Source organism: Scyliorhinus torazame, chromosome 3, assembly GCF_047496885.1.
Source record: "Scyliorhinus torazame isolate Kashiwa2021f chromosome 3, sScyTor2.1, whole genome shotgun sequence".
NCBI lineage: Eukaryota > Metazoa > Chordata > Chondrichthyes > Carcharhiniformes > Scyliorhinidae > Scyliorhinus > Scyliorhinus torazame.
The window spans coordinates 6,647,133-6,718,894 of record NC_092709.1 but is presented as its reverse complement, the minus strand read 5'-3'; the positions used below and the strand labels follow the sequence as shown (position 1 = coordinate 6,718,894).

Below are 71,762 nucleotides of genomic sequence, written 5' to 3'. Positions count from 1 at the left end.
TGCCCCGGAAAAGCAGCTCGCCGCGGTGCAGCGTGGCCAGTGGAAGCCGGGAGACCCCGGGATCCCGCTCCCGGGATCTACCCGGCTCGCAACGCCCATGAGATTCAACATAATCTCGTCAGACATGGCGAGGAGAATCCCGCCCACAATGGGTAAATCTGCAAATGAGAGCGAGGCAGTAAGCCTTTCTCTAATGTGCAGATTCCCGAGGTACCTGAGGCTTTGGGATTCAACCCCTTCACCATGGGGACCTCTGATGAGTGCCATTTGGTAGGAATGTGCCTTTGCAAAGAAGGTCTGGAGAGAGATGTGGATTACAAAATTCTAGCCAAGGTCATCGCCAATTGGGTTAGGTCTGCTCTGGAGTCGGTGATCCACCCTGACCAGACCTGTGCTGTACCCGGCAGGAAGATCTCTGATAGCCTCGCGCTACTCAGGGATACGATCGCCTACGTGCAGGACAGGAGGGTGGACACTTGCCTCATCAGCCTTGACCAGGAGAAGGCTTTTGACAGAATATCGCACACCTACATGATGGATGTGCTCTCCAAAATGAGGTTTGGGGAGGGAATTCGCAATTGGATCAAACTGCTCTACACAAACATCTATAGCGCAGTCTCAATCAATGGGTGGGAATCAGAAAAGTTCCAGATCAAATCCGGAGTCAGGCAGGGCCGCCCTCTCTCCTCTGCCCTTTTTGTGTGCTGCCTAGAACCTTTTGCCAAGTCCATCAGGAAGGATCCAGGTATAAGGGAAATGACGATCCCAGGCAGTGGAGGCATGCAAGTCAAGGCCTCCCTGTACATGGACGACGTTGCCGTCTTCTGCTCGGATCCTGCGTCTGTACGCAGGCTCTTGACCACCTGCGACCAGTTTGAACTGGCCTCGGGAGCCAAGGTAAACCGTGGCAAGAGCGAGGCCATGTTCTTTGGGAACTGGGCCGACCGGTCCTTTGTCCCCTTCACTGTCAGGTCAGATTACCTGAAGGTGCTGGGGATATGGTTCGGAGCTGCTGGGGCGTGCACCAAAACCTGGGAGGAGCGCTTAGCAAAGGCAAGGCAGAAACTGGGCTGGTGGGAGCAACGCTCCCTCTCCATTGCGGGCAAAACCCTGGTCATCAGGTGTGAGGTACTCTCAGTGCTACTGCACGTGGCGAAGGTCTGGCCCATAACCTGACCCTCCGCCGCAGCAGTCACCCGGGCCATCTTCAAATTCATCTGGAGATCCAAGATGGACCGTGTCCGAAGGGACACCATGTACAAACCTCTGGAAAAGGGAGGGCGGAACGTACCCAACGCCTCCCTCATCCTGTTGGCCACCTTTGTGTCCAGCTGCATCAAGCTGTGCGTGGACCCCCAGTATGCAAACACCAAGTGTCACTACATACTGAGGTTCTACTTGTCCCCGGTGTTACGAAGGACGGGCCTGGCCTCATTGCCGCGGAACGCTCCAAGTAGTTGGACCGTGCCGTACCACCTGTCCTTCGTGGAAAAGTTTTTGAAAAAAAACACCTTTGACCACAAGGCAATGAAGCAGTGGTCAGCACGTAATGTCCTCGAGGCCCTCAGGGAAAAGGAGACCGTGGAGGACGTGGGATGGTTCCCTGAGCAGACTGCCAGAGTCATCTGGCAGAACGCCTCATCACCAGAACTTTCAAACAAGCACCAAGACCTAGCTTGCTGGTGGTGAGAAGGGCCCTCCCTGTCAGATTCTTCATGCAGACCCGAAGGCTCTGCGCCAATGCACGCTGCCCTCGGAGTGGCTGTGGGGGAAATGAGACGGTCACACACCTCCTTGTGGAATGTGCCTTTGCAAAGAAGGTCTGGAGAGAGATGCAGTGGTATTTGTCAAGGTTCATCCCGAACAGATCTGTGTCACAGGACTCTGTGCTCTACGGACTGTTTCCAGGGACACACACCGAGACAAATATCAACTGCTGCTGGAAGGTCATCAACTCGGTGAAAGACGCTCTTTGGTCTGCCCGAAACTTACTGATCTTCCAGTGCAAAGAATTGTCCTCGACCGAGTGTTGCAGACTGGCACATTCCAAGGTCCAGGACTACGTGCTGAGGGACGCACTCAAGCTTGGGGCAGCTGCCGCCAAGGCGCAATGGGGAAAGACCACTGTGTAAGGTCTTTCCAGCAAATGTACACCGAGGGGTGGGTAACAGTGTAAACCCCCCTCGGTCTGGGCCACCAACACTCCAATGTATAAAACAAACATGGCAATGTAAATGTTTAAGAAGGAATTGTAATGTAAAGAGTGCTATGTGTATAATATTATCAAAATTGAATGGAAGAAAGTCAAGGCAATGTGTAACTCTGACGGAAATGTGCAGTCAAGACAATTCAAAATGCTCTGTAATGCTTATGATAAATTTTATGAATAAAGTATATTTTTTGAATTTAAAAAAAAATTAAAAAACACCTTTGGCCACAAGGCAATGAAGCAGTGGTCAGCACGTAATGTCCTCGAGGCCCTCAGGGAAAAGCAGACTGTGGAGGACGTTGGACGGTTCCCTGAGCAGACTGTCAGAGTCATCTGGCAGGACGTCTCATCACCAGTACTTACAAAAAAGCACCAAGATCTAGCTTGGCTGGTGGTGAGAAGGGCCCTCCCTGTCAGATTCTTCATGCAGACCCGAAGGCTCAGCGCCGTTGCACGATGCCCTCGGAGTGGCTGTGGGGGAAATGAGACTGTGAAAGAGATTTGGTCTGCCCGAAACTTGCTGATTTTCCAGTGCAAAGAGCTGTCCTCGACCGAGTGTTGCAGACTGGCACATTCCAAGGTCCAGGACTACGTGCTGAGGGACGCACTCAAGCTTGGGGCAGCTGCCCCCAAGGCGCAATGGGGAAAGACCACTGTGTAAGGTCTTACCAGCAAATGTACACCGAGGGGCGGGTAACAGTGTAAACCCCCCTCGTTCTGGGCCACCAACACTCCAATGTATAAAACAAACATGGCAATGTAAATGTTTAAGAAGGAATTGTAATGTAAAGAGCGATATGTGTGTAATGTTATCAAAATTGAATGGAAGAAAGTCAAGGGAATGTGTAACTCTGATGGAAATGTACAGTCAAGACAATTCGAAATGTTCTGTAATGTTTATGATAGACTTTATGATTAAAGTATATTTTTTGAAATTAAAAAAACAGTCCCCACAAACGGGGACGAGACGGAACAGCACTCGTGGGGGTCTCCAAGGGGATTGGAGCCCCCAGCTGCATCCCTTTGGGCAGGGTGGTGCCCTGGCACTGCTGGTGCCACCTGAGTACCCTGGTAGTGCCAGCCTGGCACTCTGGCACTGCCACCTGGGTTCCAACCTGGCACTGCCAGGGGCCATGTTGGCACAGCCAAGCTGGCATCTTTTGCGCACATGTGATCGGGGCCGGTTTGCCCGCCATGAGTGTTGGGGGGCGGGGAACGGGGAACCTTCTCATGTTGCGTTCGTGCTGCGGGGGGCAGAGGTCAGGGATTCTTTCTGGGGCTTCTCTGGGGGGCCTCTCTTGCTACAACAGGCAGTTCCGGTGAGCGGAGCTCCCCATTGTAAAAAACGGGGCTATATCCAGCCCCGGCCACAGGGTTCCCATTCAGGCCCCTGATTCAAAGCGAGTCATGTTGAATAGCCATGTGTCTCTCAGCACTGCGAGTGTCAGGATACACGCGGCTAAACGCGCTCACTCGGGAATTTTGGTCATTTTTGAGAAGATCGCGCCCTTGAACCCACACAGCAGTGTGTGGCAATCGGAAAGAAACAGAGAGTGGGAACAAGGAGGAGAAAAGGGTTGACACTTGGCAGATAAGTTTGCTTCTGGAAGGCATTTATAGAAACCATGGTAACCATTTGTTAGAAAAGGCCTTCTCACAACACCAAAACAAAATTCACAAATTACATCCTCTGTTGTTGTGACCGTGACCTCTCTTCATCCATTCCAACTCTCTGCAGGCTTCGACGCAGTGTCCCAGGCCGTACCGTACTCCACTGTGTAACTCCACGTGATCATCACCTCACAGCATCACTCCCACAATTCAAAATGGAGCCAGAGTGTCACCAGAAAGGGTTTCTCTTCCTGCCCTACACACTGTTCCCTCTGAGAACCCAAGGGTTGGGTCCCTGGCCCCTCCTCTCTTCATTATCTACATCCTGTTCCTTAGTAACATCATCAGGAGGCAGTAGGCCTGCCTTCACATCAACACCAATGGTCTCCTCTATCCCACCTCTCCATCATTTGTCTTGACATCTTGATGAACTCTGGCCAGTCCTGGAGGAGTCTCAGCTGAACACTGGGAAGACAGAAGTTGTTATTCCCAGACTCTGCCAGAAATTCCATTTCGTCGGTGCTCCTTCTCCTGAGCTACAACGGAGAAACTAGACTGCTTACAGTCTGCTCTGATCGGAGCGGAGTTTCCGACTCCACGCTTTCTCTCGATCACTGCTTATTTTGACCCCTATAACATTCCATGATTCTCACATACTTCGGTCCCTCGGCCACTTACGCCCTTGTACTTGGCTGTTCCAGCTGTAGCTCATTGGGTATCTTCCTCACCTTTGCATCAGAAAGCAGTCGGATCAGGCCCCACTCCAGGACACAAATCTTACCTCCGCTAGACGTGGGTTGGCAGGAGGTGGGGAGCATGGTGCTGTTGCCTATCCTTCCTGGTGGGGTTTTACCTGCAGCGGATGAGTAGGATATGGGGGCAGTTGGGGTGACGAAACCGGGTAGTCTGCCTCCCTGTGGGCCAACTGTGGCCCTTCCATGACAGGTTAACGGTCACTTAAGGACCACCTCACACCACGACTGGACTATTACACATGGCGGCAGCTATCGGGCCAACAATCCAAGCTGACAGGTTTCACTTGGCAGTTTTGTTGGGGACTGTGGGGCTGTCTCCGAATTGGGTGCCCTGCCACAATGTTATCATAGAATCATAGAATTTACACTGCAGAAGGAGGCCATTTGGCCCATCGAGTCTGCACCAGTTCTTGGAAAAAGCACCCCACTTGAAAATGAAATGAAATGAAAATCGCTTATTGTTGCGAGTAGACTTCAATGAAGTTACTGTGAAAAGCCCCTAGTCGCCACATTCCGGCGCCTGTTCGGGGAGGCTGGTACGGGAATTGAACCGTGCTGCTGGCCTGCCTTGGTCTGCTTTCAAAGCCAGCGATTTAGCCCAGTGAGGTAAACCAGCCCCTAAACTGTGCTCCACATGCAAACGCTCTACTGATGAAAAAAAACATTATGTGACAGCACCTTCCAAACACATGACCACTACCATCTAGAAGGACAAGAGCAGCAGATACCTGGGAATCCCACCACCTGGAGGTTCCCCTCCAAGTCACTCACCACCCTGACTTGGAAATATATCGGCCGTTCCTTCACTGTCTCTGGGGCAAAATCCTGGAACTCCCTTCCTAACAGCACGGTGGGTGTACCTACACCACACGGTCTGCAGCGGTTCAAGAGACAGTTATTCACCAACTCTCACATCCCATGAATGAATTTGTAAAAGCTTCTGCTGTAAAACATCAAGAACTTGGGAACTGTAATCAATGTTATGCTTCAAAAGCCCACTGTGCTTGGAACTAATTCCGATTTAGCAGTTTGGATCAGAAATTGGCTAGCTAGAAATGAAATGAAAATCGCTTATTGTCACAAGTAGGCTTCAGGTGAAGTTGCTGTGAGGGGCCCCTAGTCGCCACATTCCGGCGCCTGTCCGAGGAGGCTGGTTCGGGAATTGAGCCGTGCTGCTGGCCTGCCTTGGTCTGCTTTCAAAGCCAGTGATTTAGCCCTGTGCTAAACAGCCTCGAAGAGGACAAAGGGTGGTGGTTGATGGGAAATGTTCAGCCTGGAGTCTAGTTACTAGTGGTGTACCACAAGGATCTGTTTTAGGGCCACTGAGTAAATGTGCAGATGACACTAAAGTCGGTGGAGTTGTGGACAGTGCGGAAGGATGTTACAAGTTACAGAGGGACATAGATAAGCTGCAGAGCTGGGCTGAGTGGTGGCAAATGGAGTTTAATGCAGAAAAGTGTGAGGTGATTCATTTTGGAAGGAATAACAGGAAGACAGAGTACTGGGCTAATGGTAAGATTATTGGTAGTGTGGATGAGCAGAGAGATCTCAGTGTCCATGTACATAGATCCCTGAAAGTTGCCACCCAGTTTGAGAGGGTCGTTAAGAAGGCATACGGTGTGTTAGCTTTTATTGGTAGAGGGATTGAGTTTCGGATCCATGAAGTCATGTTGCAGCTGTACAAAACTCTGGTGCGGCCGCATTTGGAGTATTGCGTGCAATTCTGGTCGCCGCATTATAGGAAGGATGTGGAAGCATTGGAAAGGGTGCAGAGGAGATTTACCAGGATGTTGCCTGGTATGGAGGGAAGATCTTATGAGGGAAGGCTGAGGGACTTGAGGCTGTTTTCTTTAGAGAGAAGAAGGTTAAGAGGTGACTTAATTGAGGCATACAAGATGATCCGAGGATTAGATAGGGTGGACAGTGAGAGCCTTTTTCCTCTGATGGTGATGTCTGGCACGAGGGGACATAGCTTTAAACTGAGGGGAGATAGATATAGGACAAATGTCAGAGGTAGGTTCTATACTCAGAGAGTAGTAAGGGCGTGGAATGCCCTGCCTGCAACAGTAGTGGACTCGCCAACATTAAGGGCATTCAAATGGTCATTGGATAGACATATGGACGATAAGGGAATAGTGCAGATGGGCTTTAGAGTGGTTTCACAGGTCGGCGCAACATCGAGGGCCGAAGGGCCTGTACTGCGCTGGAATGTTCTATGTTCTCTAGTATCTTAACTGTTACTTTAATTGAACTAGCATCTCAGTTAAAACAGTAGAGATGGGAATTTAGTCCAAATGTACCAAATATCATGGGCTTTACAGTTTGATCATTAATGAATAATACACAACTTGGAATGAGCTCTCACCTAAACTTACCTTTTATTTCCTGTTTCTCAACTTTTGTATTTCACCAACTCCAGCAGTAATCTAGTGTAGAAGGGACTTTAGTTGGCGGATTAGCTGCCTTAATGCTCTGTATTCATTTTAACCGGCTGCTTGACTATATTTCATGGAAATAGGCACTTGGCAAAGCATGATGGATATTTAGTCTTATTTTTAGTCAAGAAGTTCTGTATGAAACAGTCAGAAGGTCATACAATGTAAACCAGCGTACAGCTGCACACTGTTTTGCTGACAGCAGGCAATTATTATTTTTCTTACGCGAGGAACTCAAGGCCTGTTATTAAACTCTAACTACGGCCTGCTCGTTTTTCTGTCTTTTTGCTAATCTAAAGAATGCATTTTGTCCTAGATATTGCTTACTGTATCATATAAATTGCTTGCCTTACCTCTGTAAAGGGGGGAAATTTGGAATGACGGTGGTCTATCTATCCCCCCACGAACTTTGTGTTAAATAAAGGACCTTTGGCGAAAACCCAAAGTGCTGACTATTAATTTCTTCAGCATCTAGATATTTAAATATTTCTTCGAATCTCACAACCCAAAAGGAGGCTATTCAGCCCATCGTTCTCCTTTTGGTGCTTTGAAATATCTATCTCTTTTGTTTCCCCACAGCCTTCAAGAATATATTCAATTTATTAAAGCTTACATTGTAAAGTAAAAAGGGAAAATGTTGGGCAGTATCTGTGGGAAGGAAAACAGAGTGAGCATCAAGATGGGATTTCTGGGGATAGGCTATCAACTAATATTCATTACACGCCCACTGACCCCCACAGCAACCTGGATTACACTTCCTCACACCCTGCTTCCTGCAATGACTCCATCCATTCTCCCAATATCTCCATCTCCATCACATCTGTACGGACCAATGTAACTTTCCACACCACTGCTCCCATTTTGACTTCCTTTTTTTCTCAGTGATGGAATTGGCACCTTCGCCCCTCCATAGTTGACAGGACCCTCGACCGTGTCAGTCCCATTTCCCACACTTCTGCTTCCCCTCCTTCCCAGGACCACAATAGCGTTCCCATTTCCCTCCCCGTCCACCCCACCAACCTCCATATTCAATGGATCATCGTCCATCATATCTGCCACCTCCAGTCTGATTCCACCAGCGTGATGCCGACACCACGCATACTCCTTCCTCTTTGCTCTCCTTTCAGAATTCCGAAGGGATTTTCACTCCTTGGCACCCTAGCCCACGTCTCAATCACCCCTCGCCCTTCTCATGGCACCTTTCATCACAAGTGCAAGAAATGTAACACCTGGCTTTTCACCTCTTCTCTCTTCACTGTCCCAGTGAAGCAGAGATTTACAAGTACTTTTTCAATTTGACACATGTGTATTCGCTGTTCACGGTGTGGTTGGGTTATAAAGGTTTGACATTGTGTCCGTGCTGCCTGATGCCTCTATTTATAAGATCAAGGATATTGTATATTTCTTTATACAACTTTATCAACATGCATTGCCACCTTCAAAGACTTGCGTACACTCGCCCCCAGCTCTCTCTCTTCCTTCATCTCCTCATTTTTACTTCCAAAACGTATACAGGTTCACACTTTGCTGCATTGAGATTTATCTGCCAGGTATCTGTCCTTTTCATAGCATCACAGAATCCCTACTGTGCAGAAGCAGGCCATTCAGCCCATCGAGCCTGCTCAGACACTTTCAACGGCCCTACATAGGCCGATCCACCGTCCTATTCCTGAAACCCCACCTTGAGGGGCAATTTATCGCGGCCAATCCACTTAACCTGCGCATCTTTGGACTCTGGGAGGAAACCGGAGCACCCGGAGGAAACCCGCGCAGACACGGGGAGAACGTGCAGACTCCACACAGTCACTCAAGGCCAGTATCGAACCCGGGTCCCTCGCGCTGTGAGGCAGCAGTGCTAACCACTGTGCCATCGAGCCGCCACTTCACGAGTTTGGCTAGGTTTCGCAGTCCTGTCACGGTGTGTCTCCCCCGGAGCAAAATCCCGGCCTCTGTCGCCGCCCTCCTGAAACCTGTTACCATCCTCCTCATTGATTACTCCATTTTCCAATTAACTTTTAAATTGTTCCATTTATACCCAATTGCAGGTTGTCAATACACATTAAAAAGATCAGTGGTCCTAATACCCATCCCTGGGGATCACTGGGGTCAGAGAAGTAACTGTCAGTACTGAGGGAGTGCGGCACTGTCAGAGGGTCAGTGCTGAGGGAGTGCTGCACTGTCAGAGGGTCAGTACTGAGGGAGTGCCGCACTGTCAGAGGGTCAGTACTGAGGGAGCGCTGCACTTTCAGAGGGTCAGTACTGAGGGAGTGCTGCACTGTCAGAGGGTCAGGACTAGGGAGTGCTGCACTGTCAGAGGGTCAGTACTGAGGGAGTGCTGCACTGACAGAGGGTCAGGACTAGGGAGTGCTGCACTGTCAGAGGGTCAGTACTGAGGGAGTGCTGCACTGACAGAGGGTCAGTACTGAGGGAGCGCTGCACTGTCAGAGCTCAGTACTGAGGGGGTGCTGCACTGACAGAGGATCAGTACTGAAGCATTGCTGCACTGTCAGAGGGTCAGTACTGAGGGAGTGCTGCACTGTCAGAGGGTCAGTGCTGATGGAGCGCCGCACTGTCAGAGGGTCAGTATTGAGGGAGCGCCGCACTGTCAGAGGGTCAGTACTGAGGGAGTGCTGCACTGTCAGAGGATCAGTACTGAGGGAGGGCTGCACTGTCAGAGGGTCAGTACTGAGGGAGAGCTGCACTGTCAGAGGGTCAGTACTGAGGGAATGCTGCACTGTCAGAGGGTCAGTACTGAGGGAGTGCCGCACTGTCAGAGGGTCAGTACTGAGGGAGTGCCGTACTGTCGGGGGGGGGGTCTGTACTGAGTGAGTGCCGTACTTTAAAGGGGTCAGACTTTGGGAGTGCTGCACTGTGGAGGGGGGAGTCAGTATTGAGGGAGTGCCGCACTGTCAGAGGGTCAGTACTGAGGGAGTGCTGCACTGTCAGAGGGTCAGTACTGAGGGAGTGCCGCACTGTCAGAGGGTCAGTACTGAGGGAGTGCCGCACTGTCAGAGGGTCAGTACTGAGGGAGTGCCGCACTGTCAGAGGGTCACTACTGAGGGAGTGCCGCACTGTCAGAGAGTCAGTACTGAGGGAGCACTGCACTGTCAGAGGGTCAGTACTGAGAGAGTGCTGCACTGTCAGAGGGTTAGTACTGAGGGAATGCCGCACTGTCAGAGGGTCAGTACTGAGGGAGTGCCGCACTGTCAGAGGGTCAGTACTGAGGGCGTGCCGCACTGTCAGAGCGTCAGTACTGAGGGAGTGCCGCACTGTCAGAGGGTCAGTACTGAGGGAGCGCTGCACTGTCAGAGGGTCAGTACTGAGGGAGTGCCGCACTGTCAGAGCGTCAGTACTGAGGGAGTGCCGCACTGTCAGAGGGTTAGTACTGAGGGAGTGCCGCACTGTCAGAGGGTCAGTACTGAGGGAGTGTCACACTATCAGAGGGTAAGTATTGAGGGAGTGCCGCACTGTCAGAGGGTCAGTACTGAGGGAGTGCCGCACTGTCAGAGGGTCTGTACTGAGGGAGTGCTGCACTGTCAGAGGGTCAGTTCTGAGGGAGTGCTGCACTGTCAGAGGGTCAGTACTGAGGGAGTGCTGCACTGTCCGAGGGTCAGTACTGAAGGAGAGCCGCACTGTCAGAGGGTCAGTACTGAGGGAGTGCCGCACTGTCAGAGGGTCAGTACTGAGGGAGTGCTGTACTTTCTGGGGGTCAGTACTGAGGGAGTGCTGCACTGTCAGCGGGTCAGTACTGAAGGAGTGCTGCACTGTCAGAGGGTCAGTACTGAGGGAGTGCTGCACTGTCCGAGGGTCAGTACTGAAGGAGAGCCGCACTGTCAGAGGGTCAGTACTGAGGGAGTGCCGCACTGTCAGAGGGTCAGTACTGAGGGAGTGCTCTACTTTCTGGGGGTCAGTACTGAGGGAGTGCTGCACTGTCAGAGGGTTAGTACTGAGGGAGTGCCGCACTGTCAGAGGGTCAGTACTGAGGGAGTGTCACACTGTCAGAGGGTAAGTATTGAGGGAGTGCCGCACTGTCAGAGGGTCAGTACTGAGGGAGTGCCGCACTGTCAGAGGGTCTGTACTGAGGGAGTGCTGCACTGTCAGATGGTCAGTTCTGAGGGAGTGCCGCACTGTCAGAGGGTCAGTACTGAGTGAGTGCTGTACTTTCTGGGGGTCAGTACTGAGGGAGTGCTGCACTGTCAGAGGGTCAGTACTGAGGGAGTGCTGCACTGTCCGAGGGTCAGTACTGAGGGAGTGCCGCACTGTCAGAGGGTCAGTACTGAGGGAGTTCTCTACTTTCTGGGGGTCAGTACTGAGGGAGTGCTGCACTGTCAGAGGGTCAGTACTGAGGGAGTGCTGCACTGTCAGAGGGTCAGTACTGAAGGAGTGCTGCACTGTCAGAGGGTCAGTACTGAGGGAGTGCTGCACTGTCAGCGGGTCAGTACTGATGGAGCGCTGCACTGTCAGAGGGTCAGTACTGAGGGAGTGCTGCACTGTCAGAGGGTCAGTACTGAAGGAGAGCCGCACTGTCAGAGGGTCAGTACTGAGGGAGTGCTGCACTGTCAGAGGGTCAGTCCTGAGGGAGTGCTGCACTGTCAGCGGGTCAGTACTGAAGGAGCGCTGCACTGTCAGAGGGTCAGTACTGATGGAGTGCTGCACTGTCAGAGGGTCAGTACTGAGGGAGTGCCGCACTGTCAGAGGGTCAGTACTGATGGAGTGCTGTACTTTCTGGGGGTCAGTCCTGAGGGAGTGCTGCGCTGTCCGAGGGTCAGTACTGAAGGAGAGCCGCACTGTCAGAGGGTCAGTACTGAGGGAGTGCCGCACTGTCAGAGTGTCAGTACTGATGGAGTGCTGTACTTTCTGGGGGTCAGTACTGAGGGAGTGCTGCACTGTCAGAGGGTCAGTACTGTGGGAGTGCTGCACTGTCCGAGGGTCAGTACTGAAGGAGAGCCGCACTGTCAGCGGGTCAGTACTGAGGGAGTGCCGCACTGTCAGAGGGTCAGTACTGAGGGAGTGCTCTACTTTCTGGGGGTTAGTACTGAGGGAGTGCTGCACTGTCAGAGGGTCAGTACTGAGGGAGTCCTGCACTGTCCGAGGGTCAGTACGGAAGGAGTGCTGTACTGTCAGAGGGTCAGTACTGAGGGAGTGCTGCACTGTCAGCGGGTCAGTACTGAAGGAGTGCTGCACTGTCAGCGGGTCAGTACTGAGGGAGCGCTGCACTGTCAGAGGGTCAGTACTGATGGAGTGCTGCACTGTCAGAGGGTCAGTACTGAGGGAGTGCCGCACTGTCAGAGGGTCAGTACTGATGGAGTGCTGTACTTTCTGGGGGTCAGTCCTGAGGGAGTGCTGCGCTGTCCGAGGGTCAGTACTGAAGGAGAGCCGCACTGTCAGAGGGTCAGTACTGAGGGAGTGCCGCACTGTCAGAGTGTCAGTACTGATGGAGTGCTGTACTTTCTGGGGGTCAGTACTGAGGGAGTGCTGCACTGTCAGAGGGTCAGTACTGTGGGAGTGCTGCACTGTCCGAGGGTCAGTACTGAAGGAGAGCCGCACTGTCAGAGGGTCAGTACTGAGGGAGTGCCGCACTGTCAGAGGGTCAGTACTGAGGGAGTGCTCTACTTTCTGGGGGTCAGTACTGAGGGAGTGCTGCACTGTCAGAGGGTCAGTACTGATGGAGTGCTGCACTGTCAGAGGGTCAGTACTGAGGGAGTCCTGCACTGTCCGAGGGTCAGTACGGAAGGAGTGCTGTACTGTCAGAGGGTCAGTACTGAGGGAGTGCTGCACTGTCAGCGGGTCAGTACTGAGGGAGTGCCGCACTGTCAGAGGGTCAGTACTGAGGGAGTGCTCTACTTTCTGGGGGTCAGTACTGAGGGAGCGCTGCACTGTCAGAGGGTCAGTACTGATGGAGTGCTGCACTGTCAGAGGGTCAGTACTGAGGGAGACCTGCACTGTCCGAGGGTCAGTACGGAAGGAGTGCTGTACTGTCAGAGGGTCAGTACTGAGGGAGTGCTGCACTGTCAGCGGGTCAGTACTGAAGGAGTGCTGCACTGTCAGAGGGTCAGTACTGAGGGAGTGCTGCACTGTCCGAGGGTCAGTACTGAAGGAGAGCCGCACTGTCAGAGGGTCAGTACTGAGGGAGTGCCGCACTGTCAGAGGGTCAGTACTGATGGAGTGCTGTACTTTCTGGGGGTCAGTCCTGAGGGAGTGCTGCGCTGTCCGAGGGTCAGTACTGAAGGAGAGCCGCACTGTCAGAGGGTCAGTACTGAGGGAGTGCCGCACTGTCAGAGGGTCAGTACTGATGGAGTGCTGTACTTTCTGGGGGTCAGTACTGAGGGAGTGCTGCACTGTCAGAGGGTCAGTACTGTGGGAGTGCTGCACTGTCCGAGGGTCAGTACTGAAGGAGAGCCGCACTGTCAGAGGGTCAGTACTGAGGGAGTGCCGCACTGTCAGAGGGTCAGTACTGAGGGAGTGCTCTACTTTCTGGGGGTCAGTACTGAGGGAGTGCTGCACTGTCAGAGGGTCAGTACTGAGGGAGTCCTGCACTGTCCGAGGGTCAGTACGGAAGGAGTGCTGTACTGTCAGAGGGTCAGTACTGAGGGAGTGCTGCACTGTCAGCGGGTCAGTACTGAAGGAGTGCTGCACTGTCAGAGGGTCAGTACTGAGGGAGTGCTGCACTGTCCGAGGGTCAGTACTGAAGGAGAGCCGCACTGTCAGAGGGTCAGTACTGAGGGAGTGCCGCACTGTCAGAGGGTCAGTACTGAGGGAGTGCTCTACTTTCTGGGGGTTAGTACTGAGGGAGTGCTGCACTGTCAGAGGGTCAGTGCTGAGGGAGTGCTGCACTGTCCGAGGGTCAGTACTGAAGGAGTGCTGCACTGTCAGAGGGTCAGTACTGAGGGAGTGCTGCACTGTCAGAGGGTCAGTACTGAGGGAGTGCTGCACTGTCAGAGGGTCAGTACTGAGGGAGTGCTGCACTGTCAGAGGGTCAGTACTGAGGGAGTGCTGCACTGTCAGAGGGTCAGTACTGAGGGAGTGCTGCACTGTCAGAGGGTCAGTACTGAGGGAGTGCCGCGCAGAGGGCTGACCGGTTTCCTTTCTGAGTACAGTAACTACATTTCAAGAAGTTGTTGACACCTGTAGAGTGTTTAAATGTTGTTTAAATGCAAGATCTGCAAAAAATGTAGAATTTTAATTATCTTACGGGTGCATATAATTCCCTGTCTTTGTGATAAATTGTAAACTGGGACAATATGACTTTGCGTGTATTCCCGTTGTTAGGAATTGTCTCGCAGTGAGTGTTTGCTGAGGGTGTGATTTGCTGCTCACTTCACTGTGATCAGTGAGGACACACCGGCAAGGCGGAGACAGCGCAGAGAGAGAGCAACTGGATCCAGACACACACCGCATCCCAGAGACACAGGCCGGATCCCAGCTCCGATCCAGGGACAGTCACACTCCGGGATCCCAGCACCCTGGATCCCAGCTCACCGGGAACTAACTGACCATCGATCCCAGTGGAAGGGCACAGCCACTCCGAGGATCCTAGCAGGAGTCTGACCCACACCGGCGGCGCCCACTCCGGATTGAATTAAGAATTGTGGAGGATTCACTGTCCCAGCTCCCGCTGCTGACTCCGGGATTGGGAAGCCCCTGTTTCTCCGCTCTCACTCCGGGAGTGACTCCAATCATCCGCTCCCCCTCCAGCGCCACTGGCTCCCACAGCAATGCTCTGGAATATTGCACTGGCAGCTCTGCTCCTGAGTACAGGTGAGTTATCGCAGGGACAGGTAAATCCAGCTGTTAGAGCTGGACAAGTAAATCCAGCTGTTAGAGCTGGACAGGGAATTCCAGCTGTTAGAGCTGGACAGGGAATTCCAGCTGTTAGAGCTGGACAGGTAAATCCAGCTGTTAGAGCTGTTCGTAAATCCAGCTGTTAGAGCTGTTCAGGTAAATCCAGCTGTTAAACCTGGACAGGTAAATCCAGCTGTTAGAGCTGGACAGGGAATTCCAACTGTTGGAGCTGGACAGGTAAATCCAGCTGTTAGAGCTGTTCAGGTAAATCCAGCTGTTAGAGCTGTTCAGGTAAATCCAGCTGTTAGAGCTGTTCGGGTAAATCCAGCTGTTAGAGCTGTTCAGGTAAATCCAGCTGTTAGACCTGGACAGGTAAACCCAGCTGTTAGAGCTGGACAGGGAATTCCAGCTGTTAGAGCTGTTCGGGTAAATCCAGCTGTTAGAGCTGTTCGGGTAAATCCAGCTGTTAGAGCTGTTCAGGTAAATCCAGCTGTTAGACCTGGACAGGTAAGTCCAGCTGTTAGAGCTGGACAGGGAATTCCAGCTGTTAGAGCTGTTCGGGTAAATCCAGCTGTTAGAGCTGTTCGGGTAAATCCATCTGTTAGAGCGGGAAAGGTAAATCCAGCTGTTAGAGCTGGATGAGTAAATCCAGCTGGTAGAGTTGGACAGGTAAATCCAGCTGTTAGAGCTCAACAGGTAAATCCAGCTGTTCGAGCTGGACAGACAAAACCAGCTACAAAACAAAGAAACATCTTTCAACTGCAAGGTAAATGAATAGGTGGTATTGTGGGGGACTGGGGGAATATCTAGGATGGACACTGGGCAGATCGGGTAGGGGTATCCTGATGGATATGTCCGATGTTTAGAGAGATGTGGGGTATCCACTGCAGTTAAAGGCAAGAAAGCTCATTACACCTCCAGCCAAACTCTCCTGAGGTCTCTGCCCTCCTCCAATTCTTCAACATCCTCAATTTGATCCACTCCACCATTGGCAGTCTGATAATCCAGCCGCCCCTTAATGCTCTGGAGACCCCAGTCCAAACCTCCCCGCCTCTCTCTCTCTTGCTTTGAGACTCTATTTAAATCCTACCGCTTTGATCCGGCTTTTGGACATCTGGACTAATATCTCGCTGTGTGCCTCAGTGTTAAATCCACTTGCCTGGGTGAGTGCAGCTCCAACAACATTCAAGAAGCTCCACACCATCCAGGACAAAGCGGCCCGCTTGATTATCACCCCATCCACCACCTTCACCATTCACCACCTCCACCACCGACGAACAGTGGCAGCTTATGTGTACCATCTACAAGATGCACAGCAGGTACTAGCCAAGGTTCCTTAGAAAACACCCTCCAAACCATCTAGAAGGACAAGAACAGTAGATACCTGGGAACCCCCATCATCTGGAGGTTCCCCTCCAAGTCACTCACCACCCTGACTTGGAAATATATCGCTGTTCCTTCACTGTCGCTGGGTCGACATCTTGGAACTTCCTCCCTAACAGCACAGTAGGTGGACCTACACCGCATCGACTGCAGCGGTTCAAGAAGGCAGCTCACCACCACCTTGTGAAGGGTGATCGGGATGGGTAATAAATTTTGGCCTAATCAGCGATGTCCATATCCCTTGAATGAATTTTTTTAAACTCATAATCGCTCCTGTGAAGCACCTTAGATGTTACAGGCGCTGTGAATATGTAAGTTGTTTTCAAGGGGTCCAACTGAACAGAAATGAACCTTTGCCTTCCTGTCGGGCTGGAGTTGTTAGTTTGTCTTAAACTGAATGGTTTGAGTCAGGAAATTAAGTATAATTATAGATACAAACTCACTGTCCTGAAATAAGAGCGGGGATTGTTAAGGTTACTATGGTTGCAGTTAATATTTATGACACTTTGTCAGAAATGGTAAAAATTAAATAAAAACGCAGAAATACCACAGATGAAGGAAATCTGAAATAGAAACAGAAAATGCTGGGAATACCCAGCAGGTCCGGCAGCATCGGTGGAGAGAGAAACCGCGATAACAATTGCGGCTAGTGACCTTCCATCAAAGTGAGTTATGTGTGTTGAGAATTCAGGGCAGCACAGTGGCACAGTGGGTTAGCCCTGCTGCCTCACGGCGCCGAGGTCCCGGCTCTGGGTCACTGTCCGTGTGCACATTCTCCCCGTGTTTGCGTGGGTTTCGCCCCCACAACCCAAAAATGTGCAGGGTAGGTGGATTGGCCGCGCTAAATTGCCCCTTCATTGGAAAAATGAATTGGGTACTCGAAATTTATTTTTTAAAAAGAGTGTTGAGAATTCATATTTCCATCACTATTAAGTTTGTCATTGTCGATGGTTTTAGATTTGACAGTTGGGAATCTGATATTGATCACACACATGTTCATTGAAGGATGGTTGTAGCCGCTGTCTGGATATCTCAGTGTCTCAGATGTTCTTATCCATGTTTCCAACTTTAAACCTCAAACAACTGTCACCCAGTTTTATCTGCTGCTTACCAGAGAGGCAGACATACTTCTCATTGAATCACATTTAAAGAAATAAAGATGCTACATTTATAAAGCATCTTTCATGACCTCAGGACGTCCCAAAGTGATTTAGAACCAGTGAGGCTCTGAGTTTAAAAATGGAAAATGTTATAAAATCTCAGCTGGGTCCGGCAGCGTGGGGGAGAAGGAAACGGAGTTAGGGCTAGAGTTTGGTTAACAAGGCAGCAAACTCAAGCCAGGAAATTTCCCAGATAATCTTGTTCCTTTTAAAAGGCCCCTGCCCACCATGTTTTCATTCTGGGAGGCGGGGGTGGCATGAGGTTGGGCCTAACGCCTCTGGGGGAAGTTCAGTGTTGGCCAAAGAGATGGGTGAGTGCTGAGCCAGGCTGGCTGTAGGATTCTCAGGGGTTTCGGCCCAGTGGCATTAAAGACAGTGAGGCCTGAAAGCACACACACCCCCTCACCCCCACCCCCACTCTCCATGTCACCTCCATTCTCTCTCATATTCCCATAGCTTTTTCATGCTTTCCATCTCTCCTCCATTTACACTCACCCATGATCCACCACAGATAGAGCTCAGGAACCATGTGGAAATTAAATAAATAAACTAATAGATTCTCACTCAAGCACACTTTGATACTGAAAAAGACTCTCATTCATGAAACGCATTTTTTAAATGTTAATTTCCTCAAGTGGTCAATCTGTTGTAAAACCAAATAGCTAATTTACTCACCCGCATCAAATCTTTCTAATCTTTTAATAGCTCCTTCAAACTGTCAATCAAAATGTCTATATAGTTCTTTGCTAAATAACCTCATCCTGGGCCTTTGGAAATCATGCCAAACATTCATAATAGGCTCAGCTATAATAACAAATCTTTGAAAATGTCAGCAATGGATCTGTTGAATTGACATAAATTGTTTTTTTATTAAGCTACACCAGATGAGCTGTCAATCAATGCACTCCAGCAGCCAGCATCATTTCTACTCTAGTGAAAGCTGCAGGCTGCTTTTCATTCAAATTTAAAGGGCTGGGAATTTAAATTACTTTATGTTAAGGCACTCAACCAAGACCTTAAATCCTGCCGTCAGAAGCAACCATGCCTCTTGCTGCAGTAATGTAGAAATTGCTGCTTCCAGTATGTGCACAGAAAGCTCCCACAAGAACAGTGTGATAATGAGCAGATAACTTGTTCCTTGGCAAATAGATGGTGTTTATCTCCCCAGCACCTCTTTGAAGAAGTGCTGTGTGAATTTGTACACCCACCTGAGAGTATAGAAAGTCTTGGTTTCACATCTCATTCAAAAAACAGCAACTCCGACAATGCAGCACCCCTTCAGTAGAGAGACATTGGCTGGACATTTGTGCTTAAGTCGGTGCAGTGTGACTTGCACCTACAAGCCTCTGATTCAGAAGTTAGGGTGCCGCAGATGTAGACTAGCTCCTCTGAAAGGGCACGAGTGGTTTCAGGATTACTAAGAAAAAGGGAAGATTGTGATAATTCAGGCCTATAAAACACTCAAGCAACACTTGAGGATTTTCAACAACACATTCCTTTCAGATAGCACCTACAACGGGGCGGCACAGTGGTGCAGTGGTTAGCACTGCTGCCTCATGACACTGAGGACCCGGGTTCGATCCCGAGTCCGGGTCACTGCCTGTGTGGAGTTTGCACATTCTCCCCATGTCTGCATGGGTCTCACCCCCGCAACCCTAAGATGTGCAGGGTAGGTGGATTGGCCACGCTAAATTGGCCCTTAATTGGAAACATTTAAAAAATATATATGTAGCACCTACAACATCGAAAATCTGCCCAGGTTCTGAAGAGGAGTGAGTTTCAGATACAATTTGACACCATTTCACATATGGGGCAGGATTCTCCGGGAATTGGCGGGGTGGGCTGAAACGGCGCAGTGGAGTGGTGGGAACTATTCCGGTGTCGGGCCGCCCCAAAGGTGCGGAATCCTCCGCACCTTCAGGGGCTAGGACGGCGCCGGAGTGGTTTGCGCTCCGCCGGCCGGCGTGGAAGGCCTTTGGCGCCGCGCCAGCCGGGGCCGAAGGGACTCCGCCGGCCGACGCGGTTCCGTGCATGCGCGGGAGCGTCAGCGGCTGCTGACATCATCCCCGTGCATGCGTAGGGGGGGGGGGTTCACCTTCGCGCCGCCTATCGCGGAGGCTTACATGGCCGGCGCGTAGGAATAGAGTGCCCCCACGGCACAGGCCCGCCCGGGGATTGGTGGGCCCCGACCGTGGGTCAAGCCACCATGGGGGCACCCCCCCGGGGCCAGATCACCCCGCGCCCCCCGCCCCCCCCCCCCCCCCCCCCCCCCCGAGGACCCCGGAGCCCTGCCGGTAAGGGACCAACTCCAATTTACGCCGATGGGACCAGCATAGAACAGGCGGGACTTCGGTCCATCGCGGGCCGGAGAATCGCCGGGGGGAGCCCGCTGACCGGCACGGCGTGATTCCCGCCCCTGCCAAATCCGCGGCGCCGGATAAATTGGCAGACTGCGGGGGCGGGATTCACGCCGCCCCCCCGGCGATTCTCCAACCCGGCGGGGGGTCGGAGAATCCCACCCAAGGTGATGTTCGGGCAGACGGACAAAGAGTTAGGTGTGGAGGAGGAACCAGTTTGAGGAGGAGAGGGTGGTGGAGACATTTAGGGAGGAAATTTAATTAGCATGTTACAGCATGGAAATACTTGGTACAGCTGGTGTGTGCCAGCTCCGCAGACGTCTCGGCTGGTGTGTGCCAGCCCCCCAGACGTCTCGGCTGGTGTGTGCCAGCCCCCCAGACATCTCGGCTGGTGTGTGCCAGCCCCCCAGATGTCTCGGCTGGTGTGTGCCAGCCCCGCAGACGTCTCGGCTGGTGTGTGCCAGCCCCCCAGACGTCTCGGCTGGTGTGTGCCAGCCCCGCAGACGTCTCGGCTGGTGTGTGCCTGCCCCGCAGACGTCTCGGCTGGTGTGTGCCAGCCCCGCAGACGTCTCGGCTGGTGTGTGCCAGCCCCGCAGACGTCTCGGCTGGTGTGTGCCAGCCCCGCAGACGTCTCGGCTGGTGTGTGCCAGCCCCGCAGACATCTCGGCTGGTGTGTGCCAGCCCCCCAGACGTCTCGGCTGGTGTGTGCCAGCCCCCCAGATGTCTCGGCTGGTGTGTGCCAGCCCCGCAGACGTCTCGGCTGGTGTGTGCCAGCCCCGCAGACGTCTCGGCTGGTTTGAGGACTGAGCAATAAATCTGCGGATTTCCCCCACGGTGTTTGTTGAGGCAGGCTGCTCTGACTTAGTTGAACAGAGGAAAGTACCTCGAACAAGACAGAGAAATGGAGAAAGAGTTATATTTTCATAGCGCCTATCAAGTCCTCGGTGCTTTACATCCAATGAAGTGCTTTTGAAGGACACAAAATGTAGGAAACATGGCAACTGAGTGTCAGACGATAAGCTCCCACAAACAGCAATGTGATAACTTATATTTATATAGCACTTTTAATATAACAGTGTCGCAAGGTGTCTCACAGGATCATTATAAAACACAGAGCCACAGAAGGAGATATTAAATCAGATGGCCAAAACCTTGGTCAAAGAGGTCGATTTTAAGGATCGTCTATAAGGAAGGGAGAGAATTAGAGAGGGAGCGAGGTGTAGGGAGGGAATTCCAGAGATTGGGGCCCAGGCTAATGAGAGACCAACAACCAGTGGGGGAGCCATTAAAATCAGGGTGCGCATGAGGCAAATGCGCTAAGGGAATGCAGATATCTCAGAGGGTCGTGTGGCTCGAGGAGATTACAGAGGTAGGGAGGAGGGTGTGTGTGGCTGGAGGAGATTACAGAGGTAGGGAGGAGGAGGGTGGCTGGAGGAGATTACAGAGGTAGGGAGGAGGGTGTGTGTGGCTGGAGGAGATTACAGAGGTAGGGAGGAGGGGGGGTGAGGCTGGAGGAGATTACAGAGGTAGGGAGGAGGGGGGGGTGGCTGGAGGAGATTACAGAGGTAGGGAGGAGGGGGGTGTGGCTCGAGGAGATTACAGAGGTAGGGAGGAGGGGGGGTGTGGCTGGAGGAGATTACAGAGGTAGGGAGGGGGGGGTGCCTGGAGGAGATTACAGAGGTAGGGAGGAGGGGGGGTGTGGCTCGAGGAGATTACAGAGGTAGGGAGGAGGGGGTGTGTGGCTGGAGGAGATTACAGAGGTAGGGAGGAGGGTGTGTGTGGCTGGAGGAGATTACAGAGGTAGGGAGGAGGGAGGGGGTGGCTGGAGGAGATTACAGAGGTAGGGAGGAGGGAGGGGGGGTGGCTGGAGGAGATTACAGCGGTAGGGAGGAGGGGGGTTGTGGCTGGAGGAGATTACAGAGGTATGCAGGAGGGAGGGGGGGTGGCTGGAGGAGATTACAGAGGTAGGGAGAAGGGAGGGGGGTGGCTGGAGGAGATTACAGAGGGAGGGAGGAGGGGGGTTGTGGCTGGAGGAGATTACAGAGGTAGGGAGGGGGGAGGGGGTGTGTGGCTCGAGGAGATTACAGAGATAGGGAGGAGGGGGGGTGAGGCTGGAGGAGATTACAGAGGTAGGGAGGAGGGGGGGTGAGGCTGGAGGAGATTACAGAGGTAGGGAGGAGGGGGGGTGAGGCTGGAGGAGATTACAGAGGTAGGGAGGAGGGTGTGTGTGGCTGGAGGAGATTACAGAGGTAGGGAGGAGGGGGGTGAGGCTGGAGGAGATTACAGAGGTAGGGAGGGGGGGTGAGGCTAGAGGAGATTACAGAGGTAGGGAGGAGGGGGGGTGGCTGGAGGAGATTACAGAGGTAGGGAGGAGGGGGGGTGGCTGGAGGAGATTACAGAGGTAGGGAGGAGGGAGGGGGGGTGGCTGGAGGAGATGGGGGGGGGTGGCTGGAGGAGATTACAGAGGTAGGGAGGAGGGGGGGTGAGGCTGGAGGAGATTACAGAGGTAGGGAGGAGGGGGAGTTGGTGTGGTCATGGTTTTGAAAACAAGAACGGGAATTTTAAACCAAGAAATTCCTGGACCAGGAACCAAAGTCGGTCAGTGAAGGTTGGAATGGGAATGGGACTTAATGTGAGTTTTGGATGAGCTGATGGTTATGGGGAATGTGAGAGCTCAGTAAGGCTGCACTGGAACAGTCAAAATACTGACCAGATAATCTGTTTTTTTCAGTGATTTTGGTTGAGATAAATATTGACCAGGTCACCAGGAAGAGGTTCCTTCCTCTTTTCAGACTAATGCCTTGCGATATTTTAGAGGAGACAAGGGTCTTGGATTAATGTCTCTTCTGAAAGATGGCGGCCGGGTTTCTTTGATATCCCGGCCAAGTGTTGACGGCGGCGTCAAGATCGGCGCGAGCGACGTCGGCGTCAACGGGCCTCCAAGCCCCGTAATTCTCCCCTTCCTCGGGGGCTAGAATGGCGCCGGAGTGCTGTCTGCTGCTCCGACGCTGAAAGCCGGCCCTACACGGGTGGCGCGGGTCCACGCATGCATGGCTCGTCCGTCTCCGCGCCGTCGCATGCACGTGGTAGCCGTCTCCTCGCCGGCCCCCAGGCGGCAAGGCGGAGCCTTACAGGGGCTCGGCGTGGAGGATCAAAGGCCCCCCCCCCCCCGGAATGAGCACGCTCGCCGATCGGTACCCCGCGATCGCGGGCCTGGCCACCGTGGGGGCCTTCCCCGGAGTCGGCTCCCACCGCCCCCTCACCAGGACGGCCCCTGCAGCCAGAACTCCCAAGGTCCAGCCGGGTGGGACCATACGTAAACCACGCCGGCGGGACTCGGCGGGCACTCGGCCCGTCGAGCGCGGAGAATCGGCGTGGGGACCGCTTTCAACGGCCCCCGGCCCACGCGGCGGCGACCCCGCGGGCGCGTTTGTCGCCAATTCTCCGGTCGGCGGAGAATCGACAGCCCAGCATCGGAGCAGCGTGGCTCAATTCCTGTGCCCCCCCCCCCCCCCCCCCAGCGATTCTCCGACGCGGCGCGGGATCGGAGAATCCTGGCCGGCATCGCCAACAGTGCGGTGATCAGTCAGTACTGCAATTTAAAAAATTAAATTTTGACTGCCCAATTATTGTTTTCTAATTAAGGGGCAATTTAGCGTGGCCAATCCACCTACCCTGCACATCTTTGGATTGTGGGGGCGAGATCCACGCAAACACGGGGAGAAGGTGCAAACTCCACATGGACAGTGACCCAGAGCCGGGATCGAACCTGGGACCTTGGCGCCGTGAGGCAGCAGTGCCAACCCACGGCATTCATGTGCCGCCCTATTCATTACTGTAGTTGAGTGTCAGTCTGGATTTTCCTGCTCAAGTCTCTGCAGTGAACTTAAACTCATCAGATTCCCACTCAGAGGTGAGAGCACGCCCCACTAAGCTAATAACGGCACACATGGGTTTCCGTGGCATTGGTACTGAGATAGAAACAGAGTCGTGAAATATTACAGAGGTCAAAATAAGCAGTGATCGAGAACGTGGAGTTTGAAACTGAGATCAGATCACAGCAGGTTATCTGAAGTTATAAGCAGTCTCGTTTCTCCAGGTGAATCAGGAGAAGGATAGAATCAGCTGCAAAGAAATAAAATTCCTGGCGGAGCCTGAAGATAACATCCTCGGTCTTCCCAGTGTTCGGCTAAGGTTTGACCAGGACTGGGTGTGAACTCTAACAGTGTCAAAGTAAGACAAGTGGTGGTGAGGTAAGAGTAGAGGAGATCATTAGTGTAAGTGTGACAATTGACCTCGTGTGTCCTGGTGATGTTCACAAGGAGCAGATTATGGAGCAAGAAGTCGATAGACTCAGAGCTCACATCGTGGGATGGGGATTAAATCTCACAGTCATTTTAGATGAGGATACTAATTGGTTGCCATAATCACCATAGCCTTACTGGGGCTATTGGCATTGTCTTGTTTCTTAATTGGTTTTCTTCAAGTCTCCTTTAGTCCATGTCTCATTCACCTATCCAATTTCCCTTCCTCGTCTCTTTTTACTCGCAGTTTCTCCTCCAATTATTGCCAGGACAACACTGTTGGGTCTTTGATCCCAATCTTTGTACTTGACTATCTTTCTTTCTCTCACTGCTGCCTCACGGCGCCGAGGTCCCGGGTTCGATCCCGGCTCTGGGTCACTGTCCGTGTGGAGTTTGCACATTCTCCCCGTGTCTGCGTGGGTCTCACCCTCACAACCCAAAGATGTGCAGGGTAGGTGGATTGGCCATGCTAAATTGCCCCTTAATTGGAAAAAATGAATTGGGTACTCTAAATTTATAAAAAAAGATCTTTCTCTCTCTAACTGTACTGAACAACCTTTTCGATTCAAAGAACAAAGAACAAAGAACAAAGAAAAGTACAGCAGAGGAACAGGCCCTTCGGCCCTCCAAGCCTGTGCCGACCATGCTGCCCGTCTAAACTAAAATCTTCCACACTTCCGGGGTCCGTACCCTCTATTCCCATCCTATTCGTCCCTGCTTCCACCACCTCCTCCGGCAGCGAGTTCCAGGCACCCACTACCCTCTGCGTAAAAAACTTGCCTCGTACATCTACTCTAAACCTTGCCCCTCGCACCTTAAACCTATGCCCCCTAGTAATTGACCCCTTTACCCTGGGAAAAAGCCTCTGACTATCCACTCTGTCTATGCCCCTCATAATTTTGTATACCTCTATCAGGTCTCCCCTCAACCTCCTTCGTTCCAGTGAGAACAAACCAAGTTTATTCAACCGCTCCTCATAGCTAATGCCCTCCATACCAGGCGACAACCTGGTAAATCTCTTCTGCACCCTCTCTAAAGCCTCCACATCCTTCTGGTAGTGTGGCGACCAGAATTGAACACTATACTCCAAGTGTGGCCTAACTAAGGTTCTATACAGCTGAACTTGATTCCTGAACTTCTATTCTCGATCTAATCCACTCATTTGTCTTTGTGTCCAGCCAGCTGACTCTGCGCATTCTCCACCATTACCCACATTTCAAAAGCTGTTCTCCTCTTTCTAAATGGGGCAGCACGGTAGCACAGTGGTTAGCACAATTGCTTCACAGCTCCAGGGTCCCAGGTTCGATTCCGGCTTGGGTCACTGTCTGTGCGGAGTCTGCACATCCTCCCCGTGTCTGCGTGGGTTTCCTCTGGGTGCTCCGGTTTCCTCCCACAGTCCAAAGATGTGCAGGTTAGGTGGATTGGCCATGATAAATTTTCCTTAGTGTCCAAAATTGCCCTTAGTGTTGGGTGGGGTTACTGGGTTATGGGGATAGGGTGGAGGTGTTGACCTTGGGTGGGGTGCTCTTTCCAAGAGCCGGTGCAGACTCGATGGGCCGAATGGCCTCCTTCTGCACTGTAAATTCTATGATAAAGAGCTCAGCCCTCATTTGTACAGAGTGACGCTTCAAACCAGTGACTGTACTGGACAATTTTCAACTTTATGCTGATGCATTAGGGGCTTCAAGACGTAACTTAAGTCACTGACCTTGCTGTAGCTGATCTAAAATTTGTTTCATTTCTTGGAAAGTTGAATGATTTAGAGATTAGAAAGTGAAACAGTCTCCATGGTACTCATTGAATGCAGGTTTTCCACTCTGTGCTTTGAACTTTAGCAACACGGGGAAATCCAACAGGTTCTGTGGATTATATCTCATCCTCAACACTTACATTTCCTCCATTCGCTCTCCCCAAATGATGTCACACAGGCAGGATGTTACCCATGTTCCCATTGTAACTTACCAGGATATGGGCAATGGAGAAACAAATCTTCAGAATGAATTCGGCAGAACAGACAGCTCGTTAACAAAGATACAATACAACGTCTGTCATCGGCACAGGGCAACTCAAGCAAAGCTGTGCTCACAAACTGGAGCCTTGCCACGCAGGAGAATAAAACAGAGCTGCAACATGATAGTCTGACTCATCACCGCGTCTCTAAAGGAGTGGAGCCTTTCTGAAATATCCCAACAACCGGAGCTCTTGATATTTGATTGTTTCGCACAGTGAGGCAATTACCTAATTACACACACGTCCTTATATGGTCAAGTGTGATTGTAACCATCCCATAATTAGAATTATTGGCATATCTAATAGCCCATTGCGGGGAATTTATTTCTAAGAGTGTGCGATTTTTTATCCTCATGAACAAGAGTTACAGTCAATAAAAGTGTGTAAGAGAAGGGCAGCACGGTGGCGCAGTGGTTAGCACTGCTGCCTCACGGCGCTGAGGTCCCAGGTTCGATCCCGGCCCTGGGTCACTGTCCGTGTGGAGTTTGCACATTCTCCCCGTGTCTGCGTGGGTTTCACCCCCACAACGCAAAAATGTGCAGGGTAGGTGGATTGGTCACACTAAATTGCACCTTCATTGGAAAAAATGAATTGGGCACACTAAATTTAAAAATAAGTGTGTAAGAGAAATCAAATACTGGTTCTAAGTCTCACTGGCGAGCCTTTGAAATCCTCATTCTACTTGGGAAAAGGAATTGTTTCTTTAACAACCCCCGTGAGGAAGACAACAGGAAACCACCTTGTGTGTTATTTTCCCGCATCATATTGCTCATTGCAATTACAAATGGGAAAAACCTTCAAGCAGCTGAGGAGAATTTCAAGATTGCGAGGTGTGGAGACGTAGGCGGGTGCAGATGGCAGAGATGGTCAGCGCCGTGGGCAGCGTAGTCCGGACCGTCCAGCTGTGCCGGAAGAGACTGCACGACCTCCTCAGGGCGGCCAGGCTGAGTGGGCAGCACCTGGCACTAAACCCCCGTCCCACCCCCACACTCCCGTACACCCACCCCCCCCCCAGAGGGTGGCCGAACCCCCACCCTGCCCCACATGCCAGCACCTATACCGCCCGCCATGGCCGGGTGCCTTGGCCACTGAGGCCACCAGCTCCCCACCCCCTGGGCTGCAGGCGCTGATTGTTTAACATGTCGTTTTCTGAGAAGGCTGCACACAACCGCCGGGAGGGGGCGAATACAGGAGAGGGACCAGCAGACCTGCGGCCCCTCACCCTGGCTGTGCGGAGGGTCCTGGATGTGGCCGGCAGCCCGGAGGAAGGGGAGGTCACCGAGGGGGAGGTCGGCCACGAACGAGGAAGTGAGACCTCGCTTAGTTGCGGTCCCTCATGATACGTGCGACAACACCCACCCCTCACCCCAACACCACCCCCACATCACCCTCACCCCCACCCACACCCTCACCCCCACCCACACCCTCAACCCCACACACACCCTCCCAACACTACCCCCACATCACCCTCACCCCCACACCACCCTCACCCCCACCCACACCCTCACCCCCCACCCCACACCCTCACCCCACACACACCCTCCCAACACTACCCCCACACCACCCTCAGCCCCACACCACCCTCACCCCCACATCACCCTCACCCCCACACCAGTACCCACACCCTCACCCCCCACCCCACACCCTCAGCCCCCACCCCACACCCTCACCCCACACCACCCCCAACACCACCCAAACACCACCCTCACCCCCACCGACACCTCCACATCATCCTTACCCCCACTCACACCCTCACCCCAACATCACCCCCACACCACCACCCACATGCTCACCCCCACCCCACACCCTCACCCCCCACCCCACACCCTCACCCCACACCACCCACAACACCATCCAAACACCACCCTCACCCCCACCCACACCCCCACATCACCCTCACCCCCACTCACACCCTCACCCCAACATCACCCTCACCCCCACACCACCACCCACATGCTCACCCCCACCCCACACCCTCACCCCCACTTCACCCTCACCCCCACACCACCCTCACCCCCACCCCCTCACCCCCACATCACCCTCACCCCCACACCACCCCCACTTCACCCTCACCCTACACCACCTGCACCCCCACACCATCCTCACCCCCACATCACTCTCACCCCCACACCACCACCCACACCCTCACCCCCACCCCACACCCTCACCCCCACTTCACCCTCACCCCCACCCCACACCCTCACCCCCACATCACCCTCACCCCCACACCACCACCCACACCCTCACCCCCACCCCACACCCTCACCCCCACACCACCCTCAGCCCCACCCACACCCTCACCCCACACCACCCTCACCCCAACCCACATCCTCCCAACACCACCCCCACTTCACCCTCACGCTACATCACCCCCACCCCACACCCTCACCCCCACACCACCCTCATCCCCACCCACACCCTCACACCCACACCACCCTCATCCCCACCCGCCCCCTCACCCCCTCACCACCCTCACCCCCACGAAACACCCTCACCCCACACCACCCTCAACCCAACACCACCCTATCCCCCACCCACACACTCACCCCATGCCACCCTCACCCCACCCACGCCCTCACCCCCACCCACACCCTCAATCTCACTCACACCCTCCCAACACCACCCCCACCCACACCCTCACCCCACACCACCCTCAACCCAACACCACCCCCACCCACACCCTCACCCCACACCACCCTCAACCCAACACCACCCTCACCCCCACCCACACCCTCCCAACACCACCCCCACCCACACCCTCACCCCACACCACCCTCAACCCAACACCACCCTCACCCCCACCCACACCCTTACCCCCATCCACACCCTTACCTACATCACCCTCACCCTCACCCTCACCCTACACCACCGAGACTCAGGTTGAAGGATTTCCCGTCACAGCTTCTCCAACAGCCTCCACCATCCCAGAGACACTCACCTCGGTCGGGCACTTTAGTGAAGACAATCTCTGGTGCTCACCACACAGCTGCTCCGGTACAGCAGGTGGAGGTAGGAACGCCCGAGGGGGAGGTCAGACCGACCCCAGGAACTAGCTGCCATCCAGACAGGTCTCGAGCTTCTAGAGCGGACGGTCCCATCGATTGTGGCGATGGAGTCACCGAGCCAGGGACTGCAGGAGGGGTTGTCGGCGAGCATCCAGTACCTGCAGGCACATTTGGAGGAGTCAAACCGCGTGCAGGAGCAGCAGGCGGTGCCAGCAATGCGTGCCACCCAGGCCGACACCGCACGGGTGGCATCCGCGGTGGAGGCATTGGGGGCGAGGGTTCTGGCTATGGATCAGCATGTCCAAGGCCTGGGGCATTCTGTTCAGCTGGGGGCCGAGGCCCAGGACAGGGCTGCCCTCTCACAGGCAGCCAAGTCCCAGAGCCACCAGGACATTGCAGCGACGCTCCTGAGCGTGTCCCAGTCACAGCAGGCCAGGGCTGGGTACGTCGGCGGCATTGCCCGGGCGCTGGCCAAAGTGGCGCAGACACAGAGGGAGGTGTCCCAGTCCCAGAGGGAGATGGCACAGTCACTGGCCGATGAGGCACAGACCCAGGGTGGTGGCACAGTCGCAGCGTGATGAGGCACAGGCCCAGGGTGGTGGCACAGTCGCAGCGTGATGAGGCACAGACCCAGGGTGGTGGCACAGTCGCAGCGTGATGAGGCACAGACCCAGACAGCGATGGACCGCTCCCTGTGCACCATGGCCGCGAGCGTGCGGACCCTGTTCGAGACCAGACTGGGCCTCCAGGACTGGCAGTGCCAGGCGATGGGGGAGCCTCAGGGGGTAACTCCCCTCGCACCCCTGTCCCATGGAGTAGCCAGGGGGCCATCGGGCACCCCAAGGAAGGAGGAGGTGATGGGGCCGTGCCGGTGACTCCCACAGGGGAGGTGCCAAACACCACAGCACCTCGGATACCATCCCTCCTGTCCCTGGCGCATCTGTTGGGCAGAACAGGGTGGTACCACACCACCTGGGACACCCGAGCAGCAGCCAGGCCCATTCAGGGCCAGTCACACCAGAAGACGGCTGCCAACAGGACCCAGGTCGCAGGGCGGGAATCACAGCAGCCGCCTCCACTCCTGCTGTACCTAGATATAGGGCGGGATTCTCCCGCAATTGGCGGGATGGCATGACGCCGGCGCCAAGAACGGCGCAAACCACTCTGGCATCGGGCCAACAGGAAGTTGCGGAATCCCCCGATCGCGGGCCAGGTCACTGTGGGGTCCCCCCTGGGGCCGGATCCCCCCCGCGCCCCTCCGAGGACCGCACCAGCCAGCCTACTAGCCAGGTCTCGCCGTGTGGGACCATGTCCAATCCACGCCGGCGGAACTGAAGGCCGCTCGGACCATTGGGTCCCGGAGAATTGCCGGGGGGGCCGTTGGCAGCGGCCCCCGACCGGCGTGGCGTAAACCCCACCCCCGCCCGAAAACTGGCGGTGGAGAATACAGCGTCGGAGCGGCGGGGCGGGATTCACGCTGCCCCCCGGGGATTCTCCGACCTGGCGGGAGGTCGGAGAATTCCGCTCATAGTGTTAGGACCCATAAGGCCAGAAAGTTAGAGACTAGTTAAGTTATCACAGGTGCAGGGCACAGTTTGGTTATTGGGCTAGGTCACAAGTCCATAGAAATGTTGTCACATTAGACCCTGTCTCGGTGCTCTGTCAGATAGGTGTGAGGGGTGGGCTAGTCTGGGCTGGCTGGGAGGGGGCAAATGTTGGGGGGGATGGGGGAATGGTGCAGACCCGTTTGGTGGCTCGTGCCACCCCCTCCCCCCCCCCCCACCCATCCCCACCACCGCCACCCCAGGGCTCCGTGTCACCGTGTGGTGGAATAGCCAGCTCGCATGCAGGAGTCACCCAGGTGGATGGTGGAAAGTGATACCGTGGGCAGGAGTCAGACATTGTCAAACGATACGGAGCAGCAGAGCTCATCGCAGAGCGGGTTGTCGTCATCCTCCACCCCGTGGACAGACGCGGTGTTACTGCCAACCCAGGGCCCCACCCCGTGGCGCGGCAAGAATGTGTCAAGGAGTGGGTTGCCGGTTGGGGCGGGGGTAGCTGGGGTGGGAATTGAGGGGGTGTGGGGTTGGGATGCGGTGCCCGTGCCCTTGGCCAACCCCCACCTCTACCCCCCCCCTCCTAGTCGGCGAACCCGAGGAGATCAGAGCGTCAGTTCAGCTGAATCAAACAGTCCTCCTCACCCGGGGAGGGCCCACGTGCAAGGTCTGGTTTGTGGTGATCTCGATGGTCGTGGACGGTGTTCTCTGCCCATCACCTGTCCTCTGACCACACATTTGGCAATGTGACCGGCTCTCCCGCCGGTCAACATTAGCTCCCGAGTGCCTGGCCTGGCTGCAGAATTGCCCCTGGGGCTGCCTTTTTGGAGGTGATCTGGCCAGACTGGCATTGTCCCATGATGCAGTGGACTTCCGAAATGGGGGGTGGGCCAAACTGTGACGCCATAGTCCATGGTCCCCTGCAGCTCGTGCACCAGTTTCTCTGTGTACTCCCGGGACAGTGACAGCTCGATGGCCCGTTTTAAATCTAAGGTAGGCTCCGCCAACAGCTTCTTCTGAGTGGCCGTGTGGTCTATCCCACAAACCAGCCGATCCCTCAACATTTCAGAGAGGGAGGGCCCAAACTCGCAATACTCTGCCAGATGCCTCAGGCGGGCCAAGAAGTCAGTGACCGCTTCACCTGGAGACTGGGTCGCCGGATTAAATCTATACCGCTGGGCGATAACAGAAGGATTAGGGTCATAATGTTCGGTTACTAATGTCAAACAATTTGGAGTTTGGTGCAGCTGGGAAAGTTAGATTTTGTATGATTCCAAAAGTCAGGGCCCTGCAGGCGGTCAGGAGGACGACTCTCTGATGGTCTTCAACCAAAATACCATTAGCCTGGAAGAAATACCTCATACGTTCAGCGTATGGGCTCCAGTTCCAGGCTTGCATCGAAGGCTCACAGCTTACTGAACAGTGGCATCTTGAACTTTTATGTCTACGCGTTCCGGGAAAGTAATCCACCTGGCAGCTAGGCGGTTCCATAAGCGAGTCTGGAGTCTCCTTTTGTCCTCGTCGCCAGTTCAGTAACTTGGGGAGTCCAGTGGTAGTGGAACAAAGATTTATTGTACTATGTACAATATTCTGCCCACAGCAGTAACTTGCTCCACTTCACTCTTCGCTGGGAGAGCTAACCACACCAGGCCCTGATGGGCCGGTTTGTATGATAGTCTTTAACGAGCTCCAGCTGTGTAGCCTCTGCCCCCCCCCACCTGGGAAGCTCGTACTTCACGAGTGCCACGGGGAGATCAGCAATGGTTTCTCCGTGCTCCTCGTGTGGGTTGTATCACTATCTTAGGTAGATCACTGCCATCATTAGCAGTGTGCTGTCTACTCCACTTTGAATCCTAGCCACAGACTCTCTTCAATCTGGATTCACACGTGAGTTGTTATTGCCATACAGACTGACCCGTCCCTCCCACTGACCACGTGTTCATTCTCCTGCAGGTCCTCCAGCCGATGGTACCGGCACATCTGAGGTGGCCCCTCCCCTGCCTCCTATGAGGCGACCTTGGAGGCGAGCTCCGAGGATACCACAGTCACAGCATTAATCCCCACCCTCCACCAGCACAGAGACACGCCACCGCGGTGGGACATGTTAGTGGACAGGCTTGTGGGGCACAATCTGGTGAGCAGCACAGTCGCTGATGCACATCAGGAGAGATTTACCGCCTCTCCCGCTATTCACCGGCCTGGTTTCGCTCGAGCGAGAGCGCAATGAGGCCGGAGAATCACGCCCCACGATGCCACGGAATCCAGGCTGTAACTATCTAACTGCTGACTCACTGAAGCAAGCGGTTAATCAATCATCACAGGCATTCCAAAGTCTAATAATCCGATACTGTCAGTTGAAACAAATTTACTAATTTTATTGACGTTTACCTCAATGCCCAAGCAGAATTTGCTTCAAATTTGTGAAACTTGGGGCGGAATTCTCCCGAAACGGCGCGATGTCTGCCGACTGGCGCCCAAAACGGTGCCAATCAGACGGGCATCGCACCGCCCCAAAGGTGCGGAATGCTCCACATCTTTGGGGGCCGAGCCCCAACATTGAGGGGCTAGGCCGACGCCGGAGGGATTTCCGCCACGCCAGCTGGCGTAAACGGCCTTTGTTGCCCCGCCAGCTGGCACGGAACTGACATGTCGGGGCGGCGCATGCGCGGGAGCGTCAGCGGCCGCTGACAGTTGCCCGCGCATGCGCAGTGGAGGGAGTCTCTTTCGCCTCCGCCATGGTGGAGACCGTGGCGGAGGCGGAAGGGAAAGAGTGCCCCCACGGCACAGGCCCGCCCACGGATCGGTGGGCCCCGATCGCGGGCCAGGCCACCGTGGGGGCAACCCCGGGGCCAGATTGCCCCGCGCCCCCCCCAGGACCCCGGAGCCCGCCCACGCCGCCTTGTCCCGCCGTTCAAAAGGTGGTTTAATCCACGCCGGCGGGACAGGCAATTTATCGGCGGGACTTCGGCCCGTCCGGGCCGGAGAATCCAGCGGGGGGGCCCGCCAACCGGCGCGGCCCGATTCCCGCCCCCGCCGAATATCCGGTGCCGGAGACTTCGGCAACCGGCGGGGGCGGGATTCACGGCGGCCAACGGCCATTCTCCGACCCGTTGGTGGCTGTGAAATTATCAGAGAGCTGCAAATCTAACCCATGTCCCTTCAGGATGGAAATCTGCCGCCCTTATCCAGTCTGGCCTACATGTGACTCCAGACCCACAGCAATGTCATTGACTCTTAAGCACTCTTGGAAATGGAAATAAACCAGGTGCTGGTCTAGCACAGGGCTAAATCGCTGGCTTTTAAAGCAGACCAAGGCAGGCCAGCAGCACGGGTTCAATTCCCGTACCAGCCTCCCCAAACAGGCGCCGGAATGTGGCGACTAGGGGCTTTTCACAGTAACTTCATTTGAAGCCTACTTGTGACAATAAGTGATTTTCATTCATTTCAAATGGTGTGGCAGGGCACTGCATTGTCCAGAAAGAGGCCCATCACCATCTTCTTAAGGACAATTGGAGTTCTCTACTCCAGTATAACCCTTGGAGTCCTGGAAACATATTGAGCGAACCATGGACGCGATTCAGCTGAACAGCACTTTTAGCGGAATGTTTCTTGGTGCCTGTAGCCAACGGCACTTTGTCGGTTTCTAGTGGCCTCCATGGTGGGGGGGGGGGATTCGCTCTGCAAAGGGTGCACTTCGAGGTATTTCCTGCTGGCGAGCGAACGGTTCCTTGTGTGGGCCAGCCAGTACCATGTAGCGCTCTGGCGAGGTCTCCCAGGCACGGCCTGCGAGTCCCGGGCACTGGGTGAATCTGGGAAATGTATATTTAATGAGCAATTTGCAGATCTGGATCTCGCCCAGCGAGAGTGAGATCCAGGGGCGAAATTCTCCAGTATCGGCGCGATGTCCGCCGACCGGCGCCACAAACGGCGCTAATCAGACGGGCACCGCGCCGCCCCAAAGGTGCAGAAGTCTCCGCATCTTGGGGGGCCGAGCCCTAACCTTGAGGGGCTAGGCCCACGCCGGACTGATTTCTGCCCCGCCAACTGGCGGAAAAGGCCTTTGGTGCCCCGCCAGCTGGCGCAGAAATGACATCTCCGGGCGGCGCATGCGCAGGAGCGTTAGCGGCCGCTCACGGCATCCCCGCGCATGTGCTGTGGAGGGAGTCTATTCCGCCTCCGCCATGGTGGAGACCGTGGCAAAGGCGGAAGGAAAAGAGTGCCCCCACGGCACAGGCCCTCCCGCGGATCGGTGGGCCCCGATTGCGGGCCAGGCCACTGTGGGGGCACCCCTCGGGGTCAGATCGCCCCGCGCCCCCCTCAGGACCCCGGAGCCCGCCCGCGCCGCCTTGTCCCGCCGGTAAGGTAGGTAGTTTAATCTACACCGGTGGGACAGGCATTTTAACGGCGGGACTTCAGCCCATCCGGGTCGGAGAATCGAGCGGGGGGGCCCGCCAACCGGCGCGGCGCGATTCCCGCCCCCGCCGAATCTCTGGTGCCGGAGAATTCGGCAACCGGCGGGGGCGGGATTCACGCCAGCCCCCGGTGATTCTCCGACCCGGCGGGCAGTCGGAGAATCTCGCCCCAGATCACAGTGCACCGTGGGATTCTGTTCAATCTGAGATTCTGAGGCCTCTCACAAGATTCAAAGGCATCAAGTCGGGCGCGATGAGGCTGCTGAATCACTCTCAGTATCTCCCTATGTTCGCTTTGCTGTGATATCGTGAGTTACCGTGTTTGTTCAGGTTGGATTTGAAGAACATTGCCAGCGTGCATGTGTGGACGTTGTGGATATTTAGTTGCTGTAACGCGAGTGTCATGCTAAATGGACAGCAAATGCTAAGAACTCCTCACAAACACGAAAGTGAATAAAACAATTCTCAATGAAATATGTAAGTTTTGCATTTAAAGTTTTAAAAAAACAGGTTTTCAGATTCTGCTCTCTCTTTGAGGTGAAGAAACACCAAGAAAATCTGTAAACCAAATTTAACTGACTTCATTGGATTATTGGACTTTGATTTGTCCTGTGATAAATCTTTAACCGCTGCTTCAGTGAGTTAACTGTATTGGTAGTTACAGGCTACAGCTGTCGAAACTACATCTGTGTAATGGAAAAAGTAGCCCACAATTCCCAGGCAATTCAGTGTAGTTAACAGCTCGTCACTGATTAGTGGAAAACTGTGTGTGGGGTTTTGGAAAGGGCTGTTTTTAATTGTATTGTCTCATTGCTGGATGAATACTCAATGCTCAGGCCTGTGAGCCTTTACTGCTTCAGATACATGTGTGCAATATGGAAGCATCAACTTCAACTTTCTATATCTCACCCTTAAGTCTCCAAAGGATCCGTGTGTTTTATTTGTTCACAGTTAGTTTTATCTGCCTTGCATAGGGGAGCTACATTAACTTCACACCAAAGGACACCATTTGTCCCACCTTGCCTGTGCCAAGCCTTTGAAAGATCTATCCAATTAGTCGCACATATCCTTGTTCTTTCACATAACCCTACATTTTGATTTCCTTGTCAAGTATTTATCCAAATTCTTTATGAAAGCTCTGATTGAATCTGCTTCCACCGTCCTTTCAGGCAGCACTTTCTTGTCGGGTAAAATAAATTCTTCTCATCTTCCCCTCTGGTTTTTCTGCAATTAAATCTGAGTCTTCTGGGCACAGATTCTCCCACCTGTGGAAACAGTTTTTTACGTACCCTTCCTGATATTGAACGCCTCTATTAAATCTCCCCTTAACCTTCTCTGCTCCAAGGAGAACAATCCCAGCTTCTTCACGCTCTCCAAGTGACTGACATCCCTCTCCCCCTATCCCAATCTAGTAAATCCAGGGGCTGGTTTAGCACATTGGGCTAAATCGCTGGCTTTTAAAGCAGAACAAGGCAGGCCAGCAGCACGGTTCAATTCCCGTACCAGCCTCCCCGAACAGGCGCTGGAATGTGGCGACTAGGGGCTTTTCACAGTAACTTCATTTGACGCCTACTTGTGACAATACGCGATTTTCATGTTCATTTCATCTCCTCTGCACCCTCTCCAAGAATGATTGATCATTTTCCAAGGGTCTTCTGTTCAACAGTTTTCTTTTGTCTACTTTTCAGAACTGAGTGTTAGAATTTCAGCCGAAGTAAATACAACACAAACGCCGGCCTTTATTTTTGGATCAGGAAGTGCTTTGAAAAACGATTCATTGATCGCCAATCAATCTACGACCCAAACTTCACTCACCACCAGCACAGTATCAAGCACCAAGAGACCGTCCATAGCCACGACAACCATTCCTGCAGCCGCTACATCGCCAAACACAAAATCTAGCTCTTCTGTTTCAGAGAGATCTACACCAACTATCCCAATCTCCACTGAAGGATCGTCACCAGTGACAACACGTATAAGTACCACCGATGAACCTACAACATATAATATAACTCTGGAGCAATTATTGACATTGGCAAGCCAGCCAACTGATGTTACAAGTACATCATCATCAACAAGTGCCAGTTCATCACTGCCCACATCAATCTCAGCCCAAACAACAGGTCAACCTGGTACACAGACATCTGCAATCATTACCCAACCAACAAGTATCTCACAGCCTACTTCAACTTTAGCCCAGTCAACAGAGACCACCAGGATACCCTCAAATTCAACTAGTATTTTACAGTCAACTTCAGCTTTAAGTCATTCAACAGAGATCGGACTATCACTCCCAACAGCAACCCCAGTCCAAACAACAGGTCAGTCCACACAGTCAGGTTCAACCATAGTCCAAACCACAGCAACTACAGGTCTACAAAAGTCATCCACCTCTGAAAACCAACACACAGGTGTACCAACTGCACCGAATGCAACTTCCACCAGAACGCAGACGGAAAGCAGCCCGACTGTGTCAGAAACCACTTCTGCCACAAAGGAGAAGATGACAATTGCTGCTACCGTGACCTCTCTGTCTTCGTTGTCGACGGCAACGCCATCGGCTTCACACAAACCGAGTTCGGCAACCTCAGGGCAGACATCCGACGTGGCACCCACTTCAAGCCAGGCGATCACCGTGGGAGCTGAACAGTCGGCAAACAGTTTGAGTGCAGGTGAGTGAGGGCAGTCCATTCCTTTTCATTCCCTCCTGAACAGATATGGACGATTGAGTGAGCTTGAGCCGAATCTTTTTCTATATCTAAAAGCAATGTTGATAACATATTACAACCAAATACTCTACAAGCTCAGTACAGGTGGAAACAGAGTATACACCACAGAAACAAACTATGCAGCTGGATTTATGTGCTGCAGGAGCATCCTCCAATCCTATTGACTCATCTCACCCAATCAGTAAACCCCTCTCTATCTTCTGTGTATCCAACTTCCCCTCAAAAGTATCGATACAACTCACCTCAACCAACCTATGTGATACTATGTTCTACATTCTGATTATTGTTTGGGTAAAGAGGTTGCTCCAGAATTCCTTATCTGATTTATTCGTGACTATCTCATATATCGATTTATGACTCTCTTTCAACCCCCTTCACAAGGCTTAAGGCCTCTATTAAATTCCACCTCAGCCTCCGCTTCTAGGGAAAAGAGTCCCCGGCTTGTTGGCGGCACGGTAGCACAGTGGTTAGCACTGTTGCTTCACAGCGCCAGGGGCCCAGATTTGATTCCCAGCTTGGGGCACGTTCTCCCCGTGTCTGCGTGGGTTTCCTCCGGGTGCTCCGGTTTCCTCCCACAAGTCCCAAAACACGTGCTCGTTAGGTGAATTGGACATTCTGAATTCTCCCTCTGTGTTCCCGAACAGGCGCAGGAGTGTGGTGACTAGGGGATTTTCACAGTAACTTCTTTGCAGTGTTAATGTAAGCCTCCTTGTGACACTAATATAGAGTATTCATTTTTTTCCTGCACGTTTTAACCGCTCATTTCTGATTTTACTTTTATAAATCATTTTTTTGCACCTCCTGCAGTCCCTCTCCATAGCCTCTTTTTAATCTGGAGGTCTGCAATATACTTTCATATCCTAATTTTGAAAATTAATGATTGGTCTTGATTTGATTTGATTTGATTGTCGCATGTACCGAAGTATAGTGAAAAGTATTTTCCTGCGGCCGAGGGAACGTACACAGTACGTACAGAGTAGACAAAAGAATAATCAACAGAGAACATTGACAAATGGTACATCGACAAACAGTGATTGGTTACAGTGCGGAACAAGGGCCAAACAAAGCAAATACATGAGCAAGAGCAGCACAGGGCGTCGTGAATAGTGTTCTTACAGGGAACAGATCAGTCCGAGGGGGAGTCGTTGAAGAGTCTAGTAGCTGTGGGGAAGAAGCTGTTCCTATGTTTGGATTGGATTGGATTTGTTTATTGTCACGTGTACCGAGGTACAGTGAAAAGTATTTTTATGCGAGCAGCTCAACAGATCATTAAGTACATGGGAAGAAAAGGGAAGAAAAGAAAATACATAATAGGGCAACACAACATATACGATGTAACTACATAACACCGGCATCGGATGAAGCATACAGGGTGTATGTAGTGTTAATGAGGTCAGTCCATAAGAGGGTCATTTAGGAGTCTGGTAACAGTGGGAAAGAAGCTGTTTTTGAGTCTGTTCGTGCGTGTTCTCAGACTTCTGTATCTCCTGCCGGATGGAAGAAGTTGGAAGAGTGAGTAAGCCGGGTGGGAGGGGTCTTTGATTATGCTGCCCGCTTTCCCCAGGCAGCGGGAGGTGTAGACGGAGTCAGTGGATGGGAGGCAGGTTTGTGTGATGGACTGGGCTGTGTTCACGACTCTCTGAAGTTTCTTGCGGTCCTGGGCCGAGCAGTTGCCATACCAGGCTGTGATGCAGCCCGATAGGATGCTTTCTATGGTGCATCTGTAAAAGTTGGTAAGAGTTAATGTGGAAATGCTGAATTCCCTTAGTTTCCTGAGGAAGTATAGGCGCTGTTCTGCTTTCTTGGTGTTTGTGTCAACGTGGGTGGATCAGGACAGATTTTTGGAGATGTACACCCCTAGGAATTTGAAACTGCTAACCATCTCCACCTCGGCCCCGTTGATGCTGACAGGGGTGTGTACAGTACTTTGCTTCCTGAAGTCAATGACCAGCTCTTTAGTTTTGCTGGCATTGAGGGAGAGATTGTTGTCGCTACACCACTCCACTAGGTTCTCTATCTCCCTCCTGTATTCTGACTGTATTCTGGATGTGCGAGTCTTCAGACATCTGTACCGTCTGCCTGATGGAAGGGTCTGGAAGAAGGCAATGCCTGGGTGGGAGGGGTCTCTGATAATGCTGTCTGCCTTTCTGAGGCAGCGGGAGGTGTAGACAGAATCAATGGGAGGGTGGCAAGCGTGTGTGATCCGTTGGGCCAACTTCACCACACTCTGCAGGTTCTTGCGATCTTGGGCCGAGCATTTGCCACCCCAAGTTGTAATGCAGCTGAATAGGATGCTCTCTATGGCACACCTGTGGAAGTTTGTGAGAGTCGATGCAGGCATGCCGAATTTCTTTAGCTTCCGTCTGCCCGTGAGACTCTGACCATCTACAATTCCTTTTGGTATCTCAATGATTATTATGTATGCAAGCATTTCCAATTGTACTCTTTTCTTAAGTAGATGTTGAACAATTTCAGTATTTTCAACTATTTTTAATTCAGCTTATTTGCCTCACGGACATCATTGTTTTTTTCCCATCACCAGGAAGTGTGGCAGCCATTTCGGTGGTGGGCATTATAGCAGTATTGATACCTCTTGGAGGAGCTATATACTTTAAGTTAAGGTAAGAGCTACGTGGATTCTTTCTTGTCATGTGAGAGTACCTTTAAGAAATGGGTGTTTAAGAAATGTACCTTTAAGAAATGGAGCTGCTCATGTTACTGGAGTGATGTCAGAATGTGGGTGGAGCTGAGCTCTACTTCTGCTTTTTAGTTTCAGTTTGAGAAAAAGTTTGGGTGTGTCTGTGTTTTTCAGTGAGCTGCATCTGAAGTCTGCCATCCAAAGACTATCTTAATCATTTGGTGAATTCAGAATTATAAATGTTTTCAGTATTGAATGTAAACCCTGATGTGCTTCTCTTTAGAGGTTTGTTAAGACTTTTGGTAAAAGAACAGCATACAGATTACTTAGTGTTGTATTCTTTGGGGGTGTATTTGAATTACTGGTTGCTAAGATATTCACTGTTTGTTTTAGAAAGGTTAACTTGAGTTCAGAGAATAAACATTGCTTTGCTTTAAAAAAATACTTTTCCATTTCTGCTGTACCACACCTGAAGAGTGGGCCGTGTGCTCCCCATACCACAATCCATTAAAAGTTGTGCGTCAGGTGAACTCCATGATACACTTTGGGATTCTCTGAACCCTGGCCCATAACATTCTGTCAACATAGAATTTACAGTGCAGAAGAAGGCCATTCGGCCCATCGAGTCTGCACCGGCACTTGGAAAGAGCACCCTACCCAAGGTCAACACCTCCACCCTATCCCCATATCCCAGTAACCCCACCCACCACTAAGGGCAATTTTGGACACTAAGGGCAATTTATCATGGCCAATCCACCTAACCTGCACATCTTTGGACTGTGGGAGGAAACCGGAGCACTCGGAGGAAACCCACGCACACACGGGGAGGATGTGCAGACTCCGCACAGACAGTGACCCAAGCCAGAATCGAACCTGGGCGCTGTGAAGCAATTGTGCTATCCACAAGGCTACCGTGCTGTCAACCTCCAGTTATACGAATGTCACAGTTAGTGATCAATTCTTTTTGTTGATGTTCATTCCTGTCACACCCTTTGGGTTATTAGATTAGTCACCCCCCCCCCCCCCCCCACCAGTTCAACACTAGAGAGAAACTGGGATTGTTCTCCTTAGAGTGAGGAAGTTCCATGGAGATTAAATAGAGGTGTTCAAAATGCTGAAGGTGTTTTGATGGAGAAAATAAGGAAAAACTGTAACAAAAATACCATGTAAGCACAGTTGCACGAGTTGAAATTCCTGCCTTTGAAAGGAATCATGGTAACATTTTTTCATCACTTTAACTTGGGTTGTTTTAAATGACCTGAATTGTGCTTCTAGGAACATTTGGGAACACCTTACAAAGATTGTCATTTCAAAACAATATTTTTCTTTTATTGCAGAAATTCTGCATATGGACGACTGTTGGATGATCAGGACTATGGGTCATGGGGAAACTACAATAATCCTTTGTACGATGATTCTTAAGAAGACAAATGGGCTTAAAAGTCTTGTTCGTATTGGACTACCGATTAAAGGTTATTGAAGACTTTTTCTGATAAACGTGTCCAAACATAATCAAATTTAATTCATTACTTCCCGTTTATTTTACTCTGGTTTATATTTACTCTGGCCACACTATGTGCCGGCAGACTCTTCATGAACATCAACACCCAAAACATGACGACAGAGATGCAGTTAACGGAAACATCCACTGGTCCCAAGTTAAGGATGGGATTCGCGCTGGTGGGGCCTGTTCTGTTGTCCAAGCACTCCTTCTATATCCACGGAACAAAAACTGACAAATGTGTGGAAATATGATTCAATCGGCAGACATATTTTGAATATTATCCTCAGGGGAGTTGAATTCTAAATCCTGAAGTTCATGCTGGTGATCGAGAAAGAAGTTTCAAGAAATGTGACTCTCAAATGTAGTCGCTGTTAGTTTTAGTTCCGCCACACGGATGTGTGTGTGTCAGGGGATTATCCATGTGTCAATCTTCCCTTTCCAGGAGTAATTCTGCAACAGCTCCATTACTAACCCAGAGCTTTGGCAGATATGGATGAGAGACAAGGTGCGAGCTTTAACATTTCACCATCTTCACTGATCTTCCTGCCCAAACTTGCTATTAATGAGGATCCACACCTCCAGAGAAGCATCACCAAATTCGCCCCTTTCAATTTTTAAGCATCATTTTAATTTGTTTTTGGTGGGGTACGGTCATTACTGGAAAGGCCAGGTGATGCAGTGGTTAGCACTGCTGCCTCAAGGCGCCGAGGTCCCAGGTTCGATCCCGGCTCTGGGTCACTGTCCGTGTGGAGTTTGCACATTCTCCCCGTGACTGCGTGGGTTTCGCCCCCACAACCCAAAGATGTGCAGAGTGGGTGGATTGGCCACGCTAAATTGCCCCTTAATTGGAAGAAATGAATTGGGTACTCTAAATTTATATATTTTTAAAAATTACTGGAAAGGCCAGCACTTAATGTCCATCCCTAATGGCCCTTGAGAAGGAATAGATTCTTCGGTCATTTCAGCCACGATGCTGTGGGTCATGAGTCACATGTAGGCCAGATCGGGTAAGGACGGCAGATTTCCTTCCCTAAAGGACACTTAATTCTTACCTCCAATGAAGCTGAGAATACCCCAGTGTTAAATTAATTCAATGAAACTATGGTATGAATTAAGAACGTGTAGTCAAATAACAATGGGAATTGTTGTCAAAGGGGACCAATGCTCATGTGAAGTGCTTCGGGTGACAGGTGCTGCATAAATGCAACTTCTTGTTGTAAAATACCAGGCCCAATTTAAAGGGGACTGTTTGAAAACCTGATTGGTTATTTGACGTAATTCATATTATCCATGAGGAGGACTTTTCTGGAGAAGGTCACTTATAGTTCAGCATGATGAGGGGGTTACTTTTAGATAGTTGTAAGTCAAATTAATATTAACTTGCAGTTCTCAAAGATACAAGTCCTCGTAAGACACAGCAGGAACTCTGTATGGATGCTTGGGAATAAATATTGAGGTTAGTTTTTAGAAGAGCCGTAGAGTTTGTGAGGGCGGTGGGGGTGGGGGGATTGGGATGTGGGGTGGACTAACTTGTGTGTGAGGGGTTGTGGTGTGGGAGAGATTGGGGGGATGTTGTGAGGAATGTGGGGGTGTTGTGGGAGCAGTTCTGGGCAGTTCTGAGGGGCTGCGGGGCGACGGAGGTGTGCAGTCAGATGGCTGATCAGACTCCACGGAAGCAATCGTGTGTCGATTGGGGAGGGATTGGCTACGTTCCTGAGTTCAGGGGAGGAAAGCCAGGTCTGCCCAAGTAGGGTCGCCAACCCGCTACGACTGCTCTGGAGTTTGAGGCGGGGGTTCATGTGATGAAATCTCCAGGAATATATTCAATCAGACTTGGCAACCTCAGATCCAAGGTGTCCTGGAGGAGAATCTGTGCATCACCGCACCCACTGGGGGGGCTGGTTAAATAATCTAATACATTTAGCTGGGCCCTTGCATCCAGGTTTTGTTGGAAGGCCTGGTATATGGCCCTTAGTCCTGCAGTGAAAATGGAATCATTAGGGCTTTGAAACTCAAATTAATCCCCACTCCACCAGCATTCTTCATTCTTGATCTCAGGTGACTTCCGAAGGTGGGGCATAGGAGTGAGGACATCTTAATCTCCATCCCTCCCTCCCACACCAATTCTACTGAATAGAGAGGACAAGTGGTGGGTCTAGTTTGTAGTTTGAGATCGTCAAACTGATTGATTAAATTATTGATAAATTATGAGAGTGTTGGCGTTTGGGAAATGTTTTGTCGTGTGAAGCAAAGATGGATTGTTTAGGTTTTTAAGCTTATTCAGGTTACAGAAGTAAGGTGGGTGGATTACTGTTAAGGTACAGGTCAGCTGAGATCTAATTGAATGGTAGGTTAGGCCAGAGGGCAGATTGGCTTCCTCCTGTTCATATAATTCTTTATTCGAGATGGTCTGGACTTTTCTTCCGTCGTTTAGGAAAGCAGCGTACATTTTGCAGAGGTTTATAATCTGGAAATTGTGAGATCAACGTTTGAACTCAGGAACTACAAGGCTAGTTCTCACATGTTGACTGTGTATCTTTAACTAATATTTACACCATAATCTCACAATGAAAACAATTCTAATGTGAATTGGGGAGTGGTGCTTACATGGCATTAAATGTTGATCATTATTGAACCGACTAAGGAAATTACTTTGTCGATTAAAGATGGAACTCTAAGAGAATTAAGATGTTGTTACTGGTGTATTTAACAAGTTGCAGATTCTGGTGTCATTCAACCTACAACTAGAAACAGATGATCTGGTCATTATCACAGAGGTTTGGGATGACAGTCCCAGAACAGTATAGAGGGAGGGTCAGCGCTGTGAGATCAGAACGCTTTTGGAGCTGTGGGCCAGGGTTCTCCGGTCCGTGTTTTCCCCACCACCTCTCTGCCAGTGAGAATGGGGAATTGGCCGCTCAGGCAGAACTCCAGTCACTGCAGCGTGAAAGTCCGCCAGTGGGAACGGACAGAAAATTCCGGCCATGCGCTTTCAAATGAGGTGCTAAACTGAGGCCCATCTTCTGCTGAGGGCAGCACGGTAGCACTAGTGGATAGCACTGTGGCTTCACAGTGCCAGGGTCCCAGGTTCGATTCCCTGCTGGGTCACTGCCTATGCAGAGTCTGGACGTTCTCCCCGTGTCTGCGTGGGTTTCCTCTCACAGTCCAAAGACGTGCAGGTTAGGTGGATTGGCCATGATAAATTGCCCTTAGTGTCTAAAATGGTTAGAAGCGGTTATTGGGTTACAGGGATAGGATGGGAGTGAGGGCTTAAGTGGGTCGGTGCAGACTCGATGGGCCGAATGGCCTGCTTCTGTGCTGTATGTTCTATGTTCTATGTTCTCTCAGGTGGACGTCAGTGATCCCATGGCACTATTTCAGGATGAGCAGGGGACTTCTCCTCGGTGACCTGGCCAATATTTATCACTCAATCCACATCAGTGAAACAATTTAGCTGGTCGCTATCACCTTGTTGTTAGAGGGAACTTTCTGTGTGTAAATGGGTCGCCGTGTTTCCCACATTACAATGTTTGCTACTGGTTGTGAAGCACTTTTGGGGACATCTTAAAAGGGCTGAAATGTTTCTTCTGTAATAAAAATATCAGCCTGTCACAGGAAAGGAAATCTCTCAAAAGAATGTGACACGTAAAAAATCTTCGCAACATGTGAATGATCAGCACATGTTTTCACTGGGAATGTTGCAGTGTGTAATGCGGTTTCGAATGCTTCAACCATGTTACATTTATTGCTGTGAAAATGTGCTGGAACTGGTATGTATGAAGTTAGTTGCACTATGAACAAAAGTCTTTGTAAATTCTTGTTTTGGCCTTTGCGATTGTTCCGCATTGCCTTTCATATTCAAACATATTAGTGCCAGGGCCAGAGAACTGAATGATGGAAGCACGATACCTGTTTGAATAATTTGTATCTTACTCTCTGCCATTTACGAACAATCGAAAAACTTAGTAAGCGAGAACTTGTAATGACAAATATCCAGCCATAGTTAATTGTTTTGTTGCCATGGTTAATGTTAAAGCAGCTATTAATTTGGAATAAACTTCCTCTTGATTACTTTGTGTTATCGCCAATCCTTCGGCAGGAAATGTTCCGTTTTAAGTAATTAAGGGAAAGGTGTTTCACTTCATCAATGAGCCCGATATTTAGGGGAGCAGCTATGGGATGGAAAGATTGTCTGCTGCCATGTTGGGTCAGGTAATGTTCGGGTTCTGGATCCTCTCCTCCGATCGTTATCAGACTTTTTCATAAACTAGTGAGGGATCTAATAACCTTGCAGAGCAGGTACCAAGCCAACTCCAATCAATACTTTGCGTTGTTCCATGGTCCTAATTAAAAAGCCCGTTCAGAGTCACCGACAGAACAATGTTTAGGGAAGAGGTTCATCAGTGTCCAGTTTTCATGCCCAAATGGACCCTTACCCCATGTGATGAATGGTTACTGTACCCTTAACAACATGTGGGTGATGCCCCTTTAAGACCGGGTTTGGAACCCTGGGGGACTCCGCCTCCGGTTCTACCCACCAGGGAGCCGTATATAAGGTGACACCCTGTAGGCGGCACTCAGTAAGCACACGTCTCTGTAGCTGGCTAGTTCTCTGCTTATTAAAGCCTTCATTTACCATTCCACACTCTCGTGTCGTTATTGAGGGTACTGCACCCCATTCATCACCTTGGGTCTGTCTTGTCATTCAGTGAAATCATGATTGACCTGCAGCTTAACTCCATCAACTCACCTTGGTTCTCTGACTCTGTTACATTACGTTTACAGTTTTATCCTTTTCTTCAAGGTCCTCCATGGTTTTGCATTCTGTCTCTCCACGTATAGCTGGTAGTATATGAGCAATGGACTGGAGCCATGGTCAGATCAGTCAGGACCTCAGTAGATGGGTGGAACAGGGTAAAGGGGCCGAACAGCCTCCTAATCTTTTGTTTCTTAGCCATTGGCACATGTAAGTTGTACAAGCACATGCTCTTCACTCCGAACGCACACTCAGTTTGACATCATTCCTCAATAACCACCCTTCAATTACTTCCTTCAGCTTGGTATCTTGTGAACACCCAGAGGGGAGAACGTAAGACAAATGGAGCACAAGTCAGCGGCCCCTCAAACCTGCTCTGCCGTTCAATAAATTCATGGACGATTGATTCTACCTCAAATCCACTTATCTACCCTATCCCCATCTCCCTTGATTCTCTTACTGGCCAAAAAAAAACTACTTTGAATTCCTACTGTTAGCCTTTCAAGAAACATTTTTCTTGAAGACATCTAGTGGGGTTGTCAATCCGTCAGGCCTATCCCAGACTCTCCTAAAGTTGAGAAATTTAGGAAAATGAGAGGTGATCGAATTGAAACGTAGAAGACTCTTAGACCCTTGAGAAATTGTTCCCTCTGTCTGGGCAATCGAGAACTAGGGAGGGTCACAATCTCAGGGTAAAAGTCAGCTATTCAGGGCTGAGATGGGGAGGAATCGTCTCACTCAGAGGGTGGGGAACCTTTGGAATTCTCAACCCCAGAGGACTGCGGAGGCTAAGTCACTGAGTGTGTTTAAGGCTGAGATCGGTGGATTTTCAGGTATTCAGGGATATGGGAATAATTTGGGAAGTTGTTGTGATTGAAGATCCGATATCACTAAATGAGAGGCTAAATGGCTGACTCATGTTTTTAATGTTCTTATGTAGTAAAGATTAATTTTCAGCAACTTAGAAAACAAAAATCTTACCGTTGAGTTCATTTTCTTTGAACACTTTCATTTATTCAGTTACAAAAAAAGAGATTTGACATGTTTGACCCCAGCCCCGTAGGAAGGATCCTATTGAAAAGGAGATCGATGCAGGCCCCAAAGAGGGAGCATCGCTGACAGAAACACAGAGCAATGACTTCTCATGTGACCTTTCGGGCACTCTGTTTGCACAACAGGTTTTCCAACACTGGTGTTGTTGTGTCAGGAATTGTAAAATGCCATCACATGTTTACAAAACCTTGGATGAGAGATAACCCGACACCTCTCCAGCGGCAAGGTGAATGATGCTGAGATTTTGCCAAGGGGTGTCAGCACTGCCAGTGAGTTTACCTGTCTGTGGAGAGGTGGCTTTAGGGTGTGCGTGGAGTGCAGTCTAGTTTGTCCCAGGATGGGTAGAATTTGCTCTTCCTGCGTCTCCATAAAAATGCGACCAACCTTACCTTGCCTTCCATCACCTCCCCTTCTCCCCATCGACCGGTCCATTCTTTAATGTTGTTCCGTCTGGTTCAGGAGGGATTGTCAGATGTTCGATTTTGCCACACACTGCAGACCCCACCCCCACCCTCCCCGCACCACCTCTCCAGATGACCCAGCTTCCTATCAGAATTGTGTATTTTATGTTTGCCCTATTATGTATTTTCTTTTCATGTACGGAATGATCTGTCTGGACTGTGCACAGAACAATACTTTTCACCATACCTCGGTACACGTGACAACAAACAAATCCAATCCAACTTGTTTATTACTGGCTGCTCAGCATGTTCATAATGAAATGCTGATTAAATTGAGCTGTTGAGACTGCGGCCAATTATAACATTTCAAAATTAAGATTTTTTTTCCCATTTAAGGGGCAATTTAGCGTGGCTAATCCACCTAATCTGCACATGGAATCATAGAATTTACAGTGCAGAAGGAGGCCATTCGGCCCATTGAGTCTGCACCAACCCTTGGAAAGAGCGCCCTACCTAAGCCCAAACCTCCACCCTATCCCCGTAACCCCATCTAACCTTTTTTGGACACTAAGGGGCAATTTAGCATAGCCGATCCACCTAACCTGCACACCTTTGGACAGTGGGAGGAAACCGGAGCACCCGGAGGAAACCCACGCAGACACGGGGAGAACGTGCAGACTCCGCACAGACAGTGACCCAAGACGGGAATCGAACCTGGGATCTTGGAGCTGTGAAGCCACAGTGCTAACCACTGTGCCACCATGCTGTCTTTGGGTTGTGAGAGTGAAACCCACGGAGACTCGGGGAGAATGTGCAAACTCCGCGCAGACAGTGACCCGGGGGCGGGATCGAATCCGGGACCTCGACGATGTGAGGCAGCAGTGCTAACCACTGTGCCACCGTGCTGCCCCAAAATTATGATTAATATCTTTACCTAATAAAAATCTTATGCAAGGTTTCAGGACTATAGCAGGTAAATGGAGTTAAGATACAAATCATCCTGAATCAAACTGAATGATGGGACAGGTTTGAGGGGCTGAATAACTCCTCCTGTTCCTCCTGGTGTGTATATTTATGGCTGTATTACTATGGCCTACACAGCTCCTATGCTTAGACTGTTAATTCTGATAGTTTCATGTGTTTGTGGATTCAATTGGCCAACTGATCGATTACCATCATCAACTAAACAGAAAGATTTTTTTAAAGTGTATTTTATTACAAACATGCATCAAAACAGGTTACAGCGAACAAACATCCTGGGAAACATGCTTCCCAACAATCAACTGCACAGTCTGTACAGATTTTGCCCCTCCCCCCACCCACCCCCACCCCCTGCGACAAACAGCCTCTCAAACACGGTCACAAACATCCCCCACCTTTCCTCAGACCCCCCTGCTGAGCCCCTTAACTCATACTTTATCTTCTCTAATCGCAGGAAGCCGTACAGGTCACCCAACCACGCCGCTACCCCCGGTGGCGATGCCGACCGCCACTCCAGCAAAATTCGCCGTTGTGCAATCAGAGAGGCGAAGGCCAAGACATCGGCCTTCCTCCTCCCCATGAGCTCCGGCTTTTCCGAAACCCCAAATATCGCCACCAAAGGGTCTGGGTCCACCCTCTCGTCCACTATCCTGGCTAAGACCATAAACACTCCCGCTCAGAATCTTCCCAATTTTTCTCAACCCCAAAACACGTGCGCGTGATTCACTGGCCCCGCCCACACCTCTCACACTCATCTGCTACCCCCTGAAAGAACCCACTCATTCTCGCCCAAGTCATATGCACCCTGTGCACCACCTTAAACTGTATCAGGCTCATCCTTGCACAAGAGGAGGTCGCGTTTACCCTTCGCAGTGCCTCACTCCATACTCCCCAATTGATCTCCATTCCCAACTCCGCTTCCTATTTCTCCTTGATCTTCACCACCCGCTCGCCACCCTGCTCCCCCAGCTACTTGTCCAATGGGGGAGCAGGGAATATCCAATTCTTCCCTCCCGTTCCACATCCGGAAGCAGCAGTCGCTCCAGCAGGGTGTACCCCGACTACCCAGGGAACCCCCTCCAGACCTTTCGAGCAAAGTCTATAACCTGCAGATACCTGAACTCACCGAAACATAAAGATGCAGAAAACACACATGTACATTCAGACACACACACACACATACATACAGATACACAAACATATACTTTGGGCAGGATTGTCCGTCAGCCGACGGCAAAACCGCGAATGGTGATTGGGCGGAGAATCGGTGGTGAAGTGAAAATCGCGGTGGGAGCCCAGCAGGATGCCACGCTCCGGTGCCACCACAGCGGTGTCAATGCGTTGTACTCCACAGGTACAGTAAATGCCGTTGGCATATCATTAGCGGGCCTGACTCGGTATTCTCCGGAGCCTCCGCGATCCTCCGCCTGCGCCGGGAGAATTACCGGCAGCGAGTTTCACTTGTGGTTTCAAAAATCGGGACCTCTGCCAGGCCCGGTGGGGGGGAGAGGGGGAGGGCGGCAGAGCGGGGGGGGGGGTGGGGGGGGGACAGAGGGGTGACCAGGGGATGGCCTGTCGGGTTGGGTGACCCTGAATGGGTCCGAGGCGACCAGGCACGGGCTGCCTTTGCCACGACCTGCAAGGCAGCCATCTTGCTGACCGCCCACCATGGCCCGTGGTTATACACAATGATGCCAGTCATATGGGCACCCCCTCCCAACCACCCCCACATCCCAGCTCCACCCTCCACCCCACCAACTCTTACCCCCCACCCCCTTCACCGGCCTTCACCAGCCAGTGGGGCAGCCCACATCCCACCCAAAGGCAGCGGCCACTATAAACCCTGCTGGAGGGCGTCAGTCGGGGGCCGCTCAGCATAAAGCTGGCCTGGGTAGCGCCAGCCGCTGGTACCCCTGGCAGTGGGGACAGGCGACAGGGCAGAAGCCACGGTACCAGGGGTGCGGAGGGTAGGTGCCAGGGAAACAGCTGGGGGTGGGTGTTGGGATGGAGGGGGGTCTACATCCGGGGGCGGGCTCCGCAAAGCAGACTGGGGCTGCCATGTAGCCCAGTGGATCTGTTTGGGAATGGGGTACGTGTTATGTTCATAAGTTCTGACTGTCACACCCTACAGACAATGGAATTCAACCAGCAATGGTGGCCTTCATCCTAGTCACCGCAGCCCTGCAGGAGGCGCTGCAACGGCGGAGCCTGTCCCAGAGGAACAGGAGGCAGCTGGTGAGGATGGAGAACTGCCACCCAACAGGCTGAGGAGGAGGAGGTAGGAAGGAGGCGCTGCATGAGGCCTCCTGTGTACCGGCAGCGCCTATCATTCGAGGACCTGATGGGCCGGGCATGCTGTCGAAGACTCCGGCTGAGCAGGGAGACACTGCCACATATCTGCCAGATGTGGCCCGCGGGGGTATGGGGGAGCACATCTGCTCCCGGTGGCCATCAAGCTGCTGGTTGCCCTTAACCTTTGCACCACGGGGCCCTTCCAGGCGCCGAGTGGGGACCTGTCCGGAGTCTCACAGGCCTCGGCGCACATTCGGGCTGCCGCAGACGCCCCATAAACCCGGTCGGCACAATGCATCAAATTCAATGTGGACCGAGCCCGCCAGGATGTCCATACAGCGGGGCTTGCGGCAATCGATGAGATGTCCCGGGACCATGGGGTGATCGACAGGATGCAAGGCCCCCAATGAGCACCGGCCCATGACCCGCTGGTCTTCACAAACTGAAAGTTCCACTCGATGAACGTGCAGCTGCTGTGTGACCACGAGATGCGCATCATGCACATCTGCGCCCGATACCCGGGCAGCGTGCACAACACCTTCATCCTGGCACACCCAGCGGTTCCCGACCCCTTCGAGGCGCACCCCTGGCTGCGGGACCGGCTCCTGGGAGACAGGGGTTATGTGCTGAGGCCGTGGCTGATGAAACCTATCCAGAGGTCACAGACCGACGTGGAGACCCGCTACAACGACGCCCATGCCACGAGCAGGAGTGTGATCGAGTGGTGCTTCCATGTCCTGAAGATGTGGTTCAAGTGCCTGGACCGCTCTGGAGGGACCCTCCAGTATAGCGCCAGGAGAGTCTCCCACATCGTGGTGGCCTGTGGCATCCTCCACAATATTGCGCAGGAGAGGGGCGACGTGCTGGAGGAGGAGGATGAATTCCAGGCCTCCTCCGGCGTGGGTGATGTGGGGGAGGGCGAGGATGGGCAGGACATGAGGCCCGGGAACGCACAGAAGGCTGCAAAATGTGTGCGCCAGGCTGCCGCACACGGAATACTCTAATCACCTCCAGGTTTGGCAACTGGGGGGGGGGGCCTGGCTGACATTCCATCCCACCCCACTAACCCCGGCTGACCACTCCTGTCACAAACACCCCCCTGTGCCCCCCACCCCCGCTTGCACCCCCCTCCGTGATTCCTACCTGCATCACTGTGAGGTGAGGGCCCTGGGTTGGCAGTAACAGCGGGTCTGGTCCATGAGATGGAGGATGATGACGACCCGCTCTGCGATGAGCTCTGGTGCTCTGCATCCTTCGACAATGTCTGACTCCTGCTCACGGTAACGCTTTCCACCGTCCACCTGGGTGATCCCTGTATGTGAGCTGGACATTCCATCACATGGCCCACCGAACCCTAGGGCTGGCTGCGGTGGGGACGGTGGGGAGGTGGGGGGGACGCAGGGGAGGGGGTGGGGAGATATGGGGTTGTGGCACCAGAGTGGTGAGCAGTGGCTGAACTGGGGTCTTGGCCCATGACCACCCCCTAACGCCTGCCCATCTCCCCCCGGGCCCAGAGCTCCCTCCGCAGCCAGTCCAGCCCACCCCTCACACCCATTTGACAGAGCACCGCGGTAGGCACCCTGCAATTCCTACCCTGTGACGGCCATCTATTGGGGCGACCAGGCTTGGATAGGCCAGGCTGCTGCTCGGGTGTCACAGCTGGCGTAGTGTTGTCTGTTCTGCCCACTGCCCATGAGATGTGGCAGGGGCAGAAGGAGAGGAGTCTGAGGTGCTGCGGTGTTCCGGGACCTCCCCTGCAGGAGTTATCGGCACTGGTCCCATCCATCCTCTTCCCTCGGGGTGCCCGATGGCCCCCGGGCTACTCCATGGGGTGGGGGTGCGAACAGAGCTGATCCCTGAGATTCCCCCGCCACCTGGCGCTGCCAGTCCTGGAGGCCCGCTCGACCAGGGTGTTAATAATAATAATCTTTATTGTCACAAGTAGGCTTACATTAACACTGCAATGAAGTTACTGTGAAAAGCCCCTAGTCGCCACATTCCGGCGCCTGTTCAGGTACACGGAGGGAGAATTCAGAATGTCCAATTCACCTAACAAGCACGTCTTTCGGGACCTATGGGAGGAAACCGGAGCACCCGGAGGAAACCCACGCAGACGCGGGGAGAACGTGCAGACTCCGCATGGACAGTGACCCAAGCTGGAATGCAAATTGTACAATAACAGTCATTAGCATATCATTAACGGGCCCAACCCGATATTCTCCCGCGATGCTCCTGCTCCGCCAGGTGGAGGTGATGATGGCGCGGTTCACTTGTGATGTTTAGAATTGGGAAATAGGTTCCGTAACCGATGAGGGAGAGAGAGGGGGTAAGCCAAGATACCAAAGGCACAAATGTGGGCAGCCAGTTGTGCCATTGACCGGGGGGGGAGTCTGCCAGGGTTCACCATGCTGGAGGGACTTGCCCAAGTTAGGGATCACCATCCCTTGACTCTGCAAGTAGTCAACGTGCTTTCTTCCAACTGGCATTGACCACATATGACACCGGCCCCGACAGGGCCACAACCCGTCCTGCTAACCACGGTGGACCTGAAGTGAAATAACAGACCAAAGCCGGGTGTCCCACCAGGAACAACCTGTCACCTCTCTGCTCTGATCACTGACTCTTCTGGGAGGCCTGACGTGCCTCCACCCTCCCCACCCAATTGAGAAACACAAGTTCCAACCAGGATCTCAACCAACCGCCCCTGAGCAGCCCAGCGGGTGTCACCCCCATGGTGGAGTGGGCGTTGAGAAAATTAGCCAATCGCTGGCAAAGTGGTTTATCAGATTGTTTTCTCATCACATTCTTGAAGGCCTGAACCGCCCACTCAGCCAGACCGTTAGACACTGGGTGGTACGGGGCCTTCTCGGGTTTCGTTATCCACTTGCACAAAAACCTGGAAATCGTCGTCAGTCAAAGGGGTACTATCGTCCAAAATGATTGATTCTGGAAATTCATGAATGACAAACATTCGACGCATGACACTCACCATGGCTGCCGAGGTAGTGCTTCTCATTTCTTGAACCGATAGCCACTTAGAGTGGGCATCTCCCAGGACTAAAAACATCTTGTCCATAAAGAACTCGCATAGTCAATGTGGATCTGGGTCCACGGCGACCTGGCCAAGCCCAAGGGTGAAGCATGGCAAGACTGGTGCATTTGGCAAGGGTGGCACTGTTGCACAAATTCTTCAATGGCTTTATCTAAGCCGGGCCACCCAACATAGCCACATGCCAACATCTTCATCTTTGTCTGCCCTGGGGGGGGGGGGGGGGGGGGGGGGGGGGGGGAGGGGGGGGGGGGGCGCTATGTCCCTCTTAAAGGAGGGCACCCCTGCCCCCGGCTGGAGGTGGAACGACCACTTGTGATCCCCACAGAATCATGCCATCCTCACACGTCAACCCGTCCTGACGAGTGAGGTACGGCCTTCGTGGCCTTTTATTGTGCCAAAAGTCTGAGACTCTTCGTCCAATTCCAGTTGCAGGTAGACATGACTTTGGTCCAATTTTGAATAGGGAAGCTTGGCATGGAGGTCCTTGATTCAGGGAATTGGATACCGATCAACCTAGGTAGCCTGTTTTATAGTTAGTTTATAGTTCCCACAAATCCTTATCGAATGATCAGGTTTAAGGACAGGGACTATTGGCGCCGCCACTCTGAGCCAGCTTGATTATGCTCAGTTCTAGTCCTATTAAAACTGGCCTTCCCCCAATTCAGAACTTTTATTCGCTGTCCGTCTTTATCCCTTTCCATAACTACTTTAAATCCGACTGAGTTATGGTCACTGTCACCAAAATGCTCCCTTACTGAAATTTCGACCATTTGCCCAGCTTCATTCCCGAAAACTAGGTCCAGCTCCGCCCCCTCACTTGTAGATCTTTCTATGTAATGGCATAAAAAGGTCTCGTAAACACATTTTAAGAATTCCGCCTCCTCTAAGCCTTTCCCTTTGACTACCCCAGTTAATATCCAATCCATCGTTCGGGACTTGTGGGAGGAAACCGGAGCACCCGGAGGAAACCCACGCAGACACGGGGCGAACGTGCAGACTCCGCACAGACAGTGACCCAAGCCGGGAATCGAACCTGGGACCCTGGAGCTGTGAAGCAACAGTGCTAACCACTGTGCTGCCGTGCCACCCATAATATTGGGGAAGTTGAATTCCTCCTCCATTATTACTCGATTATTCTTACATTTCTCTGAGATTTGCCAACGTATCTATCCTTCAATCTCTCCCTGATTGGTTGGGGGCCTTCAGTACACTTTCAGCAATGTGATTGCCCTCCTTTTGTTTCGAAGTTCTACCCATATGGCCTCACTTGAGGAACCTTCTACGTTATTCTCCCTCCCTTAATGTAGTAATTGAAGCATAGAGAATCACCACAGTGCAGAAGGAGGCCATTCGAGCTAACGAGACGGCACCGACCCTTCGAAAGAGCACTCTACCCGTGTCCCCTGCCCCGTCCATGGAGCAGCACACAGGACTGAGCCCCCCCTCCCCCCTGGGTGCAGCACACAGGACTGAGCCTCCCCCCACCAAAATCCTATCAACTGTCCTGGCTTGAGACAATTCATACCTCTTTAACCTGTGATTATCCCTCTCTCCAGTTGCTCCGTCTGGACCTGTAAAGACTTAATTACCTGCAAACACTGGCATTCAAAGTATCGTCTTCTGTCATGATTTTGACTATATATGTGTTTCTGGAACCCCCTCTTCACTCACCTGAGGAAGGAGCAGCGCTCCGAAAGCTGGTGTTTGAAACAAACCTGTTGGACTTTAACCTGGTGTCGTAAGACTTCTTACTGTGCTCACCCCAGTCCAATGCCGGCATCTCCACATCTTTGGGAAGTGTGTGGAGTTGAATAAGAATGGGAAGGTCTCACGCTCCACCCTCTGGGAGCATTGAAGGCAGTTATTAGGGGGTGGTGCAGGGGGATATATCCAACAATGAACTGGGTTCAGCTTTGGGCAGGAAAGGAAGGGAAGCTTCCATCAGCAGCTCCCCATTTAACGTCCCTAATTGCCCTTGAACTGAGTGGCTTACCAGGCCATTTCAGTCAGCGATAGTCAAGAGTTAACCACATCGCTGTGTGGGTCGGGAGTCAGGGCAGATTTCCTTCCCTGAAGGACATTAGTGAACAAGATAGGTTTTTGCAACAGTGGTCATCATTAGACTTTTAATTCCAGGTTTGTATTGAATTCAAATTTCACCATCTGCATGGGCAGCACGGTAGCACAGTGGTTAGCACTGTGGCTTCACAGCGCCAGGGTCCCAGGTTCGATTCCCGGCTTGGGTCACTGTCTGTGCGGAGTCGGCACATCCTCCCCGTGTCTGCGTGGGTTTCCTCCGGGTGCTCCGGTTTCCTCCCACAGTCCAAAGACGTGCAGGTTAGGTGGATTGGGCACGATAAATTGCCTTTAGTGACCAAAAAGGTCAGCAGGGGCTATTGGGTGACGGGAGTAGGGTGGAAGTGAGGGCTTAAGTGAGTCGGTGCAGACCCGAGGGGCCGAATGGCCTCCTTCTGCACTGTGTGTTCTATGTTCTATGCAGTGGCGGGATTCGAAGCCGGGTCCCCAGAGCATGACTCTGGGTCTCCGGATTACTAATTCAGTGACAATACCGCTACACCACCGATAGGAAAATCGATGATCAGAAATGGTGACCGTTAAAAACCATCGGATTGTTGCAAAAACCCATTTACCTCACCAGTGTCCTTTAGGGAAGGAAATCTGCTGTCCTTACCTGGTCTGGCCTACATGTGACTCCAGACCCACAGCGATGTGGTTGACTCTTTCAACTCCCCTCTGAAATGGTGGAGCAAGACCCTCCGTTGTATCACAGCACTAATGAGAATAAAACTGCACAGAACACCTAGCATTGACCTAAACATTGGATTTGTACATGACAAGGAAACAGCTTCTGCATTCAACCCGGCAACATCCTTCTCACTAACATTGAGGGACTGGTGAGTACAGAGTAAGGGAGAAAGTAATATAGTCTATATTAGGGTGACTGTGCATGTATGTGAATTCTAAGTATGGTAAATAAGATTGGTGAGTTACAGACACAGGGAGCTACCTGGAAACATGATGTTGTGGCGACACTAAAGATCTGGCTGAAAGAACGTCAGGACTTGGTGTTAAATATTCCTGAATACAAGGTGTTCAGCAAAGGGAGGAGATGAGGAGGGATGGCAGTCTTGATTAAAGAACAAAAAAGGTGCAATTACATTGCTTGGTGTAGTCTGCAGGCAAATAGTGAGAAGATGTAGAGGAACAGGAGACGTCCTGGGACCCCCTTTATAGGTCAATGCAGCCAGGAGACTGGATTTCAAAGCAAAACTGGGTCAGTGGCTGCTTAGTGGAGCCAGCAGTCTGTGACAGAGTTGAAACTGTGCAGGTGATCAGAGGTGGGAGTGCAGCTTGGGTGAATTCCATGGAATGCAATCTCAGGAGGCGAGATTGAACCATTGGGAGGTGAGCCACCATTAAGGGGCAGTGCCAAAGGAACAGAGGATTGCAGATGTTGAAAGAAAGGATGCATAGATCAGCCCAGCGACTACGGGCCAGCCAGTTTAACTTTGGTGATTGGAACTTTCTAGAAATGATAATTGAGGCCAAAATTAATAGTCATAGGGGCAAAGGTGGGTTAATTAAAAAAAGGCAGGGTAGATTTGTTAAGGGCACATTGTATTTGACCAACTTCCTGTAATTTTTTGATGAGCTCCCAGAGGGGGTTCATGGAAGTCATGCTGTTGATGTGATATGCATGGATTTCCAAAAGTGCGGCACAACAGACTTGCGGGTAAAGTCAGAGCTCAAAGAATAAAAAGGATGGTGAAGACTTCCCTGATGCACGACCAATGACCACTAAAGCGAGGTTGTAGTCCAACTGAAGGCTTTAATAAGCTAGATGTTTCCCCCAGCAGCTCAGGTACAGAATGAGGGCTGCTGGGGCGGCACGGGCTCTTATACCCCGCCTACCAGGGCGGAGCTACCATACATCCTAACCAATAGAAAACATACAATTTCCACCAATGGTGCTCCAGCCTATCAGGTACCGTGATGCCTATAATACCACATTCACCCCTGTTAAAAAAGAGTCCGGCGGGGTGGTGGCCTGATACTACAAACATGGCAACGTGGTAGAATTAGTTATGGAAGTACCGTAATACCCCCGTACAGTGTTTTGTAACTATTTACAATTCTGATAGCTATGTACATTTGATGATTTACATTTATCAGTTTACAGTTTACAGACTACAATTTAAAATGAAGCAATCAGTCGATCGGGGGCCTTGGTCGTCCTCTGTGATCGTCGGAGCTTCGGTGGTGACTCCGGTGGAGGCTCGGGCATCTGTGACTCCGGGAGCGTGGCTTCGATCTCCATGGCAGCTTTGGCACCCCTAGACGGCGCTGGTGGGGAAAACTGTTGACCTGGGAAGGGAGCGCCTGCGGGGTGCGTCGGTGGGTGGGGGGGCCTAGACGGGGCCGGCAGAAGGACCAATCCTCCTGTAAGGTGCCCCGGTGGAGGGGAGGGTGGGACTGGTGGCTGGGGTGTGCATGGGGTTCCGACGGGCGCCAGGTCCCGTAGGGAGACCGTATCTTGTTGGGGTACGCCACGTAGGTGTACTGGGGGTTAGCATGGAGCAGATGGACCCTCTCAACCAACGGGTCCGACTTGTGCGCCCGCACGTGTTTTTGGAGCAGGATGCGTCCGGGTGCTGCCAGCCAGGTCGGGAGTGAGGTCCCAGAGGAGGAGTTCCTGGGGAAGACAAGGAGACGTTCGTGAGGTTTGCTACACAAAACCCCTTTATCTCCATTGAGTGGGAACCGGAGACCAGGGAGATTTTTGATTAACGGGGTGGATGAGGAGAGAACAGCGCCTTACCGTGTCAGGGTGTATGAAGCTCTCCGTGCTCCCAGAGTCGCTTAGGCAGGACGTCTCGTGCCCGTTGATGAATACGGTCGTTGTAGCAGTTGAGAGTGTTCGAGGCCGGGACTGATCCAGGGTCACCGAGGCTAATCGCAGCAGTTGAGAGTTCTCTTAGGGTAGTGCGTGGTCAGCCGAGCTGGGGTCCTGGGGGTTCATCCAAGATGGCTGCTCCCATTGGTCGCACATGGCTGGGGGCGCACAAAATGGCGGCACCCATCCCTCCAACGTGGCATCCGCGGAACAAGATGGCGGCACCCGGGGTCCGCACGTGGCCCTGGAGCAGGAAGATGGCTATGACCGCTGGCCGGACGGGGGCCGTGGAGAAGTTTGTGGTTGCGGTCCGCATTCGCCGCCGGAGACCGCGGCAACCGCACGGGCCTGACATACCCCCACGAAATGGCCCTTTTTGCCGCATCCCTTGCAGGTGGATGCGCGGGCCGGGCAGCGCTGGCGGGGGTGCTTGGCCTGCCCGCAAAAGTAGCAGCGGGGCCCCCCGGGGTTGCCAGGCTGCCTTGCAGCGCAGGCCTGTGGCGGGATGGGGGAAGTCTCGGGAAGGGTTCCACGCTGCCCAGGGGGCTGCCGCACGGTCTGGAACGTAAGCATGGGCGTTCCTGGAGGCCACGTCCAGGGAGCCTGCAAGGGCCTGTGCCTCGCTGAGACCCAGAGTGTCTTTTTCTAACAGTCGCTGGCGGATTTGTGAGGATAGCATACCTGCCACGAAAGCGTCCCGGACCAAGAGTTCCGTGTGTTTGCTCGCCGAAACCTGCGGGCAGCTGCAGTTTCTCCCCAACACCAGGAGTGCACGGTAGAATTCTTCCAGCGATTCCCCAGGGGTTTGTCGCCTTGTTGCAAGCAGATGCCGGGCGTAGACCTGGTTTACCGGGCGAATGTATTGTCCCTTTAGCAGCTCTATTACTGCGTCAAAGTCTTCTGCTTTAATAAGATGATCAGGGGAATAGATAGAGTAGACAGTCAGAGACTTTTTCCCCGGGTGGAACAAACCATTACAAGGGGACATAAATTTAAGGTGAAAGGTGGAAGATATAGGAGGGATATCAGAGGTAGGTTCTTTACCCAGAGACTAGTGGGGGCATGGAATGTACTGCCTGTGGAAGTAGTTGAGTCGGAAACATTAGGGACCTTCAAGCAGCTATTGGATAGGTACATGGATTACGGTTAAATGATATAGTGTAGATTTATTTGTTCCCAAGGGCAGCACGGTAGCATTGTGGATAGCACAATTGCTTCACAGCTCCAGGGTCCCAGGTTCGATTCCGGCTTGGGTCACTGACTGTGCGGAGTCTGCACATCCTCCCCGTGTCTGCGTGGGTTTCCTCCGGGTGCTCCGGTTTCCTCCCACAATCCAAAGATGTGCGGGTTAGGTGAATTGGCCAATGATAAATTGCCCTTAATGTCCAAATTGCCCTTGGTGTTGGGTGGAGGTGTTGAGTTTGGGTAGGGTGCTCTTTCCAAGAGCCGGTGCAGACTCAAAGGGCCGAATGGCCTCCTTCTGCACTGTAAATTCAATGATAATCTATGATTAATCTAGGACAAAGGTTCGGCACAACATCGTGGGCCGAAGGGCCTGTTCTGTGCTGTATTTTCTATGTTCTATGTTCTATGCTTCCTCGATGAGGGTGTGAATCTCCGGGCTCACCCTTGAGTGCAGGACTTGCAGTTTCTGCTCTCCCGTGGGTGTGTTTTCTGCCGTCCCGAGATACCCTTGAAGCACGCCAGCCAGTGCTTGAAGATTGCCGCTGAGTTCGCCGTGTGGGGGCTGAGTTGCAGACACTCCGGCTTGATTCGGAGCTCCATCCTTTCTTCTTAAAAAAAAATAGCTTATTAAATTGATGCACGATCAATGACCACTAAAGCGAGGTTGTAGTCCAACTGAAGGCTTTAATAAGCTAGATGTTTCCCCCAGGAGCTCAGGTACAGAATGAAGGCTGCTGGGGCGGCACGGGCTCTTATACCCCGCCGAGCAGGGCGGAGCTACCATTCATCCTAACCAATAGAAAGCATACAGTTTCCACCAATTGTGCGCCAGCCTATCAGGTACCGTAATACCTATAATACCACATTCCCGTACCAGCCTCCCCCAACAGGCGCCGGAATGTGGCAACTAGGGGCTTTTCACAGTGACTTCATTTGAAGCCTACTTGTGACAATAAGCGATTCTCATTCATTTTCACTTGGGCACAATTTTAGTTGAGTGACTGCCAAACAGAAAATAAAGGTTAATGGATTGTTTTTGGACGGAAGAAATGTTTGGCGTGCGTCCCCCAGGGGTCGGTGTTAAGATCGCTTCTCTTCATGATCCATATTAATGCCCGAGACTTTGGTGTACAGGCCCAATTTCAAAAACTGAGCAGATACACAAGGTGGGCGTATTGTAAACCATGAGGGGAAGAATGTGAATTTGTAAAGGACATAGAAAGGTTGGTGGAATGGGCAGAGAGATTTTTAGCTGAAATTTATAGCAGAGAAGTTTGAACTTATTCATTTTGGTAGGCAGAACACAGAGAGACAATCTAATTTATAAAGAGGGTGCAAGAGCAGATGGACCTGGATGTATATTGATATAAATCAGTGATAGTGGCAGTATAGATTGAGAAGGCAGTTAAACATACATCATCCTGGATTTTGTTAATAAGGGCATAGAGTACAAAGCAAGGAGGTTTCATTAAAGTTCTCCAGAACAGGGGCGGCAAGGTGGCGCAGCGGTTAGCACTGCTGCCTCATGACGCCAAGGACACGGTGGAGTTTGCACATTCTCCCCGTGTCTGCGTGGGTCTCACCCCCACAACCCAAAGATGTGCAGGCTAGGTGGATTGGCCACGCTAAACTGCCCCTTAATTGGAAAAATTAAAAGAAAAGTTTTACAGAACACTGGTTCGCTCTCAACTGGAATAATGAGCCCAGTTGTGGGCGTCGCACTTTACGAAGGATGTGAATGCATTAGAGAGAGTGAAGAAAAGGTTCATGAGAATGGATCCAGGGATGTGGAACTTCAGATATGAAGATATAGACTGTTTTCCTTGGAGAAGAGAAGATTAAGAGGAGATTTGATAGAGGTGTTCAAAATAATGAGGCGTCTGGACAGAGTAGACAGGAAGAAACTGTTCTCATTGGTGGAAGGGTGGAGACCCAGGAGAGGACAAATTTAAGATAATTGACAAAAGAAGCAATGACGACATGAGAAGAAACTTTTTTGAGTGTTTAAACGAGTGGTTAGGAACACACTACCTGAGTGCATGGGTCAGTCAGACATAGAGGGAATTGGATTATTGTCTGAAGAGCAATAATGTACAGGGCTACGAAGAGGACGAGGAGGGATGCAGCTAGGTGAATTGTTCAGTCAGCGAGGCAGTGCAGACGTGACGGGTTGAATATCGTCCCTCTGTGCTGCAACCATTCTGTGATCTGGGGTTGGCGAGGTTTGGAGAACTGTCCCCCAGACAACTCACCGCACAGCCTGACATGGTCATACTCACGGAATCATAGTCTTACGGTCAATATCCCTGACTCCTCCATCACCATCCATACCTTGCATGATGCCAGATTACTTACAAAGTTGCTGCGTGTGTGTCTCTTAAGAAACAGAAAGGACGCTGATTGATTTTGTTCAAACATCTGTGATGGTGCTATTTACTCAAACATCTGTGATGGTGCTATTTACTCAAACATCTGTGATGGTGCTATTTACTCAAACATCTGTGATGGTGCTATTTACTCAAACAGAACTGATCACAGCACAATCAACAATTGTTCGTAGCTGAGGAACAAACCTCTGGTCTCTGATCCTGCAAAATAATGTTCTTGACAAAGAAACAAATGCAACAACTTTGTCCTGTTCCACTTAAGTAAGCACAGCTGATGTGGCACGGTAAATTTTGAATCTAAGATGTAGCGCCATGAAATGGGACCTTATCATCACGCTGTATCTTAGCAGAACAGAATGACATATAGTAAATAATACTCAAAATGCTGTTCATTTATTGCTGTTTTAGCCCCATCACACAGGTCACTAAGCAACTGATTTACTAAAGCTGTAGTTACCACAGAGAAATCCAAAAGGAGATGATGAACAAGGCATTGTTATTAGAGTCAGATTTATGGGGAAATTACTGAGTGTTGTTTTCCAGAGGTTTGCAAACTCTGGTTTTCTCACTCGAGCGGTGCACAGGGTTAAAACTAACCCCTTTGAAATATGTTGCAGAGCGCACTAGTGAGCACACACCTTCGAATCATAAAGCAGAAAAGGAGGCCATTCAGCCCTTCATACCCGTGTCAGCTCTTCAGAGGAGCTATCCAGCTATTCCCACTCCTTCTACTCTGTACCCAAATGCCTGCAAATATCCCCCTTCAAGAACTTATCCAATCCTTTTTGAAAGTTCCTCTTGAATCGGCTTCCACCGACCTTTCAGGCAGCACCTTCCTTATCACAAGAACTCGCTGCGTAAAATAAATTGTCCTATGTGTATCTATTCATCCATCATCCCTGTGTTTGCTGTCCTATACTGACCACCCTGGTTCTCAAATCCCTCCCTATCGCTGTAACTTCTTCCAGCTCCACAACCCGCCTCAAGATATCTGTGCTCGTCCAATTCTTGGACATCCCTGAGGTTAAGCGATATTGGCGGCTGTGTCTTCAGCTTCCTGGGCTCTTAGCTCTGGAATTCCCTCCTTAAATCTTTCTCCTTTAAGATTCTCCTTAAAACGTACCTCTTTCTTCAAGCTTTAGGTCACTTGTCCTGATATCTCTCCCCAGGTTAAATTGTGTTTTGATAACGCTCCTGACAATGACCTTGCCCGGTGTTACTGTGGGAAAGAAGCTATATCAAGCTGTTGTGTACGTTTTTCTGCAAAGATCAATGATTAAAACTTCCATTACTGTCAAGTGGAGAATTCTAACCCCAAAAGGATGTTAAAATGTTACAAATAAACAAATCCAAACCCAGCCCACTCCAGCCTACCCACTCTCAGGGTTCTGAAGGTTGGGACACAAAGGGTTAAAATTTTGATGAAGCTCGTGCCATTGATTATACCTCCATTCTCAATTTTAAAAAATATATTTTTATTCAGTTTTTCCAATATTATACATAACACAAACAATAACAGCAACAACCGCCCCCCAACCCCCCCCCCTCCCCCTCTAACAGCTAACGATGACTAACTCCTTTGCGGTAGTCGGTATTAGGGGTATTACGGTACCCTGAATAATGCTGTAAGACCATTGGTGTGGGAGGTACCTGAGACTGCAATTTCATTGGTGAAGCCTGCCTACTGGTTCCACCCAATAAGGCGGAGTATAAGAGCCTGTGTTTCCCCAGCAGCTGCATTCTGTACCTGCGCTGCTGGGGGAAACATCTAGTACATTAAAGCCTTCAATTGACTCCAATCTCGTCTCAGGGGTTATTGATCCAGCATCAATTTATTGTACTAGATTTTAAAGAATGGAGCTCCGAATCAAGCCGGAGTGTCTGCAACTCAGCCCCCACGCGGCGAACTCAGCGGCAACCTTCAAACACTGGCTGCCGTGCTTCAACGGGTACCTCAGGACGGCCACGACTGAACCTACGGCGGACCAGTAACTGCAAGTTCTCCACTCGAGGGTGAGTCCAGAAATCTACACCCTCATCGAGGATGCGGACGATTTCGAGGCCGCAATGACCCTGCTGAAAGGACACTATATTCACCCTGTAAACCAGGTCTACGCCTGACATCTGCTAGCGACGAGGCGACAAATCCCCGGGGAATTGCTGGAGGAGTTCTACCGTGCGCTCCTGGTGTTAGGGAGGAACTGTGACTGCCCGCAATTTTCGGCCAGCGACCACACAGAATGTTTGATCCGGGACACATTCGTTGCAGGTATGCTGTCCTCCCAAATCCGCCAGCGATTGCTGGAGAAAGAGACACCAGGCCTCAAGGAGGCACGGACCCTTGCTAGCTCCCTGGATGAGGCCTCCCGAAATGCCCGCGCTTACGTCCCTGACCGCGCGGCAGCCCCTTGAGCAGCTTGAAACCGCCCCCCCCCCCACCCCCCGCGGCCGACTCCGATGCATCCCCCATCCCCCCACAAGCTTGTGCTGCGAGGCTGCGAGGCAGCCCCAGGGGGCCCCGCTGCTATTTTTGCGGGCAAGCCAAGCACCCCCGGCAGCGCTGTCCGGCCCGCTCATCCATCTGCAAAAGGTGCGGCAAAAAGGGCCATTTCGTGGCAGTATGCCAGGCCCGGGCGGTCGCCGCGGTCTCTGGGGGCAAACCGAGACAGCCACCACAACTCTCTCCACGCGCCACGTGCGGCCAGCGGGCGCCGCCATCTTCCTTCTCCAGGACAACGTGCGGCCTCCGGGTGCCGCCATCTTGTTCCCCGGGGACCACATGCGACGGATGGGCGCCGCCATCTTGTACACCTCCAGCCATGTGCGACCAGTGGGTGCCGCCATCTTGGCTGGACTCTCAGGACCCCAACTCGGATGACCAAACACCGCCCGAGGAAAACATCCAAATTTTGCCACGACTTGCCTCGGTGACCCTGGACCAGTCTCGGCCCCGAACACTGTCGACTGCAAGGACGACCGTGCTCATCAACGGGCATAAAACATCCTGTCTGATCGACTCCAGGAGCACAGAGAGCTTCATACACCCCAATACGGTAAGGCGCTGTTCTCTTCCCATCCACCCAGTCAACCAAAAAATCTCCCTGGTCTCCGGGTCTCACTCGGTAGAGATCAAAGGGTTCTGCGTAGCGACCCTCACAATCCAGGGAAGGGAGTTTAAAAATTACCGGCTCTACGTCCTTCCTCACCTCTGCGCTGCCATGCTCCTAGTGTTAGACTTCCAATGTAACCTCCAGAGCTTAACTTTTAAATTTGGCGGTCCTATACCCCCCCTCACTGTCTGCAGCCTCGCGACCCTCAAAGTCGATCCGCCTTCCCTGTTTGCGAACCTCACCCCGGATTGCAAACCCGTCGCCACCAGGAGCAGACGGTACAGCGCCCAAGACAGGACCTTCATTAGGTCGGAAGTCCGGCGGTTACTGAAGGAAGGTATTATTGAGGCTAGAAACAGTCCCTGGAGAGCTCAAGTAGTGGTTCTAAAGACCGGGGAGAAGCATAGGATGGTCATCGATTATAGTCAGACCATCAACAGGTATATGCAGCTCGATGCGTACCCTCTCCCCCGCATATCTGATCTGGTCAATCAGATTGCACAATACAAGGTCTTTTCCACGGTGGATCTAAAATCCATCTACCACCAGCTCCCCATCCGCCCTAGCGACCGCTAATACATTGCATTCGAAACAGATGGGCGGCTCTACCACTTCCTAAGGGTTCCCTTCGGTGTCACTAATGGAGTCTCGGTCTTCCTACGGGAGATGGACCAAATGGTTGCCCGGTACGGTTTGCGGGCCACGTTTCCGTACCTCGATAACGTCACCATCTGCGGCCACAATCAGCAGGACCACGACACCAACCTCCGAAAATTCCAGCATACCGCAAAAATCCTTAATCTCACATATAACAAGGACAAATGCGTGTTCAGCACCGGCCGTCTAGCCATCCTCGGCTACGTAGTGCACGATGGAGTTATAGGCCCAGATCCCGAACGCATGCGCCCCCTCATGGAGTTCCCCCTGCCCCACTGCTCCAAGGCCCTGAAACGTTGCCTGGGATTTTTTTGTATTTGATACGACCATCAATTTACTCAAAGACACGAGTAGATGTAAACCGTGGTTTTAATCAGCTTAGAACAGTGCCTGCCTGCGACTGGTACAGTACTGTGAACCGCCTACAGGTCAACTGCTCTTTATACTTCCTTTCAAGGGGAGGAGCCATGGGCGGAGCCCGTACTCGCCCCAACATATCCCCCTGTGGGTGAAGCCACACAATGGCCCATAGGTGGGGCCCACAAGGTCAACAACATAACATAGCTGTAACCCAATGGCAGAAAATGATACGAATACACTGGTGAATTACTCGTATTATACATTCACCACAGTATTATGCCCAGTGGGTCCCCAACTATGCAGACAAAGCCCGCCCACTAATCCAATCCACAGTTTTTCCCCTGTCGGCAGAGGCTCGCCAGGCCTTCAGCCGCATCGAAGCGGACATCGCAACGGCCACGATGCACGCAATTGACGAGTCCTCCCTTTCCAAGTCGAGAGCGACGCGTCCGACGTAGCTCTGGTGGCCACCCTCAACCAAGTGGGCAGACCCGTGGCCTTCTTCTCGCCTCCATACTTCAGAAATCCGCCATTCCTCAGTTGAAAAGGAGGCCCAGGCCATAGTAGAAGCTGTGCGGCACTGGACGCATTACCTGGCGGGCAGGAGATTCACTCTCCTCACGGACCAATGGTCGGTTGCTTTCATGTTCGATAATGCACAGCAGGGCAAGATAAAGAACGATAAGATCTTACGGTGGAGGATCGAGCTCTCCACCTACAACTATGAGATCTTGTATCGTCCTGGGAAGCTAAACGAGCCTCCTGATGCCCTGTCCCGCGGCACATGTGCCAATGCACAAGTGGACCGCCTCCGGGCCCTCCACAAGGACCTCTGCCACCCGGGGTTCACTTGATTCTTCCATTTAATTAAGACCCGAAACCTGCCCTACTCCATCGAGGAGGTCAGGACCGCCACCAGGAATTTCCAAATTTGCACGGAGTGGAAGCCGCACTTCTACAGGCCAGAGAAAGCGCACCTGATAAAGGCTTCCCGTCCCTTTGAACGCCTCAGTATTGTAGCCACGTAAAATGGCTGCTCCCCGATTAATTTGGCCAAAACCCGATTTAAAATGGCTAACCGGAAAGGCTGCTGGGAAAAGCAGGTAACAAGACAGAAACGGACAGCTGCAGACAGAATAGCGTATTCGGCTCTGGGGAAGTTGGCCCAGATCGATACTCAGGGCTATTAACAGCCCATCCACCCAGACATCTGCAGTTTAATCGGCTATCCCCGGGAACAATTGGAACATATTAGCAATTGAATGCCGGGCCAGACCTGTCGGCGCCTGCAGTGGCCGAAACAAAGACAGGTGAACGACCACCCCCCGATCGGGGAATCGCCTCGCAATTGGACACATCGACCCCAGGGATTGGGGACAAATCCAATCACTTGGGACTCAGGGTCAAGGGCCGCCCCGGGAGGCGGGAAGCCCCTGGGCCCTATAAAGTGAGGGGCCAAGTTCTGATCTCTCTCTCTCTCCCTTCTTCACCTGCTTGAGACCTTCGCAAGAACAGCAACCGGCAACCGTAAGTTTGAATCCAGCGATCGCTATCTGATAAAGACTCCTAGCCATCGACCCGTAGCAGCCTTTTGAATCCCGCGGGCCAGATCCGATTGGATAAGCCATTCGTTTCCCTGACCTGGTGGGCTCTTCCTAAAGTTAAGTATTGGCCAGTAGTGATAGGTTTATTATATAGAAAGTAGGATTATTGTGTAAACATTACTTGTTGTATATAATAAATGACCGTTGATTTCAATCTTACTAAGCGGTGTGCTGACTTATTGATCATAACTTGAACTTGAACCACGTGGCGGTATCAGAAAGATACCTGGCGACCCATGAGCAAAGGTGACGTAATCAGAGCTAATAAACTAAGGCTAAAAAGAGCAACAGTATGGACTTCAAAGGGCCCCTCCCCTCCACCGACTGCAACACGTACTTCCTGAACGTGATTCCGGTTCTCCCGGTTCCCATTCGCCATCCCCTGCCCTGACATGACCGCAGCCACCGTCATAAAAGCCCTCCACAGTATCTTCACGCTGTTTGGTTTCCCCGCCTACATACACAACGATAGGGGGTCCTTCTTGATGAGCGATGAACTGCATCAATTCCTGCTCAGCAAGGGCATTGCCTCGAGCAGGATGACCAGTTACAACCCCCGGGGCAACGGGCAGGTGGAGAGGGAGAACGGAACAGTCTGGAAGACCGTCCTACTGGCCCTACGTCCAGGAATCCTCCAGTCTCCCGCTGGCAGGAGGTCCTCCCGGATGCTCTCCACTCCATCCGATCACTGCTGTGAACCACGACCAACCAAACCCCTCACGAACGTCTCCTTGTCTTCCCTAGGCAGTCCTCCTCTGGGACCTCGCTCCCGACCTGGCTGGCAGCTCCTGGACCCATCCTGCTCCGCAAACACGTGCGGGCGCACAAGTCAGACCCATTGGCCGAGAGGGTCCACCTCCTGCACGCTAACCCTCAATACGCCTACGTGGTGTGCCCCGACGGCCGACAGGATACGGTTTCCCTACAGGACCTGGCGCCCGCTGGATCCCCACCCACACCTCCACTACCGACCCCATCCTCCCTCCCACCGGCGCACCCCACAGCCGCCCCCTTCCCAGGTGGATCGGTCCTTCCACTGGTCCCATCTAGGGGTGATGAAGCTGCCGAAGAAGCCAAAGCCACGCTCCCGGAGCCACAGATGCCCAAACCGGTGCCTGCATCACCGCCGAAGCTACGACGATCGCAGAGGACGACAAGGGCCCCCGATCGACTAATTGCTTCATTCTGACTGTAAATAATTACTGTAAATAGTTGCGACATGTAACGAGGCAAAACACTGTGCTAATGGATACCGGGTACCACCATAACCTACACCTCTACCATTGTATAACACGAGGCCACCACCCCCGCCGGACTCTTTTTTTAACAGGGGGTGAATGTGGTAGTCGGTATTAGGGGTATTACGGTACCCTGAATAATGCTGTAAGACCATTGGTGTGGGAGGTACCTGAGACTGCAATTTCATTGGTGAAGCCTGCCTACTGGTTCCACCCAATAAGGCGGAGTATAAGAGCCTGTGTCTCCCCAGCAGCTGCATTCTGTACCTGCGCTGCTGGGGGAAACATCTAGTACATTAAAGCCTTCAATTGACTCCAATCTCGTCTCAGGAGTTATTGATCGAGCATCATCCTTAAAGTACGAAATGAACGGGTGCCATCTCCGGGAAAACCCCTCAGTTGTGCCCCTCACAGTTTCAACATATAGAAATTCCATGTGATCCCCCAGCCACACTGAGGCACTGGGTGGAGAGGCTGACCTCCGCCTTATCAGCACCTGCCTACGAGCAATCAGCGAGGCGTGGGCCCAGGACGTCAGCCCCCGCCCCCCGTCTGCAGATCCAGCAGGTGCAACACCCCAAATATGACCACTAGAGGACAGGGTGTCAGCTCGATTTGTAGAATGGGTGACATGGTGCCGCAGGAGACCCAGAACCCCACGAGATTAGCTGGCAGTCACTTAGCTAAAATTGTGCCCAAGTGAAAATGAATGAAAATCGCTTATTGTCACAAGTAGGCTTCAAATGAAGTTACTGTGAAAAGCCCCTAGTTGCCACATTCCAGCGCCTGTTCGGGGAGACTGTTACGGGAATCGAACCGTGCTGCTGGCCTGCCTTGGTCTGCTTTCAAAGCCAGCGATTTAGCCCAGTGCTAAACAGCCCCTCGAACGCCGCAGTGGTTTAGTCTGGCGCCGACACTACTCCACATTTGATTCTCAAATCCGTACTATCTCCTGAGAGCCCGATTGCCGTCTCCACTGACCTGCCGAAAGGCAGCTGGCCTTTTCCCGATATTTGTAAACTACCCCCCTCGAGCGCTGTAACTGCCATGCTGCCTTATCAGTGGAAAGTTAGTGAAATCGTATCTGCAACTTCTTTCAATTAGCCAAAAGCTCTGGCGTCGAGTCCTTTGAATAACTACCATCCACCTCCAGAATTGCATCCATCAAACACTGGTGCTCCTCTCACGTTTCCTTGTCCCTCTGTGCCTCAAATGAAATTTCCTTCCCTCTCACCTCCGCCTTCAAATCCTCCCACAAACTGAAGGTGAAACTTCCCCATTCTAATTGATCCGACGGATTCATCAATCGTCCAGGCAATCTTCACACAAACTCCGAGATCAGCTCACAGCCCCACACCTAAAGTCCACGCTGGCGGCTGGTTGGCCTCTGCTCCAATACCACGTCCGTCAGGAATATGGTCTGATATCACTATCGTGGAATATTTAGCATTCCTCACCCCTGGCAACAGGAATCTCCCCATCGCAGAAAAGTCTCTCTGCGAATATACCTTATGCACTGGAGACAAAAAGGAGAATTCCCTGCCCCAAGGTGTAAACGTTGCCATGGACCTGCTGCCCCCATTTCCCCCATAAATGCTGCCAACACCTTCGCTGCCCCCGGGGGGATTTCGGTTTGGACCAATCCAACTTGGGGCTCAGAACACAATTGATATCCCCTCCTAAAATCAGCTGATGCGTATCCATATCAGTAGTCGCCACCAGCATCCTCTTCATAAACTCCACGTCATCCCAATTTGGGGCATAAACGCTCACGAGAACAACCAATTTACCTTCTAATATCCCTGAAACTGTGACATACCGCCATTCTCAATTTGACAGTTTTGACTAGGCCTTCTGAAATTCGACAGGGCCAGGGAGACACTGGACGGAATCATGGCATATTTTTTCAAAGGCTGAGACT

General features: G+C 52.0%; 1 protein-coding gene across 1 annotated transcript; it reads left to right on the top strand.

Moving 5' to 3' along the window:
- The first annotated feature begins 14,312 nt into the window (after positions 1–14,312).
- On the top strand, positions 14,313–43,342 carry LOC140408269 (uncharacterized). The gene is made up of 4 exons (XM_072495238.1): positions 14,313–14,768; positions 36,668–37,651; positions 40,251–40,329; positions 41,684–43,342. Exons 1-4 carry the CDS (start codon positions 14,726–14,728, stop codon positions 41,766–41,768), a joined length of 1,191 nt encoding a protein of 396 aa, XP_072351339.1. The 5' UTR covers positions 14,313–14,725; the 3' UTR covers positions 41,769–43,342.
- The last annotated feature ends 28,420 nt before the right edge of the window (positions 43,343–71,762 follow it).

What these genes read in the sequence shown, in the direction of transcription:
- LOC140408269 (XM_072495238.1), top strand. Translation starts at nt 14,726, where the DNA reads ATGCTCTGGAATATTGCACTGGCAGCTCTGCTCCTGAGTACAG. An exon ending in AGCTCTGCTCCTGAGTACAG is followed by an intron (nt 14,769 to 36,667) that starts GTGAGTTATCGC and finishes TCTACTTTTCAG; the next exon opens with AACTGAGTGTTAGAATTTCA. An exon ending in GCTATATACTTTAAGTTAAG is followed by an intron (nt 40,330 to 41,683) that starts GTAAGAGCTACG and finishes CTTTTATTGCAG; the next exon opens with AAATTCTGCATATGGACGAC.